Below are 72,089 nucleotides of genomic sequence, written 5' to 3' on the forward strand. Positions count from 1 at the left end.
AACAATCTTTAATTATGAGTTTCTTTTTAGTTTTTAGAATACGTTAATGTTTAGACTCTTTCTAGTTTAGCTTTATATTGTATGAAGAGAATTTTGGAAACCTTAATTTGACTATTCTCGTACATAGTCGATAAAAATTAAAGCAATAAATATATGAACGATGAGAGAGATTAAAATAATTAAAATTAATAAAATAATTCTTATAAATTAAATTTCTTTTGAATGTATGAAAACCTGACAGCAACACATTTTATATACAATTAATAAAAACATTTGAAAAAAAATAAAAGTACATCTCAATAATGCTAGGGATAATTTTGAAAATATATAAATGTAGGGACTAATTTAATGTTATTTATTAAATTAATAGGATAGACGTAGTTTTGTAAAGTCTCAATGCGTTCACATATAGGAAAATGATCTATTGACCAGAAGAATCCATGTTCAATTTTTACTGTGTGTAAAATTTCTGAGTCAACAACAACCACACACCAAATCAAGATTAGTGTCTAACTCAATGGGTTGAGAGATACTCCTTATCTTTAACCCAAAACAAAAAAATAAGATTTAAATATATTTTTTTATCCTTAATAAATATCTTTTACGTTTACTCTTTAATAAATTTTTGTTTTGTATTAAGTTTTTAATAAAACAACAAATTTATTTTTTGTCCTTGATACTTTTTTAATTCCTAATAAATTAACAACAACAAAAATTTAATCCCTAATAAAAAAAATTATTTGTTATTAGTTGGGATTAAAATAAAAATTCTCTAATTTATCCGACAACAAACACAAATTTCTTTAATTTATCAGAAATTAAAACAAAATATCAATGATAAAAAATTAAAATTATTGTTTTACTAGAGACTTATCATAAAACAAAAATTTATTAGTAATCTAAATGCAAAAATCAAATATTTATTAAGGATAAAAACATATTTAAGATAAAAGAAAATATTAATTAATTTTTTTAATCTTGGTGACTTATCGAAAGAAGTAATTTTTATACTACCTCGGTTCCTTTTTTATTGTTGAAGTTTTGGAGTTTTTTTTTTTTCTATTTAGTTCACTAATAACATCGATAAGCAAAGTTTTATGCGAAAATCAGATGAGAATATAAAGCTTTTATCGAATCGCACGCAACAATTGCTAGCAGGTAACAACTAATGTTTCAACAGGTACCACATATGTCTAGTTAAATGCGGTATTTGATAAGTTCACTTGACAGGTATCTTGTACACTTCCTACTATGATTTTTGAACATCAAAGGGCCTTCTTTTCAGAAATTGGTAGCTAATCACAAAATGCCATCTTCCCCGTTGAAGACTTTGAATGAATTGTATCCTGTAGAAGCTCAGAAGTTTAGGCAGAAAACTTATATATTGCACTAGAGACAGCAAATTCATCTAGAGACACTGCCTACACACAGACTAGGAATTTTGAAACAGAAGAAAAGAGAAACGAAATGAAAGCATAAAGAAATGAAATATTTGCTGCCACATTGAGGCAACATTAAATTCATGTAAATATTTAGAATGCTTAGCCAAGGTAGACCTCAAACTTGAGAAATGGTGAAACTGAACAATTAGTAGCACTCAGTAGTTCCAAAAGATTCATTTAGGGAACATTGACATTGAAGAATATCAAATCAATGGTCCTGTTTCAGCAGAAGATCCAACTATTTATATTTTACAGATTCTTTTAATAGAAAAAAAAAGTTAGTTGTAAAAGAGAGACTACATAGAATAAATGCAGGATAAGATCCTCGTGAAGAAATAAAATTGAAAACAAATAGAGTATCTCTCATCCCTCTACTTATCTGTCAGGAAAATTCTGCTTGAAGAACCCCAAAATGAGGCCGTAAAACCATGCTAAAGGCAAACAAATCTTCTTTATAGATGTTCTGGAAATTTTGCAGCTATAATGGTTGCTTTATTCAGCTAGACATTATCATGTTTGGATTTCAGCTCAAAACCTCCAAGTCTCCAACAAAACAATGGTTTGGACAAAAGCTTCAAGAGACCAGATTTTGCCCAAACTACATTCCAAACACAATATAATAAAATAAGTATTTAGTCTTCTGGTTGATGATTTAAATTGAGAGATTTATCAAGTCTTTCAAGGACAGGTCAAATAATGAAATCATACCAGGAAGAGAAACTTTAAATTTCTTTGGTATAAGAAAGGTATACATTAAAATCAAGGAAATGCACCCAGACATGTGCAAAATCATCCAAATAAAGTTCAAGGTGCAAGCTACAATCCTTTCTGAATCTCTAGGGTCAAACAAGTAAATAAAGTTCTAGATGAAATTAAAAAGGCTTATCAAGAATCAGAATGGGAAAGAAAAGAGTTTTTATTGAATAGTAAGAAAAATACAAAACATAGGAGAGAAAACTCTCCTCCAAGGATTTCCCCTTCACAAAGGATTTCTCCTTTCACTAAGAGCTAATGCTCAATTACAAATGATCCAAATCCAAATCTCCCCCATCCTTCTTCCCCTATTTATATCTAATAAACCCCTATAACTAACTAACTAACTAACTAACTTATTAATAGTCTAACTATGTTAACTAACTTTCCCTTCTCCTAATATCCTAACAGCACACAAATTAGTTCACTGAATATACAAAGGACATCAAGTTGATCCTCCACAGATTTTGGACATCAATTTTGTCCAAAACTGCTATGCAATATCCCTTCACATAATCTTTTGAGAAATATTTCCAAGGCTGTTATGATCACTGCTATGAAATGGAACTAGCTAGCTCAAATTCTTTAACCAAAGAATGTAACATTGCAGGGCTATAGATTTTTCCCCTCACAAATTCCAATTTGAAAAACTTTTAGAAACAGTCTACAACTGCAATTGCGGCCACAACATCAAGAGGTTTAAAGTCTCTGCAACCATATCGCTACTGCAATTGCAGCCACATCAGCCAAATTTGTTGTAATTTGCTGCAATATCAAGGATCACGACAGAAACCACAACTAGGACTGCAATTTAAAACCTTATGCAACAATTCCACTACGATACTTTTATCCATTTGACCTTTCGTATATTGTTCTCAATAATTTTCATTGTTTTTGCTCTTCAGAGATTGTTGGCACTATCAACACATCTTCAACATCTATATGCAGCAGCACACAAATTAAACCACATTCACACAATTCCCTTTAGCTTCACTGACCTATTCAGCTATAATGTCTCACCAAAATCACTCACGCCACACTCCATCAAGTTGCAGCATCACACACATATTTGGTTCATTCAGCCACAACATAAGGCAAAATCATCCACACATACCCAAATAACTTATTAAACAATTATAAAACTTTATTCTAAAAAAATAAATTAAAAAATCCACTTTCAGTATTTATTCAAAATAATAATAATAATCAAAAGCTAACACAAAAATCAAAACACTTGCAGCACAGGTCTCTTCCCGAGCCTTTTGATCTCCCTATCCATGTTGCCAGTAAGCATGAACCCGAACATCTTGAAGTCACACAAGAGGGACCAAAAGGGGTGTCTCAAATCCTCAGGGAAATTCCTCTCTACAAACAAGTGGCTATAAAAGGCACATCCATACCCAGAGAAAGGGACAAGGAGCAAGAACCACCAACTGAACAAGAGAGAGCAGAAGAATAAGAGAATGCTGAAGAGTGTTCCCGCGAAGTGCCAGCGCCTTGTGGAAGCCTTGGAGTGTTGGTTCATGTAAAAGGCCCAGAAATCTTCCAGGCTCCTGAAATTCATGGCTTGGAAGGAAATAAAATGAAAACCAAAAATTTTGAGGTGGGTGAGTGTGAATTTCGAGAGTGAGCTGAAAACGTTTCTGGGTGTTGTTGGAATTGTGGATTGGGAATCAAAGTTGGAATCTTGTTGGTTGAGGATACTGTATGGTGTTTCAATGACAACTGTCGACCGATACTTCAAACTCTGAAAGGTGAAGTGTTGTGTTCTGGTTGGTGTCAGTCTTGGTTTGTGTTTTTTTATTTTATTTTTAATTAGTGTCTCATGACAGTAATTAATGAATTAATAAATATTCTTTCCGAATTGAAATGAATGAAAAAAAAAATATTTGTAATAGAATAAGATATAAGTAAGTTTTAAGTTTGACCTATTTAATAATACTATATTTAAAATACCTTTTAATTAATTAGAGTTTATTCTAACAACATTCTCTTTGTTATCTTATGCAATTAAATATAAACGATACTTTAAAAAATTAATTAATTTTTTAATTGAGTCTATCAAAAGTAAATAACTATATTTATTTTTTTTAATTAGTGTAAATAGTGTTTATTCTTATATTTTAATTGGGAAGAAGTGTTTTTTTATTAAAAATTATGGTGGATTAAAAATAAATAGTTCTAAAACTTTATCCATCTTTATCCTGAATATCCTCTAACACCTGTTGTAGGATAAGTATTAAATCATTTTATATTTTTAGGATATTAAAAGCATTTATTTTTTATTTAATATTTTCTTTATAAGGTAGCAGGAAGAATTGGAAGAAGATTATAAGAAGATATTATATTACTAGCTCATTAAAAATTACAGAAATATTAACAATACACTCTATAATATATTCTTTTGAATATATTTTATTGTTAATCTATTTTTTAATTCTTTAATGACTTGTTATTGTTTTACTTTTTGTTTAATTTTTTTATAAAAACTATTGTCTTTTAAGGTATACAACTTATAGAAATGGCAATTTTACCCAAATCTTATCGTACTAATAGAAAATAGATAAGTTAACACACGCCCTCTATTTTTAATCTATTTTTATTTTTAATTATTTAATTACTTGTTATTGTTTTATTTTTTATAAAAACTCTTGTCATTTAATCTATAAAACTTATAGAAACGGCAATTTTACCTAAATTGATCTTATGGTACTAATAGAAAATATGTTTAATAGATAAGGTTACATATATATATATATATATATATATATATATATAGTTATTTTTTAAATATCTTAAAATATGAATTATTTGATCATCTTATTGATTTTTAATTTTTATAAAATTTTACACAAATAATCAAGATAATATATAATCAATTTAACAGTTGGTGTAAGTTCCATCAATGTTATTTGATCTCTTCCCATATTCATATAATAAATGAAATATATAATTATATGTTATTAACTATTAATTTAATTATTAAAATATAGTCTTGAATTCTAAGTAATATATACTTATTTAATTAAAATACTTAACATATATATTCAATTATATCTTTTGACTTTATAATATATATTTATAAACTAACTAGTATTAGTGTATCATTTTTTGGCATGTCATGGCGAGTAACAACACACATGAATGGCTATTTCAATAGCAGTATCCAAAATTTTTATACACGGACTCAGTTTATTATTTATTGTAACATTTAGAATCAAAGAGAGATATTTCGGATGAAAACAAAAATGCAAATGTGGTTCCTTTTTTCTCGAAACAAAAATATTTCTTTTACTTCAATCTTTGGACTAAAAGAACTAAAAAAATGATATGATTCAACCTCAACCAGGAAATAGAAAATAGGTACCCAACCTCACCTTCAATGGGAGTTAGGATTTCCTCCCTGTAACCTAACCTAATTAAATGTTCTACCACCAAGATGAATAATGAATATTTCTATTTCTGCAAACACTTAACACAACCCATACGGAAAAGTTTGGACGATTACGTCTTGTTGGGTTGAGCAATCTCAAATTCTCATACGAAGTCAATGTCTACCACCACTCATCCATTCTTTTCCCATTATCACATCAGTGTATTCATATTTTCCCTTGCAAAAATTATAAATTACAAAAAAAAAAAGTGATTAGTTAAGTTATCAGCAAAGCCCTAAATTAAAATATTGTGTTTATGCGAGCAATTCCTTGTGTAAATTCTTCAAATAGAGAAAGAATATCGCAAGACATAAAGTTGATTTTTCCCAACGAGATTTGTGTGTGGAAGTATCGTACGTATTGATACTTAACAACCTTTCAATAACAATCTTTTGATAACAGTCGTCTTTGCGCTTGCACATTGTCTTGTTATTCTCAATGAAATTACAGAACATTTTCATCAACAAGGGGATTATGAAATTATATAACAATTTCTTTGCACTTGCATGTATTATCCAATATATATGGCAGTTAAGTGTACACTTCACAAAAATAAAGTGCTTCTTGTGATTTTCTTTCTTGATATTTTCCTCCAAACTCTTCTTAACATTTTGTAAAATGATGGCCATGGTTTATTCATTCAGATCTCATAAACCCAACATGTATTCTTATATACAAGGTTAGTTTTGTAGTTTCTTAGTTAACAAAGCAAGTTAGGGGCTAGTATTATCCTACTCACCTCCATCCTCAATTTTGATAGCCAGGAAAACTCAGCCTTAACCTAATTAAAGTAAGTTTTTCCATTAAAGTCTAGCGGATTTGGACAGGTACCTATGGGTGCAAGTTTGTTTAATTATCGTGTCTAGTATCTTTATGGATATGTGGCCGGGTACATATATTTTCTCAAATGTGAACATGGAAACAAATTCTATATACCTTACTCATTGGCATCTCTATTAACTTATATTTATGTTTTTAAATTTTATGTTAAAGTAATATTCAATAGTAATTGAGGTAAAATGATATTGAGTTTAAATACATTTTCCTAGTAAATCTTAAATTTATTCATAAAAAATTGACCATAAACATATTACTTCTTGAGGATGTGTCAAGCTAACTTATATATGTTTGGAATGCTTAGAAATGATTTGAAGGATTTAATTCTAGAATACATTGAAAATTCTTTTGAAAATTTATTTTCTGAATGCGCTAATTAAACACTAATTTAAAATGAAATAACTATAAAAACGCTTAACTGTGTTAGGGATAATTCCAAAACAGTTACTAGTTTGTTAGTAGTTGATGGTGGTTAGTTAGTTGAGTTAGTCTATATATAGACATATGGTTACGTGTAACAATATATACAATACAGAATAACAGAAATTTCTTTCCAATCTTTCTCTCTCACAAGTTCATGTGTTTAGATTGATTTCTTGTTTCTTGTTTCTCCTATTTTTGCTCCAACAAATTGGTATCAAGAGCATTGGTTAATGATCTAGGGATCACTCATTCCTTTCATCTGTTTTCGTTTTGATTGTTGCTGCGTTCATGGGGCCAACTGGAGGAGCAAACTTTCCGGCGAACTTTCCAATGTTAGACGGCAAGAACTGGGATCGATGGAGAGTTCAGATGAAGGCATTGTTGGGATCACAAGATGTAAACGACATTGTGGAACAAGGATTCCCTGATCTTGCTGAAGGGGCAACTGAAGAACAACGCGCCACATTCAAGGACAACAAGAAGAAAGACTGTAGAGCTTTGGTTCTCTTACACCAGTGCATAGATGATGCACATTTTGAAAAGATCTCCAATGCAAAGAATGCGAAACAAGCATGGACAATTCTTGAAACTTGTAACAAAGGAGGGGAGCAACTGAAAAAGGTTCGGCTACAAACTCTTCGCCGCCAATATGAATTGATGCAAATGGAGTCAAATGAAAAGATAGCTCAGTTCTTTAATCGGATTATCTCTCATACCAATGCCATGAAGGCATGTGGTGAGATAGTTTCTGACCAATCTATTGTTGAAAAGATATTGAGAACGCTAACCCCAAATTTTGACCATATTGTTGTGGCGATCGAAGAATCCAAGAAGCTAGATGAGTTGAAGGTAGAAGACCTTCAAGGCTCACTTGAAGCTCATGAGCAGCGGCTCATGGAGAGATCCACAGAAAGGTCTGGTGATCAGGCTTTGTTTGCTCATAATTCTAAGAAAGGGAGCAATGGTGGAAGAAATGGATCTCGAGGAAGAGGAAGGGGCAGAGGTGGAAATTACAAGAACTCTCAATATCAAGATCAAGAAAGATCTGATCAAGACAAGTCAGAAAACTCAGAAAGAAGAAGTGGTAATAGTCAATGGAAAGGTGGAAGAAAGATAGTGGATAGAAATAAATTGAAGTGCTTCAACTGTGGAAAGCTTGGGCATTTCTCTACTGAATGTAGAGCCCCTCCCAATCAGAATGAAAGCAGAGGCAAGCAACATGATGAAGCACATTTGGCTAAAGAGGATATCGAGGTAAAGTCTGATGACCAACCTCTCTTGCTTATGATGACTACAAATTTTGATATGAGTAGCTGTGAGAATAATTGGTATATAGATTCAGGCTGCTCTAATCATATGACTGGAAATAGAAACTGGTTAATTAACTTTGATGAGAATAGAAAGAGCACAGTCAGATTTGCTGATAATAGATCAATTCAAGCTGAAGGAGTAGGTGATGTGTTGTTAAAAAGAAGAGATGGTAAGGATGCTATGATAACTGATGTGCTGTTTGTACCAAAGATGGATACTAACTTGATCAGTCTTGGGCAACTCCTAGAGAAAGGCTTCACCATAGGATTTCCAAAAGGCTTTCTGGAAATCTATGATCAGAATGAAAGGCTGGTCATGAGAGCAGCTATGGCTTCAAACAAAACCTTTCAAGTTAGTCTAACAGCAATGGAAACTCAGTGCCTGAATGCTACTTCTTTAAATGAGGAATCTTGGTTGTGGCATCAAAGACTAGGGCATCTTAATTTTAGAGATTTAGGAACCCTGAAATCAAAGAATATGGTTCTGGGATTACCATCAATTCAGACACCAAAAAAGATCTGTGACAATTGTTTGATCAGCAAGCAATCAAGAAATTCTTTCAGCTCCCATACTGCTTCCAAGGCCAGTGATTTGTTGCATGTTGTATATTCCGACGTGTGTGGTCCTTTTGATGCTGTTTCACTTGGAGGCAATAAATACTTTGTCTCTTTCATTGATGACATGAGCAGGAAAGTTTGGATTTATCTCATCAAACTCAAAAGTGAAGTCTTTACTGTGTTCAAACAATTTAAAGCACTGGTAGAAAAGCAATCAGGAAGGAAACTGAAGATCCTCAGAACAGATGGAGATGGAGAATTCAACACAAGTGAGTTTGACATGTATTGTACCAATCAAGGTATAGTGCATGAAGTCACTGCACCTTATACACCCCAACATAATGGGGTTGCTGAGAGAAGAAACAGAACTATACTCAATATGGTGAGAAGTATGTTGAAAACAAAAAATCTACCACACAGTTTTTGGGGTGAAGCTGCTACTACCGCTGTTTATGTGCTAAATAGGTGTCCTACTAAGAAGTTAGATTCGATGGTACCCGAAGAAGCCTGGTCTGGATTGAAACCTTCTGTCAAACACTTTAAGGTATTTGGCTCTTTATGCTATAAACATATTCCTGATCAGAAAAGGAAGAAGCTAGACAGCAAGAGTGAAGCAATGATCTTTATTGGCTACAACCCCACTGGTTCATACAAACTGTATAATCCAGTGACTAAACAAGTGGTGTATAGTAGAGATGTTCATCATGTGGAAACAGAAGCTTGGAACTGGTCTAAGGACAGTATTACTCCTATGACTAGTTTGAACCTGGATTGGGAAAATGACATTTCTGATGATTCAGTGAGGGAAGAGGTTGCTGCTGAGGTAAATCCCAATGCCTTAATTTCTAATGATGATCATTCACCTCCACGTCACTTACATGTAGAAAGACCACAAAGACAAAGGAATCTGCCATCCATACTTAAAGATTTTCAATTATATCAGGCAAGTTCAAGTACTGTGACTGTAGAAAATGACTTAGCACAACATTTGGTGCTGTTAGCTGATGCTGAACCCTTGAGTTTTGAGGAAGCAATATCAGATGGTAAATGGAGAGAAGCAATGAATGAAGAGATTAAGTCCATAGAGAGGAATGGTACTTGGGAATTGGTCAATTTACCAATTAACAAGACACCAATAGCAGTTAAATGGGTTTTTAAAGTCAAGCTGAAACCTGATGGCACAGTGGCAAAATACAAAGCCAGGTTAGTGGCAAAAGGCTTCATGCAGAAGGAAGGACTTGATTACTCAGAGGTCTTTGCACCAGTGGCTAGGCTGGAAACAGTAAGACTATTGGTAGCTATAGCTAGCTGGAAAAGTTGGAAATTATGGCAATTGGATATAAAATCAGCATTTCTAAATGGTCCTTTAGAAGAGGAAGTATATGTACACCAACCCCCCGGCTTCATCAGTAAAGGTAATGAGGAAAAGGTGTTGAGATTAAGAAAGGCACTCTATGGGTTGAAACAGGCACCTAGGGCCTGGAACAAGCGAATTGATAAATTTCTCTCTGACTCTGGTTTTGAGAAATGTTCAGTTGAGCATGGTGTGTATGTCAAGCTTACTGACCAGGATCAGGAGGCATTGTTCATTTGCTTATATGTAGATGATCTACTCATAACTGGCAGCAGCTCCAAGAGAATTGAAGAGCTGAAACAGAATCTGAAAAATGAATTTGAAATGACTGATTTAGGAACCTTATCCTATTTTCTGGGCTTAGAATTTCAGCATTCTGAGAAAGGTCTATTCATGCATCAGAGAAAGTACTTACTTGAAGTACTGTAGAAGTTTAATATGATGGACTGTAATGTTTCACTTACACCAGCTGAGGTGAATTTGAAGTTGGATAAGTGTGAAAATGAGGCTGCAGTGGATGGAACTGTATTCAGACAAATTGTGGGAAGTCTAAGGTATATTTGTCATACAAGACCTGAGTTAGCATTCAGTGTTGGGATGATTAGCAAATTCATGAGTGATCCTAGGCACTCTCACATGGTTGCAGCCAAAAGAATTTTGAGATATCTTAGAGGTACACTGAATATGGGCATTTTATTCCCACATCAAGATGAGAAGGTTAGACCACATCTTGTGGCTTATTCAGACTCTGATTGGTGTGGAGATGTTTTGGACAGAAGAAGTACCATGGGATATATATTCATGATTGCTGATGCACCTATATCCTGGAGCTCAAAGAAGCAAAGTGTTGTAGCTCTTTCAACATGTGAAGCTGAGTATATTGCGGCATGTTCAACTACTTGTCAAGCTTCATGGCTGTCTTCTCTGCTTCAAGAACTTGGAATCATTACTGGAATGGCTATTGAATTATTAGTAGACAGCAAATCTGCTATTGATCTAGCAAGGAATCCAGTCTCTCATGACCGAAGCAAGCACATTGAGACTAAATTTCATTTTTTGAGAGATCAAGTGGCTAAAGGAAAGGTTAAGCTAGTGCATTGCAGAACTGAGGTTCAGCTAGCTGACATAATGACTAAGGCTTTGAAGGCTGACAGATTCAAGGAGCTGAGAAGGAAAATAGGCGTTCAGAATTTGGAGGATTAAGAAGTTTTGTTCAGTAAATGTTGCTGTAATGTTCTTGTTGTTGATTCACTGTTTTTGAATCAAAGGGGGGTGTTAGGGATAATTCCAAAACAGTTACTAGTTTAGTTGATGGTGGTTAGTTAGTTGAGTTAGTCTATATATAGACATATGGTTACATGTAACAATATATACAATACAGAATAACAGAAATTTCTTTCCAATCTTTCTCTCTCACAAGTTCATGTGTTTAGATTGATTTCTTGTTTCTTGTTTCTCCTATTTTTGCTCCAACAAACTGAAAATTTATTTCTTGTAGTTTTATTGACAAATTAGGTATCCATTTTGCTAATTTGCATGATAGAAGAACTGGAAAAAATGAACTTACATACATATTGACTTGCTTTACTAAAACGGAAGAGCCAAAGAAGCTACAACAGTTTGATGATTGTCATTTACAAATGGAGGTGTCCAAAGAGAAAAGAAAAATCTATATAGAAATATGTAAAAGAATAGGCAGTGAAAAATCCAAAATAAACATCTTATATTGTTGACATTTGATATAAATAGAGGTAAAATAAAAATTTTGAAAAAATTACTATTGAATATAAAAACTAGAAAGAGGAAGAGAAGAATATGAAAAATACATTAATATAAAATAGAATATGAAAAAGAAAAAAAAGATTCTAAAGAAATATAACTAATATTCTTTAAAATAATCAAAAAGAATATTAAATTCAAATAAATTATAGATAGAAAAAAGACTTAAAAAGGAGGATTTGAAATGCGAGATCTAAAAACATATCTTTTCGTGGCTTTGGCGGATCTCTTGATAGAGATCAATCGTTTTTTTTTTTTCAGATGCAATGATATTTCCTTTTTTTTATTTATTCTAGTTATTGACACGGAAATGAGTGAAGAAGATTATAGATCAAATTAAGTATTAAATATACTGAGATGGGACTCACCGCGTAAGTGTAGTTGCACCAATAAGTGAGGGAAGAATTTTAATCTTTAATTTGTAGTGTCCCGTGTCATGTGAAGAGAGTAAAAATGGATGTCTATTTTTTTTGTAACGGTCAACTTTTTTTATTCACCAAAAAATAATTTTAACAAAATGCAAATGATTTTTTATATTTTTTCTTACAATTTTTTTATTTTAAAATCTAAGCGGAACGGTCGATGTGTATGCACAGATAACCATTTTTATTATAATAAATTTAATATATTATATCAATTATTACTATTATACATTATCGTATATATTAATTATAATTTAATAACTTTTTTTTTCTAAATAGATATCTATCTCTATACAAAATGATCAAGTCATTTATTGTGCATATATATCTAAATGTCAAATCTCACTTTATTTTATATATATGCGTTTGCAAAATCTTGAAATGGTAACATTAATATATTATGACATAAGTGTTTCTACCAATAAATTACTTGGCAAAAAAGTAAAAATAAATAATTTATATTTATTTATATATATTTGGATAAGACATTATAAGTTAAATATATTGTAACTAATTGTCTTATATATAATTGGCATGATATTAATTTATATCATGCATGTGTCTAATTTACTTTTTTTTTCTCAGTATTATTATATCAATTGTCTATTTTTATCTTACTTTTATGTTTATCTTTTATTTATTGGTGTATAGTTTTCTAAGGATTTTATTTTTTTTATATTAAAGTAAGATATGTGACGAAGAAAAAGGTTAAATTACTCATCTGGTCTCTATAATTTTACGATTCTTATCTTTTTAGTTTCTATAATTTGAAAGTATTTTTTTTAATCCCCATAGTTTATATTTTAATTCTCTTTTTTAGCCCATGTAGTTTAAAAATGTTCTTTTTAGTTCTTATAGTTTGTATTTTAATTCTCTTTTAGTCCATATAGTTTGAAAGTGATATTTTTAGTTTTTATAATTTGTATTTTAATTACCTTTAAGTTTTTATTACAAAAAAATATATAAAAATAATTAGCTACAACTTAGTTATAAATTATCAATTATTTTTTTTATTACAAATTATCTTACAATAAATTAGTTACGAATTATTTGCTAATATTTTTGTAGTTAATTGTAATTGATAATATTACTCATGTTAAAGACTAAAAGAGAATTAAAATATAAATTATAAGAACTAAAAAAATCATTTTCAAAACTATAGGAACTAAAAGAAAATTAAAATGCAAGTTATAGGGATTAAAAAAACCACTTTCAAACTATAAGGACAAAAAAATAAGAATCGTGAATCTATAGAAACCAAATGAGTAATTTAACCTATTAAAAAAATATATTAAATGAATATAAAAAACTCTAAAAATAATGATTATCTTAAGTTCTCAACTTTTTTGTAATTTTAATTGTAAGAAATTTGTATAACAATGAAAAATAATCAGTTAACCCCTCTCTCACTCTCTTTCTCTCTCCATATATATATATATATATATATATATATATATATATATATATATATATATATATATTTAAAATAAGGATAGTATTATGTTGAAACAATTAATTAGTTCAAATTTATCTAAATATACAAATATATCAAGTTTTTTTCTCCTTTTTCAAAATTCTTTTTTATTTTATTTTATTCTAATATAATTTATTATTGAATTAAAATCATTATTGAACCGTAGTACTATACCAAAGAAAAAAGGTATAACCAAAAAATTCATTGCAACTTTATCTGAACCTATATGTAAATATTCTAATTTATACAATTGATAATGATTAGAAATATATAAAAAACTTAAACCCTTAAGTATTAACTTGAGTTTCTATGACATAATATTTAATTTTATTATATTTTCTATTTCCTAAAAGCTTTTTAGGATATTACATGCTGATGTTTTAATTGCTTACATAAATTGATTTTATAATTCTTTCTTAACTTTTTAAGAGGAAAAGTCACAGTAAAAATATTTTACAAAAAAGAATCTATAAAATTATTTCTTTGCGCTACTATATTGTTGATTAAGTAAATTGATTCATGATCCCAAGTATAAATCCAAAATGTCAAATTTATTCTATAAATTGATTTAGTACAACTAAATCAACTTATTCTTGATCGAATTGAAAAGAGAGACATCATCTTGCTCTTGAGTAAAATTTACACTTATGTCCATTTTTTCTGTTTTCGTTACTAATATTACAAGAAAGAATATTATTTTCGATCGAGAAACATTTCATCGGAAATATTTAAATTACTGACCGAATTTACCACAGAATTAAATTCCGTAAAAAAAATTTGAATTAATGACTTATGATTTTTGCGTGGGAAAGTTGAAATTTACAATGGATTTTACCGACGGAACATGCATCCGTCACAAAATAAAAATTTCTCAAATCAAATACAAGACAACCCTAACCATCTGAGTACTCTTGTTTCACTCGCTTAGTCACTCCTTCTCAGTCTGTCATTCACTCCGTCATCACGCTGACGTCTCTGTTGCGGCCAAGCCTCCGTCACGGCCACAACGTCCTCTGCGGGCCCACATACAGGTAAGGATTTGTATCTTATCCTTTGGCTTTTGGGTGTTGTAATGTGTTGCACAAAAGCTACATTCCACTTGTCTCCGCCGCACATGGCTGAATCCCACAGAACCCAACCCTCTCGCCGGCAGCCCAGTTGTGCCTGTAGAGTCACGCCCCGTTCTCGAGTGAAACGTCGCGATCCCGTTTCTGTCCCTAGTGGTCTCATCAGCCCCTCTGCCGTCGCAGAAGGACGAGCGCCCGCCGCTGCAGCAACAACAACCCCGCTGCACCGTTTTGCTACGAACCACCTTCGTTGGTTCCTCATTGTAAGGTTTTATTTCTTATATAAACGAATTTCATTTTCAATGGTTGTAATGAATTTATGAAAATCACGAGTATATAATATGGTGGAGGTTTTTTCTTTTAATCAGGTAAGGATTTCACTCACCTACTCTGGTTCACTCTTCATTGACAATTGCGTTTCGCTCTGACTTATCTGTGAGCAATCTGTAGGTCTGTGCTCTATACTCACCCCTCTTTTCTTTTTTATTTTTGCTGTAACTTCTTTCATTTGTTCTCACTTCATTCCTCTGTGTTGTGCTGCCTCTACATTCTTTTTATGCTCGTTGATTCTTGTTAATAATTTGTTAATCAGATTAATAATAATTGGGTGTATAACATACGAGTTTTGATCATTAATGATGAATATATTTCTAATATTTAGTAATTCGTTTTTACTATTTTTGAGAACTTATATGTGTGCACTATAAGTTATTTTCATTGAATCTATTATATTTAGTGAATTGGTCATCCCATCATGTCCTACTTCATTATACCAGGTTTTCGATAAGCCACTCCGCGCCACTATCCAAGATTAACTACCCTGAGGCTAAGTTGAATATACAATAGATATTACCAAAAAAAAAATACTTCTAAAGTTGAACAATGAAACTAGACCTTAAGAAAAACTTGTGTCCCATCTTGTCACAAATAGACATTCAAAATGCCAACCATTTGACAGTATAGCACTGTTGATAAGGGGATTTACCTCTTGGTGAATAACCTGCTCTACCTAACCTATAATTCTTCCAAGCTGTGAATTGACCCAACGTAACACCAATTTTCCAGATTTTGTCTCAATCTATCACAAGAAAAAGGGGCAAGGACCAAAGTTTAGAATAAATAAAATAGGTCTATTGGATATCCTAGCTAGCTCGTATTATAATGGGACAATAGCAGATGGTGCCTCTGTTCTGTTTACTTAATGCTTCATTTTCTTTTATTAGCATTGCCTTCCGTAATATGCTTCCTCTAATCCGTTAGCTCCATTTAATATTGTCGCGGTTTGGAGTAGCTAGCTGCTTGCCGTTTGTAAATACACACTTTATTTGTCCTATCACGTGTGGAGTTTTTTTCTTCTTAAACTGTGCTATGAATTGATCAATGTGCCAAGAAAGCCTCTTTCAATTATAATTAGTTTGATGTTTTATGTTCTAAAAAGTTTCATTTAGTGAATTATAATTAGTTTGATGTTGTCATTTAGCTACTTCAAAGTTAAGAAGCTTCTTCTGCTTCCTGTAGTAATCTTCCAACAGATTACACTACAAGAGACAAATACCCCCAAAAGTTTAGTACAAATAATAAGCACATTTTTTTCCAGCAAAATAATCTTTTTTTAAACTAAACCAAACACATGCTAAAATGGAAATAAGAGAGAGAGAGAATATATAGTCACCTCCTTTGCATGACTTTGGTCATGATCATCCTCCAATTGTTTTGTTGTCCTGGAGCTAGTCATAAGAATATATTCTTGGTAAGCATTAAATTTCGAGTTCCTAGATTCTTTTTCATTAAGTCCTCTTCTGAACTTGAAATTCAGCACCAGATCAACATGAGCAATGTGGTCAAGAATCTCCTGAGAAACATCACGACATTTTTTGAGAGTGAATAAAATTGAAAAATTATGAGCAGTTCATGTCATGATTTTGAAAGATGAAATGAAACAACTTACAGCTTGAATCCTTGTTCGAGGGAATCCATCAAGAATGAACCCAGTTTGGCCTCTTGAGTATCCATCCTCCAATCTCTTCGATAGTAGCCCAAAAATAATATCATCAGGGACAAGTTTTCCATGATCCAAGGAATGTGCTATCTGCATTGGAAGAACCCCGTGTCACACTCATATTAGTTAAGAAAATAATTTTGCTACCCATTACCCTAATGGTATTTTTGGACTTTAGAGCAGAGGAAAAAATTAGGAAAAAGAGATGAGTAATGATGTACTTTCTTTTGTTTAATAAAAGAGAATGAAAAAAGTGAAAAGAAAAGAGAAAAATTGATTTTTAATCGTAAAAGTTCAATTTTTTCTTCTATTTGATCTTCAATTTATATTTAAATTTTAAAACTTTCTCTCTTCCCTCCCTCATCTTCTTTTATATTGATTGGAATTTTATACTTTGTCATTTAAATATTCATTTGTTTCTCAATAAATGAGAGTATAAAAATCCAATCAAAAGAATAAATGACAAAGTATAAAATTCCAATCATAATTCATAATATTTGGTAGATATGTTGATTTTTACAAAAAAAATATATGTTAAAAGTCATTCAGTCAAAAAAAATCTTAAAAGTCACATAAAAACCAGTGTAATAATGATTTTACAATGTAAGTGCATGTATTATTTATTCAATCAATAACTATTAATTTTCTAATAAACTTTGAATCAAATAAGCTTAACTAAATTCTTAATAATAAGAACTTTTGCTTCCAGTGTTTAACCACTAAATAATTTAGAGGATAAAAGTGGGCAGAAGAAAAATACTAGTACTGTTTGAGAAACTAACTTGACGACCAAAATTTTTTAAAATGCAATTAATCTGATGATCAGTATAACTTCGAAGGATTCTTTTTATGTTCTAAAAAGTTCCATTTATGTGTCTCTTGTAGTTCCATTGGACTTAATCTGAACTAACTTGTGTTGCTTTTGCATCAAGTAAGAGTACGGTAAAAATATTTCTTTCATTGATATAGTAGAATTGAATTTTAATTTACTTGAATAACATTTTAAATTTAAACCTTGTAAATTTAAACCTTATATATATATATATATATATATATATATATATATCATTGGCAGAGAACTAAATATATTTCGTAAATGACAGATATTTAAAGTGGTTGTTATACATTTGAAACATTATTATATATTTAAAATAATTTATTTAATAGTAGAATTTATGTTTATTTTTTTCATACAAAATTTACTTTCGCTACTTAGAAACACGTACTCTCTAAATGTGATTAGTCTCCAATGAGTTCATGTCTCTAATTTGAAAAAAAAAACATTTATTATCCATCATCATTATACTTTATATTTTTTAAAAAATATATAGATAATCAGTTATAAACTTTTTTCTTTCTCTTCTACTGTCGTATGTTCTATTATTCATGTTAGTTGAGGTTTTTTTTTATTTTAGTTACTTGAAATTTTGTTTTCTAAATGTGTTAAGTATATTTGTGATTGTAGTTATACTTGAGATTTTTTTTATGTCATTTTTTTCACCTAAAGTATGATCATAATTTTTGCTACTAATAATAGAGATCACTTTAAGATTATGTGAGACTAAACATGAATGTTCCTATTTTTGAATAAATATTATGAACAATATTCTTTGGAATCATCGTTGGATATACGATAGATATTATAGTGATAGAAATTGTTTGAAAGATTCTTTTGGCGAGGGGATTGACCAGTTTGCAAGTAAAGCTAGCCAACATGATTATTATGACAATGATAGGGATCAGATGTCCTTGTGTTAAATGCAATTGTACTAGGATTTTGGATGATAGGGTTGTCAAGGTTCACCTTTACAAAAATAGATTCAAGTCTAATTATTGGATTTGGACTGATCATGTTGAATACATGTCGCATTTGAACTTTTCCGATGGATAGCAAAAATCTGTCTGTTAAAATTTCCTACTATCATCTTTTCGACGAATTTTTGTTCGACAAAATTCCTTCAGAAATTTATAATTAGTAATGGATTTTAGGTGTTTCTAACGAATTTTGACGGTCAAAAATACGTTTTCTTTAGTGTAACCATAAACTCTTAGCATGCAAACTTCAAATGTTTCATCTAATTAATACACAAAAATAAGAGAGAATGTTTCATCTAATTAATACACAAAAATAAGAGAGATTAAGAAAAATGAAAAAAAAATGAAAATTAATCGAAAGCAAAATGAAAATGAAAAATTAATTAGAAAGCAGTAATTTTGGGGTTGAGGCAATGGAGGATAAGGTTCCGATTTAAGAAATACATGCATGCAAGGTGGATTTGTATATTTAAACCGACAATAATATTTTAAAATATAAAATTAACTGAATTGTTGTGGTTAAGAAGAGGAAAGTGGGATAGTATGATATTTTAAGATAAAAAATTTGGTAGTTCCAATATTTCTTAAGTTTTAAACAGAAATGTGTTAAATTTTTGCAAAATATATATATTTTTAAAAAAGAAGTGAATATAGAATACAAATTAAAGAAATTATCATAATTTTAAAAAAGAAAAAAAGAGAGAAACACTCCAATATGACAGATATAAGATCTGGAGAAAGAAGAAAAAAGAAAAAGAAATGAGAGAACAATAAGAAAAATGGTAAAAATGAAAGAGTTTTTTTTTTATTACAACAAAGAAAAATAAATTTGAAGTTATCATTATGTTTTACTAGCATAAACACAAATATGATAGCGACTGTATGTCCACGTTTTAATTATAAATTTATATTATTATGAGTTGATGTGTTTATTAATTTTAATTTAATATGTTTTCTAAATACATGTACATTTATATATGCAATTATTTTATTTCTTATACCTCAACTATTTATAAACATGAAATTAGTTTCATACTTTGTTTTCCATCACTTCTTTTTGGTGTTGTTGTCTTTTATCCTTTTTGTTTTATTTTTCTCTGATCCCATTCAAATTAAATTTCAAAAAGCCAGAAATTATCATTTATAAATCAAATTTAATTTTTAAAATTTCCCTAACATTTGTTACTCACCTTTAATTTTTAAGGAGACAAACAATTAAAAAAACTGTTTAAAAAGGAAAAAAAATTAAGTTGAAAACAAAAAATGGGAAGTTCTAATTAATAAATTTGTAGATTTTTAAAATTAACAATATGGGTAGTTTTATATTTCAGTAGATGAAAATGATAAGTAAAAAGAAGCAAAACAGAAATTAGTTATTTTGTTGCTCTCCTTTGTTTTTTTTTTTAAAAAAAATTAAGACAATTAAAACTTAACTCCCTCTGTTTATTTTAAAGGGAGACAAATTATTTTAAAAAGTTGTTTAAAAACTAGAAAAAAAAATCAGTAAGTTGAAAACCAAAAAGGAAAAGTTCTAATTATTAAGCTGATAGATTTTAAAATTTTAAAGTAATGAACAGATTTAATTAATAAACTGAGATTTTTTTTTTAATTTAAAGACACGCTTGTATGTTTGTATTTTTATTTCGTTATTGCGCTAAAATTGATATATTGTAACACTTTTCTTCTGGTCAAATGTCGTCTAATTTTGATGTGTATGTGTATTTGTATTTCTATTGCATTAATTTGCATAGAAATATACTATAAAAAAGAGTTTATTATTTTCACATATAAAAAAATTAGAGAGATGGTATATGTTATGAACCAAAATACACACGAAAAGCAAGAATAAGGGATTTGACAAATCATGACCCTTAACACAATACGTGGGCAGTTTAAATGATAACCAAGTAACCAATCAAAATTCAAAAATTCAAAATAAGTGTCATAGTTTTAAATGTATGGACAATGATTTGCACCTCTGTGACCACTTATTATTCCCATTATCATGTTCGAATTGTTTATGATAGTACCACCTTATGAAGGATATTTATGTAATATTTGGCTTTTAATGATGTTTGGCATAGGAAGGAGCTTCATACATTTTTGCTACTCTACACATAATCAATGAAGTTTGATTTTCACGCCCCAGTTTAGAGGTACTTTCAATGTGAATTTTAAATAACAAATTAATCTAGGATTTGCTATACATTCAGCATCTTTATCAAGTTGCAAGGAAATCTGTGGCAATTGGTAGAATTGAAGCTACAATTAGAAAAATAACCAGTGTAATATTAACATTTAATAATAAGCCTAAAGCACATCAATAGCACAACACTATCCAAAAGTAATAATAAGTAAATAATTTTACTTTTACAAAAAAAATAGGATGATCAATCTACCTTTTTACTTCCGCTCACATTGAGTGTCTCTGCAATGTTAAAGGAGGGTGCATCTTCCCACAACCTAATGAATGTCAAACACCTAGCGTAGCACCAATGAAACCATTGTTACCAAATGAAAAATGTTAAGTTACACATTGTTAATTTGTTTGGCATGATGTTGGGGAAATATTGACATCTATTTTGGACAATTATTGTTGGTTGGTGCATTGTTCAGGTGCAAATTACAACCTCCATGAGGCCTGAATTGTGATCATAAGAATGATCATCCACACGAAAAATATAAATTGTTGTCACTGCCAGATAGGTATTCCTAAAAATATGAAAGTCCAGACTAGTGTAGAAAGTGTATTCTACGACGGTCCAAATAAGTTTTATACGACGGTTATGAATCGTCTTTAAATCTAACATCGTGGAAACCATAATGGTTAAAAAAATCGTCTTAAAGAAGACATATTTCTAAAATAATTCTTAACTAAAAATTATCTTAAAATGAATTTCTTTAAGGAAAAATTAAAAAAATTGATAATTCTAAGACGGTTCTTTCAAAAACCGTCTAAGAAAATATATTTTCTAAAATGGTTCTTAGAATCATTTTTAAAAAAAAATTAAAAATTGATGATAATTCTAATACGGGGTTTTTTAAAATCCGTCTTAGAAAGTAGACTTTGATTCAATGGGTGAGACTCGTTGAATTAAAAAAAAAAAGATAAATACAAAGAAAAAGGGAGTTATATATAAAATTAGTATTGAAATCTGTGCACTACATGAATTTAAAAAAAGTAAAAAATATAATAAATTGAATAAAATAAATAAATAAATTAAAAAAAATTATTCAATTGACACATTATGAACTGAACAATTTTAATAATATTATTGATAAGAAGGAAAAGAAATATAAGAGTATAAATATAATTTTCAAAATAAATGATTACTTGTTGCAGGTGAAGTTATGACAAGATCCTTTCCATTTGGTTGGTGGAGGACCAAATCCTTATTCATTGAAGCTCTCAGACTCTGGCCAAATTCACGTGTCTAATACTCCCACAATTATGTCACTCTTTGTGGTTGCTCTTTTCACATTCTGAGGAAGGCCTACAAAGTTCCACGACCTTGTTGTGTGAAGACAACTGTTCTTGTTTGGGAAAACAGAGATAACATTGTCCATTTCTGTTGCAATTCCAAAGTAATTAACACTATGCTTTATCTTCCATAACATATAATGAATAATTAAGAAAAATAGTTGTGTGGAAAGGAGATTATAGTACATGCCATTCTTTTTGCCTCCTCTTTTGTTAACTTTATGACAAATGCATTAAAGTTCTTGCAGTTGTGAAGTATAACTTCGAGTTGGAAGTCGCTGGATACATGCACATTTGGATAGTCAATCTTACTTTACTTTTGGATAACGAACAAAAATAATTAATCTAGCTCTATTCCACTATTGCAACAATTAAGTTAAGCATTGATTTCTTTATTCAGTAACAAAGATATTAAAGACAAGGTTGGTTTATCCTGTATTGATCCATAGAAATGTTGATTTCTCCTCAGCATTTCACATTTAATATAATGTATTTCATGGTGCTTCAAATAACTAACCTATATACTTTCAGAGGCATACACCTACAATCCTATCAATACTATAAAGCATGACACTACTAAAACTAACAATTTAAACAATAAAAAAAAAGCATAGTTCCTTACTTTGACGTGCAGCAAGGTGTCCCAAGTGTATATTACATCAAATGTATTCTCATGATATATTAAGCAGTCTAAGAATAAGCATACCAAGTCCACCAATGCTCACAAAGCCTGGGCCATACTTCCGTTCATATTGTGAAATACTCTTGTGGCTATATTCAACTCGATCCAAGAAGCACTGAAAACCCGTATCATCTTGTGACCTAACTTTCTGCCATATCTAGCAAATCTATGCAACAAATATATTATTGTACAAAAATATTGTCTGACAAATGGTAAGTAGAAATTATGGATAACACTCACAAGAAATGGAAATCCCTGACAAAAAGAGAGATATAAAACCCCTAATCAATAAATAAAGTATTGAGACCAAAGAACCTAGTTTCAAACATAGAGTAGCTTGTGTACAAGGTTATTTATATTATCTTGTTTATTGACACCAAAGAACATAGTTTCAAACAACAATAAGGTTTGTCAATAAATAAAGCAGTTGTCTCTTTCTCCTTCAAACCCCTGATCAACTGAGACATATTTTTCCATATTCTCTAAATTAAATAATTTAACCCATAAATTGGATAAAGCACATGATATATACATGTTTGATAAAAACAACATGGACACCTAAGACTAGAGTTCTTCATCCTCTGTTTTATATGATTTCAGCTTAATCAGTGTTCTCTAAATTCACATTGATCTTGAAAAACTAACCTTATATTTGCAAGAAGTTGACTTTTGTAGTTGCTTGATGCCTCTGCCTTCCTTCTTTCTTCTAGGTGACTGATCAGTGATGCTCTAAGTTTCATTTCCTTTGATACTCCATTAGTCAGTATCAAAATGCAAACACACCCAATGACAATAATACCCGATGATGCAGATATCAGAATACTCCATTTCCTTTACTCCATTAGTCAAAGACTTAAGTACAGTGGGGTTTACTCCTTACATAAGGCCAAAACAAGTGAATGTTTATGACAAATACCAGAGTTTGAGGTTGCCAGCATCCCATTCACCCTTTACTTGAATAACTAATTAAGGATAAAAAGATATTAATAAATTGGTACAATAGCTTAAAACATGTGTCACAAATTTATTAAAACAAATGACTACATGATAAGCATACATATAGAAGTTATCTTGCTCTCTGTACCAAACTAGCTACTACTGCAAATCAGGACAATCAGTACCTTATATGCCAAACTAAATTAGATCTACGATAAAACTTAATTACTTAATTTGAAAAATCATGTGGTTTTCTCGCTACATGATTTTCTCATTATGACAATATCACTGTCTTTAACCTATTAATTCTACCTATATGTAATGTCACAAATTTTGTCAAATCAATTACCTGTAATGAAGATAACATTTGAGAATTGAGTTCAGTTTTGAATTAATTCGACCCCATTATACATTCATTACCCAACAAATAAAATGAAAAAAAAACACTCACTTGCAAATGACTTTTCACTTCATCATTTGTAAGGCCTTCCACCTACATCAATTCTCTAATTTGTTTATGAGTGGCCACTGCAAAACAAAACCATTTAGGTACACATTGATCCCACACATGAAAAGATCCATAGTTTCATGAGACCAAGAGTCAACTCTAGCGTTGTTCAACAACCACATTCATATTGATATAAAGAAGCAAAAAAATATGATGAACAGTGCAATATCCTATGAGTAGGCCATTTCCATCTACATAGAGTGGCAAAGACATAATGGCCAGAATCGTACCGAAGGGTAGAAAATGCGCTACCACTTTCTCATGTTCCTTCATCCTCTTCAATCTCTTGAGCTCTGCCTTGATCTCTTCAGCTCCATTAAGCCTTAGACCAAGTTCGAAACCAGAGGTCAACCCTTCCATGTCGTAGATATCATATATTTGCCTTTTGTTTCAATATGAGAGAATCTCATACGCTTCGCATATTCGTTGAAAGTTCTCCGTAGCAAAATCCTTCATCTGGTAATAGAAGAAAACAAAATGAATGAAGAAATTGCAAACCAAAATGAATTACTGAATTAGCACAGTGATAGAGAAAGAAGAATACATGAGGAGCTTGGTATTTATCGGGCTGATAAATACAAAAAGGTTTTGGCAGGGCCTGACATTGGAATGCACATTTCTACAATTGCGATAGGTGATTTCTACAATTGCAATTGTGATTGTAACGTCGATTGGGTTCGAATATAAGAATGAAATCAACGCAAAAAGGGTAAATCAAATAGGGTTTTGTGAAGTGTTGAGAGAGAGAGAGTAACTGACCTAACTAGTGAATGGTGAGGATAGTCTTGTTCAGTTGAATCAGTAGGGAATGATTCGGTGGTGCGAGGTCAAGTAAGCTCTTCGATGGGGACAAGTTACCCTTACCCTTCTCTTTCTCTTTCTCTTCCGCTTCATCTTCCTTTTCTTCTTCATCTTCAACGTCGTCTTTTTCTTGAACATTCTCCTTCCAAGTCTAAACCCCAAATACCCCCCCCCCACCCCCTCCAGAACAAACGCCACCACCCCTAGATCCCGCCTCCATCGTCTCCACCACTCCACGACCATCAATCCCAATCCCCAAATACCCTTCCTCCCCACAAAAAAAAAAAACAACCACATAACCCCACCCTCAAACACCACCGTCGCTATAAGTACCACAAGCCAGTTCCCCGCAATGGCGGCGTCATCACCTCCGACGGCACAGACTGCACAGACCCACGTCATCCTCCGCCAGAGAGAGAGAAAACGAGAAAAGTGAAAGAGAGAGAAAGCGAGAATAACAGAGAGAAATAAAGGACCAGTGTGCTACCGATAAGATGAGAGAGAGAGAAAAAAAAAGCAAGAAAAAGTATAACCATTCAAAGACGGTTTTGTAAAACAGTCTTTGTAGAGAGTTCAACTACAATGATTTTTTTAATAACCGTCCTTAAACTTACAACTTAACTACGATATTGTCATCCCATTATCTTCAAAGACAAGTTCTACCAAATGACGTTATTGGCGCGTCATAGTAAATAACATTTATAGTAGAGTAAAAAAAATAGTTATTGCTCAATCATCAAGCACTATAAGGAAAACCCAAATTGCTAAATGAATGCACAAATATTCAAAATTAATGTTTAAAATAGAACCTTTTAAACAATCAGGAGCTAAAAAGTTACACCAAGCTAGTCAATCACTTAAACGTAAGCGAAATATCTCAAACATATAAAGTAATAAACCCATTGAGCATTATCACAAGTTTTTGGATTCTTAGGCCTAATTTAGTTCTCTTATTCATCACATAAAACATACTAAGTTGATTAATTTTATATATTGTTATAGATAATCGTAAGCTTTTGAGGTCTAAAAGTACTTCCTCCCACGGGTGATCAATTGAATCGAAAACGTTCATGATCCTGCAAAAAAATATTATTGTTGATGAAGAAAAATTAGTTTTAAGAGAACATATCACACAAACACAAAGATGACCACAAAAAGAGAAGCATTGAAGCAGATCATATAAGATATGAAAGTAACCTTGGATATAACTAGAGGCTTCTTTGGCAACAAACATTTCACACAAAGGAAGAGAAACATTGAAGAAACAACATTTATCCAATTAAGATATGCGAAAGATTGGCTTCCCCACCTTTTCAACCAACATTTACCCGTCAAAAAGAGAGAGAAAAATTCAATATTTTGTCCAAAAAAAAAATCTGCATTGTAAAAGAATGTTAGTGCATAGTTATAGAGCTCCAAACTGTAGTGGGAACATAGTCTTTAGAACAATGCTTTGAAAACCTAGAAGCCAAAATTTGAATAAGGAAAATGGCATCAATGTAGAGTGTAGAATAATTGGATGAAATGCAGACCATGTCGTGGTGAGAGAAATAAATCACTATCAAAAGAATCAGCAGCCCCCAACAACCTAATCTCGTCCCTCCCAAACGTTATTTTGAACTGCCTAACACACATCCCTTATTTCCACACCCTCTTCTCTTCTTCCCCATCCACATCAACCTTGAGAACCCACTTGCCCTCACCCTCGTCATTTTTCTTTTCATTATCAGAGAGGATCCACTTTGAGGAAGGCGTAGGAAGTGCTCTTGTAATTAGAGAGGACCCATTTTCCATTGCGAGCTTTTTGGGGACGAAGGGTTTGTGGTTTGACAAAAGAAGAATGATTGTGGTTTAATAGAATTTGTGATTTGATTTGAGAGCTGGATTGAAAACTCATGAGAAGAGGGAGAGAGGAAGGAGGTTGAATAGAATGTGAAAACTTACGGACGTTGGAGAAAAAGAAAAATGTTTGAACTTTGAAAGTGAGTCTTAGGGGGGTGTATTGGATTAAGATTTCAAAGGATTTTAAAAGACTTTTTTATGATTAAAAATTCTTGTGGTATTCAATCAAGACTTTTATAAAATATAAACAAATCTTGTGGTATTCAATTAAGACAATAAAGATTTTTTTTTCAGGGCAACAAAATCTGTTGGTATTCAATTGAGATTTCTTACCACTTTTAAAATGTCTTTTGGTATTCAAAAGTAAATAGATTTTGATGGATTCTTTTGTGGAATAGATTTTGAGAGACTTTTTAGTTAGAAATACACATAAAATACTCCTCCAACAATCTCACCCAAACCCTTGAGACTTTTCATAATCTTCCAAAGACTTTTTCTTCTCCTGCCGAACAAGACACAAACCACTACCAGGTTCATTCTCTTATAACTTTTCAATCAATTTTACCTATTTTTTTAATGGCAATCGATAGTCAATATTGTTCATACTATATGTATATTACGCAAATCAAAAGAAAAGGGTGCTGTATATGCTTCAAGATTTCGTATTCATATTGTTTTCAACGTCCAGGCAATGAATATGCATCAAAAGAATGGCAATTGATATGCATCAAGATTTCATATTGCTTTTTTTTTAGTACTGTATATGCAAATCAAAATAAAAAACTCTTTTTTTTTTCTGTTTCTTCAACTTGTTTTTTTACAACGTCCATTATTATTATTATTATTTTCTTGTGTTATTATTAAAATGTTAATTATTAATGTGTTATTATTATTTTTTTGACAGCGTGTTATTATTATTATTATTGTGTTAATAATTTTTTAATTGTTATTGTGTTATTATTATTGTTATTTTGTTAATAGTTTTTTTTTAAATGATTTTATGATATATGAGTATTATTTTTATGGAAAATGCTAACATGTGCCCTTAAGACACTTGTTAGTGTATTATGTATAGAAATTTTGTATTGAAAGTTATGCAATTTACTTTTTTAAAAGTCAAAAATTGTTGTTTTTAAGACATAGTTACTATTGGAAGTATCCTTAACATGTGTCCTAAGTGCGCATGTTAGCATGACCCTTATTTTATTATTAGGTAGTTTTTTATTGGTTTTTCTATTGAATTGTATATTATTCGGGATATAGTCACTATACTTTTGACAATTAGGAAACAATAACTATTTTTGTCAAATAACTAGTTTCTTATATATATATTAGCGATCAAATGGGGGATTCACAAGAAAATAACAAAGGAAAGAGTAGAGACAAAGATAATTATGTATCTTGGACTATGGAGGATACCAATGAGTTGTTGCACCTCTTGGTGGATGCTATGAATAGGGGATTGCGTGATGCCAATGGGTCACTTAGCAAACAAAATGTAGAACGAATAATACTTCCTCAACTCAATGCAAAAACTAAATTCCCTAAAACTTATAGTCATTATTTGAGTCGGATGAAGTGGTTTCGAAACCAGTATAACATGATGTCAACCCTTATGCGCAACAACTCTGGCTTTGGATGGGACCCAATTGGAAAAACTTTCACTGCTCATGAGGATGTATGGAAAGATTACTTAAAGGTGAGCTAAGTTCATAATCTTTTAAATATATTAATAGTTATAAATTTAGTAAATTATAATATTTGTAGTATATTAACAATGATTTTTTTTTAGTCCCACCCAAGTCACAGCAAACTTCGAGGAAAAAGTATGGTTGATTATGAGTATTTGAAGATCGTTGTTGGGGGTGGAGTTTCTAGCGGGAATAATTCTATATCAGTCGATCCAGATGATACTGATGCAAAAACTTTTGAGCCAGAAAATAGAACTGTTGGGATAGAAGAATTTTCATATGATCCTAATAGTGATACATTCATAACACCAAATAACTAAGAACCAGCATATCAGCCTCCATCACCAAACCAACCAAGTCCACCATCCCACCCCCCTTTAGATTCAGAGGTTCCCATAGAAAAACAAAACTGTCACAAGCGAAGGAGATCCGAGTATGGACGGAGTTCAAGCGCTGTTGGGATCAACAATCAAGGCAACGTTCTGCAAAATCTTTCTGTTGGCATTGGGACTATTGCTGTGAATTTTGAAAAAATATCCAACATGATGGAGAAAAGAGAAAAAGATAGAGATAGAGATAGAGAGCTCGAGGGTATTATTTGGGATGTTATAAAAGAAATTCCAAATTTGGATGACATAACGCGTTTCAAGACAGCTGAATTGTTAAATACTAAAGCAAAAAAGGATTTTTTCTTGAAGATGTCACAGGAAGAACGCTCATCTTGGATAAACTTTAAGTTAGGGAATAATTAATATTTTGATCATCTATTATTAACATATTATTTTAAACATCGTGAGTTTGTTGAACTATATCTTTTGGGTCTCTATTTTGGTTTAAGTATTTGGTTTGTTTTTTGGTTGAACTATTATGGTTGTATTTTGGTTGAAATATTTGGTTTGTTTTTTGGTCGAACTATTATGGTTGAAGTATTTAGGTTATATATTTTGTGAAATTGTTGTGGTTAAACTTTAGTTATATTTATTTTATATATGAATTTGTATTAACTTTGATATTAACTTTGATATTGACTTATAACCATGACCATGACATAAAGAACGAAGAAATGGATGGAGATATATATAATGAAGATACAAATGATGAAGATATAGATGACGAGGAAACAAATGAAGAATTTTATGAAGCCACATACACATATGTGATGACAATTTATGCTTTAATAGATATATTAAATCAGTTTTTGAATATGATGCGTGGTGAACATATTGAACGTCCATTAACTCGACGACAAATTACTAGTCGGGGATATGACTATATACACAAAGCATTAAACGATGATCCTGCAATCTTTCGACAAGTATATAGGATGTATCCTGATGTATTTCGAAAGTTGTGCACGATTATAAGAGAAAAAACACCTTTGGAGGATACAAGATTTATTTGTGTTGAAGAAATGCTTGCATCATTCCTACAGATTGTCGGCCAGAACACTCGATATTGTGTAATCCGCAATACATTTGGCCGATCACAATTTGCTACAAGTGAAAATTTTCACAAGATTTTGAAAGCTCTGAACTCATTAGCACCTGATTTAATGGTTAGACCAGGCTCAACTGTGCCTGCAAAAATAAGGGAAAGCACAAGGTTTTATCCTTATTTTAAGGTATGTGATCATTATCTAATTATAACAAAATTATAATTATAATTGTGATTATTATAATAATATTTATGATTATTGATACACACACTTTAGGATTGCATTGGAGCTATTGATGGTACACATATTCCCGCATCAGTAAAAGGACGAGATGTAAGCAGTTATCGTGATCGTCATGGAAATATATCACAAAATGTATTAGCTGCTTGTAACTTGATTTGGAATTCATGTACGTTCTTAGCGGGTGGGAGGGTTCAGCACATGATTCCAAGGTGTTAAGTGATGCTTTGGCAAGGAAGAATGGACTTAAAGTGCCCCAAGGTAAGTATTATCTGGTGGATTGTGGATTTCCTAATCGACGCAAATTTTTAGCCCCATATCGAGGTGTACGATATCATCTACAAGATTTTGTAGGTCACGGTAATGACCCTGAAAATGAAAAGGAATTATTTAATCTTCGGCATGCATCCTTAAGGAATGTGATTGAGAGGATATTTGGTATTTTTAAATCGCGGTTCACAATTTTTAAGTCAGCACCTCCATTTCTATTTAAAACACAAGCAGAGCTTGTGTTGGCATGTGCAACACTTCATAATTTTCTTCGCAAAGAATGTCGTTCTGATGAATTTCCAATGGAACCTACTGACGAGTCTTCATCTTCATCTTCAGTGTTACCAAATTACGAAGACAATGATCATGAACCCATTGTTCAAACACAAGAGCAGGAACGAGAAGATGCTAATATATGGAGGACTAATATAGGTTCAGATATGTGGAGAAATGCTAATAATTAGGCGAACATGAAGTGAGAATCACTTTGTTATTATTTTTTTAGGCAATAATGACTTTGTTATTAAAAGGTTTAAAATTTCTATCGTTTTTATTTTCTTTATTCAAACATTATAATTTATTTATCATCTTTTTCATTCACTTTTGTAACTTCCGTTATTTTTTTGTTTAAAATGTATTAATCTTTCAAAATCTTAAAAATCCATAAAGTACTTTGAAATCTTAAAAATCTGTGTTAGAAATCCATTAAAATCTTGGGTTAAGAATCCTGATTATAAAAAGTCTTTTAAAAAAAATCTTTTAAAATCCCACAAAATCAATACAATCCCACATAATCTTTTAAAATCTTCAAGATTGTTTTTGTCAAAATATTCTCTCAAAATCCCAATCCAATACCCTAGAGTGGATAATGTGAGAGGCCTAACTCAACTCCAAAAGTTAGCTTGAGGGTGAAAGTTATCCCTCACTTATATATTTTAATGTGGGATTACTTTTAGCCGATGTGGGACTTGGAATCTTATAAAGTGAGTTTTAGGCTTAACTCAATCCCAAAAGCTAGCTCTAGGGGTGAGGATTGCCCCTCACTTATAAAGTCTAATATGATTGTATTGTTAGCTGATGTGAGACTTGAATTATTTTCAACAGTGAGACTGCTCAGTTAGTTATCAGTTTAACTTTTCTGTACCTTGCGTCATGGTCTTCCCGCTATTAGTAATTAGTAACAGTGTCCATAATTTCCATGGTAGTTCCAATTATGTCTCCCTACACATTTCAGAATTTGAAGGTTTTCCATAACATTTGCATCCATTGCACCTTGCACCTTTTTATCTCTAGGCAAGTCAAACATGATCTTAGTTTCTCTTTAAGACAAAAGAATTAAAGTAGGATAAAGTTCACAAAACATAAAGCATAATATCTAATCAACATGGACAAATTTTGTCAACATAAAATGTAAATATAAATGGTTAACAATTAGATCTTCCAATTTTTATTTGTCTAAGAAGGAAAAATGAAGAATCACAGAGAAAAATAAACACAACACAATGCACATACCTTGCTCTCTTTAAAAACTCAGTATCTTCAGAGAACCGTAATCTACTCTACTATGTTCAGTGATATTCTCAATCAGATATGAATTCTGACATGACATTGAACAATTATTATAAGACAATTACACTTAACGTAACAACGGTTTTGTTTGAAAGATTAGAAACCATTGAGGAGACAATGAAGCTGGCAAAAAACATGGAAAGAGAAAGAGAGGGATTGAAGAAGGCAAAAGAGGATCAAAGAGATAAATAAAAGGAGATGATAATGTTAAATAAACTTTTATGCGAACAGATTGAAGAATGGATTGAAAAATAGAGAGTGACAAAGTGCAGAACCTAGTGAGCAATGCCAACAAAATCGTTGATTGGAACAAATTGGGTCAGGTTAGTATTTCAGAAAATAGGTGGTTGAGGAATGTATAGGGCCTTCAAAATAAAATATGGACGGCCACATTTGAGATTACATCAATTGTAAAGGAGTGGCTTAGTAATTGGTTGTGGACAATTTTGTTTGACAACCTAAGATAGTGATTGTTGATTACATGAGCAGCAAGACAAGGATAATAGGTGGTAGTTTTCTGATTAATTTAAGGACAAAAACATTAAACCAAATATGTATTCGAAAAAGAAATATCTCATTTAGATATTCTTATAAATTATACACCTAAAATTAATGTTTTAATTATAATATTTTTAAGGGTCTATTTAGGCTTAGAAGCTTTCGTATATAAGCAATTAGGCATGTTTACCTATTTATAAACCTTATATAAATTAAGTCATGTAAATAAACATTTGGGTTAGACTAAGTCAAGTCAAACTTTAAAAATTAATTTGTAACAAGTAAACAAATTATATTCAAACTTTGTACTTATAAACCAAGTCAAGTTTAAGTTTGCCAAAGTCTAGCTTACTTTTTTTTCTACCCCTATTCCTACTCAAGGATAGTTTTAGAGGAACAGTTATAATGGTTTGTGTGGTTAAAACTCACGCTAGTTCTTTCTTCTTGCATCCCACAAAGTTTCTACGACACCTGCTTTACGTTTTGAAAAGACTTATCTAAAAGGTAAAATTATATTTCGGATGAGTCTATCTCAAATGTAAAGATATAACCCTTTTATATTCCGAGAAGTCTAATCTAAAATATAACTAACTTAGTGTGACGCGCTTTGCACATATATTAAATTAATATTTTATAATTTATAGGAGTAATTTTTTACATTATTTTAATTTTTTAATATTATTAAGTATTTAGTTTAAATTTTAATAAATGTAGGTTAATAGATATGTGAATAAATATTTAAATATATGTTTATATACACACATGTTTCAATAAATTAATATTATTGGAGTGTTATTTTAAGTAGAATTTCCTTCCATTAGGTGATGTCTTGTATGTTTTATTTTGACTTCTTTTTTTCAAAAAAAAAAATGATTTAATTTATTTTTATTTTTTTTGCTTACAAGCTTGATTGGTATAAAAAAATTGAATAAAACTGTTTAATTACAATAGAATTTTGTGTCTTGTTAATAAAATATATTTATTATGATTTGCATGCATGTTTTTATATTTTACTCTTGTAGTTAATTGCATAGTTTCAACTTTTTAAATATATCACAATTAATTAAATAAAAATATTTTTTTTATTATTTTGATCTATATTGCATAGATAATTGATTATTGTAACTATATTCCAGAAAACTATTCTACTTGTTTAACTTATATATTGGAATTAGAAAAAAAAATAATGGCCATTTAATTACTAATTAGACACTATTTTTTTGAATTAAATTTATTACTTGCACTTAATTACCTTAACTAGCTACATGTTAAATTATCACTTTATCCTTAATATGGGCATTTGTTTCCTGCAAAGTACATTCTCCCATTTTTAACAGTATATTTTAATTGATTATCCAAATAAAAGATTCTAAGAATACAAAATAATATATTAGCGTAAAAGATTTTGTATGTGTTACTGTAATTGTTCAAAATCAATTTATTTAAAAGATAGTAATAATTTTACGTTTAATAATAGTTACACACGGAACTTTTTCCGTAATTGCACTTCGAATCTGATCATGCATATATACATCTGAGTTGTCCATGCATATATTTTATTTTTTCTTACTTTGTTATCCAAGTGTCTTTGTACATTTATTTCGTCCCATCTTATCAAACGTGTCATAGATTTTTCACATTAATTTTTTTTACACCCATTAAATCAAACAAATCAACATTATTTTTTATTAATTCATAATTCAAATAATGGAAATTTCTTTTTATTCACATGTTTAAGTTTCTTCAACGGATATTAAATATAATTAAATGTTTATAGATCAACAGATTTAATTACTATAGAAATAATTTAAATAAACATTTCAGTTATATTAATTGTTATTTATATATAAAAAATTACATGTAATTATTTTAGTCTTTAAAAAACATAATTGGAAAATTACATTAGTACTGAATAAATCTTCAGCAAAAAAAATATTAGCACTAGATAAATTACACCCAATCAACATCGAATCAAAATGATCACATTTGCTTTAAAACCTAGTTTAGACTATCCTCTTCATCCATATGCTCATTTCTCTCTTTAATTCTTTTGGATATGTACATTTGATCCAGCAGAACATAAATCTTGATAGATCAAATTTAAAGCAATATAAATAAATAAATAAATAAACTCAAATGAAGATAAAGTTGATAGCAAGCTATGACCTAGAACACCACCTTCACCTTCATCCTTTATTATGTCATCATCCTAACTGTCCATTCTAGACTATATAATAAACAAAAATAAAATAAGCAAACAAATTAAAGGAAACAATAAAATATAAAAGTGAAAAAATTGAAGTCTCTCAAACGAAGAAAATGCAAAAAAGCATAAAAGAAAGAGAAAAAAATACCTTAGTATATGCATCCCAATTTGACAGTATATTCTTTATTTCTCTCACATTAACAAAGACATGGAGAAGACAAAGATAATCAAATAAATCAATACACTAGGGGTGACTATTTAGAACATGTAACAAAAAACTATATGACATTAGAGAAATGATAGGAGAGAGTGAATACAAAAATGAATCTAAAGAAATGAAAGATATCAAAAGCGAAAAGAAAAAATAAGGGTATATTTGATTTGCATTTTCATTTTCTGTTTTCATGAAATAAAAATATTGACTTCTTGTCTTTTTGTATTTTTATATTTGCTTAAAATTACATTCATTGTCACCGCAATTTCATTTTACCCGAAATGAAATTTATGTTTTTGATTGAAAACACTGAAAACGAGATTTTATTGTTTTCATTTCTTGGTTGTTTTCTGTTTTCATTTTCAGTGAAAATGTTTTCAGAAATCCAACCAAATACATTTTCATTACTATTCTCTGTTTTCAATGAAAATGAAAACATAAAATAATCAAATCAAACACCTCCTAAAATACCTTGATACCCATATTGAGACTCTTTCGAATATTCCTTTCTCATTTTTATTTATTTATTTTTTACATGGTCGCCTTTAATCCTATAACTTGATCGGTTTGAATTTCAAAATTCAAAATATAATATAAATATTAGATAGTAATAATTTTCGTGATTGTGTATAAAGACGAGAGAATATTACTGTATCTTAATTTAGCACCAAATTGATAATTTCCTAATTGAGCACCAAATATATATGAAAAATCAGTAACTAATGTTTGAAGTTATACACAATATATTTGTTACATATAGTTATATATAAACGACCTAATATTTTTATTGCTATAGTAATATTTTTTAGGCAGAATTGCTATACTAATTTGTAAGCTTGTCTAAATATATTAGAAAGCTATAATTTCTTTCTCTATTTTAATTACCGTGCTAATATAGATCAATTTATAAATAATTAATTAATTATGACACATAAAATTACGAAATGAACAATTTTGTGCTCAACTTCTTGATAAAAAAATTGTATTTCATGTACAAAGGATATGGTTGAGCAAAATAAATTGTAAGATAAAAATATGTATTTGATGCTTTTTAGAGAGAGAGAAAATCACTCCATGAATTTTGGGAAAAATTAGTGTTAAGAATAGTCCCATATTGGGTAATTCATAAAAATGATAAGTGCTTATATAGTTGGGTAAATCACCCCCTTATGAATCGGTTTTTAAGGGGATCTTTCGGATGCCTTTGCTGCACTATAAAATTTAATAATTAGTAAGTAGCATTTAGGTAAAGAAAAGAATAGTATTTCATTCGGAAAAAAAATTATATTTTCTTTAGGAGAAAAAATGTTTATCTTAATTACCATAAATATGTATTGAGATGAATGAAAAAATAAAAGAAAATAATTTTGTAAGATTTTGGAGAGAAAAGAATGAAATTTGAATAAGAGTATATAGTTATATTATTAATTATCAATTAATTAAAATATTCTAGTCATGGTTGATTACCATAGATGACCTAAATATGTTATTATCAATATAAAAAATTGATTACATTTAATAGGAAAGAATAAAACAAATAAAAATATAATTAATTGTATTTAATAGAGAATGAAAATAGAAGGGATATCATCTCATAGAATAAAAGTGTAGCATTTTGTTTTCATAATTTATTGTTCAAGTGATTTAATTAAATTATAAGAGAAATTAAATTTAGTTTAAATACTTGAATGAATGAATTAATAAATTTAGTGATTTGATTGTATGTGTGTGTGTGATTTGTGAATTTTAGTGTTTTGGACTTAAGAGGATGGTATTTAGTTTATGGTTGAAGGGGTATGTATAGTAAGGTGTAGGTGTGAAAAGTAGGAACTATAAGAATCATAGGCTCTCTTTTGTGTTGAAACTCTCTCTCTCTCTCTCAACACACTTCTCCTCATAATTATCTTCTCTCCAAGAACCACCATTAGAGAACCTTGTACCTTGGTGTTGTGCGAAAAAAGAAAGTTCATTTATCCTCCCTATAGTGGTTGTTAACTAGTCCTAGGTGAGATAATCTTCCTTTCTTCCTCTTTGAGTTCATTTTCATTTTCCCTAGAGCAATCATGAATTTTCATGGAAAAGCTTGGTTTTAAGGGGTTTTGATTCTATTTTTGGTTGGCTTTGGAGTTGAGTTGATGCTGGTACAGTGTGGTTGTTATGGGATTGAAGGAAAGTTCTTCACTTGGACCTGAAGCTCACTCTTTTTTTCTTTCTTCTTCAAAGAGTCACCACCTTGGGTTTGATAAGTAAGGGAAGCTTTATCCTTTTCTATGCTTAGGTTGTTGTGAATTGGTTTCAAGGCCGCTGGAAAATAAATGATGTTGTTAAAAATGGAAGTTTGTGCATTTGAGGTTTTGAGTTTTAAAATTTGAGTTGTTGTTTATTGATTAAAATGAATCATGTTGTGATGATCGTATCATTTGATACGGGAGCAGATTATGATGTAGCCTCTGAGGAACATGTCACTCGTGGTAAGGTTTGATGTTGTCTTGCCTTGGGGCTTACTTACCTTTTATATTTTACGAATTGAGGACCTTTTATAGACAAAGTTTTATATGACATACTTGTATTCATGGAAAAAAAATTTATGCGCATTTTCATTAATTAAACTTATTCAAGAGTTTAAAGGGACTAAAAATGAATTTTTTTCTTGTTAAAACCTTAGTGTTTCATGTAATGACATTTGGAGTCATTAAAATATTCACACATATATATATATATATATATATATATATATATATATATATATATATATATATATATATATATGTATGTATTAGATTTTATATTTAAGATTAACCTCTTTCTTAATATAAAGGGGTGCCGCTAGAAATTGTGGGGTATAGTTGGAAACAACCCAAAATTGAGTTATGCAAAAAATAATGCCCCAAAGAAATTTTCAAATTCTAGGGACTCATTAGCTCTTTCCGGAGATCCAAATATAGAACGTGGGCCATGCTAGTTGTATTAGTGGGATTTGATTCCTGCATCGGAAGAAAATCTTCTACACTAACACTTTTTGAAATATTCCAAAATTACTCCTTTTGGAAATATTCCAACACATACGGATTGTGAATCCGTAATGGCCTTACCTTGTTCACCATCGCCACGCCGCAACACTGCAACACCTCATGGATCGCTACGCCAACTCTGTCGCGCCGCCACACCACCACCTCCTCACCACCGCCCTTCGCTTCAACCTCGCCGTGAAGCACCTCCCCCTCTATGCCCTAGACGCCTCCGAGGCGGGGCTAGACACCGTGGTGCTCTCTACCCTTGTGTCCTTGATGGCCATTGCCTTCCCTCTCGTCCCACTTGGCAGCATCGTCGTGTCGAAGTCACGCGAGGCTGCTAAGATCCTCATGAAGGCGTTGGCTAGGGAGGGGGAGGGAGTGAGTGTGGTGTGTGTGAGGTCCATGGCCTTACGGATTGGCAATCCGTATAGACTATACGTAAGGGTGTTTTTGGTTTTTCACTCTCACTGCTGGGTGTAGAAGAAAAATGATAAATGTAGGAAGAAAATCCTTGTAGAGTTGAAACTCTTTAAATTAATACTCGATAAATTAATAAACTCTCTAAAATAATAAATTTGTTCGGTCCCGACTTGGGCCAATGTAAAAAATTGAAAAACTCGATAAAATAATAAGATAATAATTTTTCGTGAGATCCCTTTATAATTTTTTATCCCAAGAAAATCATAAATTAATAATTCATAGAAACTGAAAAAAAAAATATTACACTTTATTGAAATATGATTCAATAGTTGTCTGTTTTCCTTTAAAGTTCAAGTCTATTTGGAGCTCATCTCTAACTTTTCTTATTGCATCCAATAGCTCAGGTGTTGTATTTTTGTATTGTATCATAAAGTTGTGAAGAGTGTTCGACGCCATAAGTGCTTCATTTCGCGTAACAGGCTCCAAAGACATCGTATCATCTTCGTTGTCATCCTCTGCATTGTTCTCAATGATAGTACCCACGATATCTTCTAAACTCTGAACCTCCAAACATGCTTCATTTTCACCTGGGTAGTTCATTAGATTATCGATATCCATCTTATTACGATAGCCCCATTGATTGATCATAGTCTCGAAGTCTTGAGTTTCTTCATCAAAAGTGGATTCATCCAAATTTCTTGCAACGTCACTAGTTGAACGAATTTTACAGTGTTGAAAGCAATTCTCTATTGTTTCTTTTCGAACATCTATCGTCCAAGCTGGGATTGCCAAATTGATAGCATCAAGGACATTTATCTTCCCTGGATCAGATTGTCCCACCTCATAACCTTCCAATATTTTGCGGTAAAACCTTCTACGGTAATGCATCTTGAAAGCTCTTATTATCCCAGCATCGCAAGGTTGAATCTTTGATGTCATGTTGGGTGGCAAGAAGAACAACTCAACGTTTCTTAGCCCTTCAATATTTCTTGGATGTGCTGGACAATTATCCACCACAAGTATAACTCTTCTACCATGCATCATTTGGTCAAATGAACGAACATATTCATCAAAAAGCACACTAGTCATTCATGCTTTTTTGTTAGCTCGATATTGACAATCCAAGCTATTCATGTTGACATTCTTGAAGCAGCGAAGCTTTGTATATTTCCCAATAATCCATAGAGGTATTTTTTCAGAGCCATCTTCATTGCAACAAATAACTACCGTCAGCCTTTCTTTATCTTGTTTTCTTCCTTCAAGTTGTTTTGTTGCCAATGAATGATCAGCTTGTAGCCCATAAAAAAAACCCAGTTTCATCCATATTGAAAACATCTTTCATAGGGAATTGATCAATTTTCTCCCGAATCGATACCAATTTCTGCTCCATGTCTTGTACATCAACAGACCCACTCTAGCCAAAACGATGAAATGACTTTATGCCATGTCGGTGCTTGAATTTCCCAAGCCATCCTATAGAGAAGTTAAAATCTGAATCATCATGAGGATACATGAGTTTCATTATATCTCTTGCCTTCTGCAAAATTAATTCTCTTGTGATATTCACACGTTCTTGATGTTGGAGAAACCACTCATAAACAACCTTCTCCATGTCAGGATATTTTGCTGGTTTGTATCTTTTGATCTCTACTCTTTCCTTTTTTATTTCAGCAGAGAGATAGTCATCTGACCGCTTAAGTGTGTTTGATATTGTTCCTTGACTAACTTTCAACTCAAATTTTCCCTCAAGCCATCTCTACAAGTCTTTTTGTGTGCTTGCAGGATTATCTCTCTTGTACTCACACAACTCCTTACGTATTTGATCTGACATACTGTAGTTGATTTTGCAACACCTTTTAGATGAGAAGTCATCTTGTGAGATATGGTTTGAATACTCTAACACATTCATGTAATTTATATATGCCAAACTTGCTTAAGAATACATTGAACACATTTGTTCCTCTTGTTTACATTTACTGTACTTCAAAAGTCATTATTGATTTCCAAAGCATATGAACACAATAGTTACTAATTTACATTGAGTTCCAAGGTTCGCTGCAACGTAATTCTAAGAGGCATAGACTAATTTGCCTTTTTGTTTGGTATGTACAGTATAATTACTTAAAAACTCTTTAAATTAATAATTATTAATTTATCGATAAATTAATAACTCTCTAAATTAATAAATTTCTCCGGTCTTGACATTATTAATTTATAGAGTTTTAACTGTATTAGTTATCCACTATCCAGGGATAGGCTTTGTTAGCTCCATTACAATCCAACACTACTAAAAAATGTTTTTTTACGACATGTATTTAAAAACGATTATCGAAACACCATCCTTGTTAAATAGTGGTGATCTTTTTGTAATTAATTGGAACTTTTCAAAGACGGGTGTTGTTAAGACCGTCTTTGCAATTAGATTTCAACGTCGTTTAAAAAAAAAACCCGTCCTCCTCAAGAAAATATCTGGTTGTTTTTCTCTTTCTCCTCGCGTCTATTCCTCTTCTCAATATTTTTTATTTTCAACTTTTAATTCCCTCGCATTCATTTCTCCTCGCGTCTTTTCCTCTTCTCCATGTCACCCCCGCACGTCTGTTCCTTTCCCCCACGTTCCACTCCATGGAGAAAAAGTGATGTTGGATCACGAGCTACGCGTTTGGATGGAAGTGGTGGTGGAGGGGCTATGGGGACTCGCAGAGTACCACCAGAAGAGAGGGGAAATAGGGAAAGCAGTGAAGTGCCTCAAAGCCATATGCTAAAGCGATGCGTCGTTTTCCCTATCATCGAGGTCAAGAATCATATTCGCATTGCCACACTTCTCCTCCAGCATTCTCACAACATCAACCACGCCAAGTTACACCTCTAACATTCCATTAGTTCCTCTCAATTCTTCGTTTCTACTTTCTCAAATTCAAATTCAAAATTCTCACTTATTGTTTTCTCTTTCTCTCTTTTTTGTAGCAATTGCTTCTGAAGTCTATTCCGTTTTGCTTCGAATTGAAGTGCAGAGCGTACAGCTTGCTCAACCAGTGTTACCATCTCGTCGGAGCTATTCCGTTGCAAAAACAGGTCTTGCACAAGGGACTCGAGCTCATTGCGTCCATTGGATACGAGTATGTGTTGTATTTTTTAGATCATACTTTGAAATTTTCAGTTTTAGGTTTTAGTTTAGCTCTGATAAAATGTAGTCATAGCTTCAGATTTTGTTATTCGCGTGCTTGCATATTAAAATCAATGGTTGTTGTTACTGCACTTCACTTTATTCTCGTGAATGTTATGCTTCACAATTTTGACGAGGCATATGTGTTGCAATGGTAAGTAATCAATGGCAGAACACGGCGGAAGGTATAAGATGCTGAATTCTGCCTGAGTTTTTATGAATCAACTTTAAGATTTAAGGTATGTAATTATTTGTAATTTGATAATATCAGTATAAAATTCTTGAAGCATAACTTAGTTTCTCTAATAACAATCTATAGCCAATTTATACAATATGTTTTATGAATCAACTTTTTGACTTTTTTCTTCTCCAATTAAAGTTACTAATGTATGAGAAGAATGCTTATTGCTCGGATGTAGTACTGCAATATGACATGCTATGCAAATCATATTGCTTTATATCTTAAGCTTCCAGAATAAGCGATAAATATTTCAGCTAAATTGCATGTATGTATGTGTTTTCATTTTTTTAATAGGTGGCTTTGAGGAATATAAGGAGAGATGCATTAAAAGCTTATGATAAACTTGAGAAGGTTTGAACCTCAAATTACTCACCTTAACTATCTTCAGCAATTGTGTGAAATGGAACAATTACAAACCCAAGCTAGAATATGCAATGAACAATGTGACAAAAAGGAATTATTCCCTTGGGGAGTAGTTTTTGCTTGCTTTGCATTTGTAATCGGACCAATATAGTAAGAAAATGTTTGACTTTGTAAAAGAGTGGAATTGATTTTTTGTGAGGTCTAGACTAGACAACTTTTATTTGTCTTTGTTGTATGTTGGTTCATTAACAACCATTAGTTAGTTCTCTTAGACTTTACCAACTTAGTATTTTTCTGTTTTCTGTTATTCTGTTATAACATGCAATAATTAATTAGTTTTAAGTTGTGTCGCAACATGCCCTTTCGCGGGCGTACGAGGCGAGGCTCACGGGTGCGATTTCCAAAGGAGGAAAGATGCGCGGAGTCGCCACCAACGTTTATTTGTGGAAAACGTAAGAAAAACCGAAGGAAACTGGTCAAAATGAAAATTCTAAGTTCGGGAGTTGTATTTACGTTTGAGGAAGGTATTAGCACCTCTCACGTTTGTCTCAAAGGACAACAGCCTATTTTTTAGAATTGTGGAAATTGTGTTACCTTAACTTTATTTCTTTTTTTATTTTTTGAGGTCGACAAAAGCAGGGCTTTTGCTCCTACGTATCCTCCATCGAAGAGGAAATCAGACCTACGTAGTTCTTTCTTAAGAGTGAATTAAGCGATTCTTTTTACTTGAAGGGTGATCATTTTAAGGCGTTGGACCTTAAAAATGATCCATTTACTTGATAAGGAAAACTAAGATGATAAAATTTCAAACCCTTTTTAGTGACTTTTTTATGGACGAGCTTGACTAGGCTGGTTGATTTTAGCCTTAGTTTCACTTTAGTTATTAGTCAATTCAATTAAGAATGAGAAATCCCAAAGAGAAAACGCCCGATTGATTTTTTCCGCTTCATTTTACTAAAAGGTATTTTTTGATTATTATATTATTTATTTTACCTCTTTTTTTATTTCCAATGTGGTTACGGCACGACCGAACGGTCGGAATTCATTTTAACAGAAATTGACGGATATTACAAATCAAATTATCGGTGGAAATTTATTTTATTTTTTTATTAGGCGAGAAATGACTTAAATAAATGACTGAAGCACGTCAAAAGGGGGTACGGAAAGTAAATGAAAACGAAAATAAAAGTACATGAAACAAATGGGGACCACCACGGGTACATAGAATAAATTGAAAAGCTCGGTTTGGGGTACTTACCAGTTGAAGATCGAAGAAAATGAAGAACGAACGATGAATGTCGAAGAACGGTTAAAAATCTTCGCGTAATTTCCCACGGAAACGTTACGGAAGTGCCTTGGCTTGGATTTTCTTCACGGAAACGATTTTCCTCCGCAATTTTAAGAGAATACGAAGTGCCAAGAAGGCTGAACCCCTTTCCTCTTCACTCCTCCCCCTATTTATAGCAAAATAGGGGAGGAGCTTGCCACCCAGCTCGCCCAGGCGAGCAAGGTTGCTTCCTCCAGAAGCAAATGTCTTCTGGAGGAAGAAACTGGAAGGCCCAAGTGGGCCTGATTGCTATTTACACCCCCCTTTTTACTAAATGCACCACCTTTACTTTTTTGGCAATTCTTTTTCCGTAACGTTACGAAACTTTACGAATTTCGTAACAATACTTATTTTCTTTCCGTAAGGTTACGAATCCTTACGGATCATGTATTTACTCTTTTTTAGCTTTCGAAGAAGTTACGGAAACTCACGGATTGCGCAACAACACCTCCTTTTGGTTTCCGCCACATTACGGAATTTCACGGATCGCGTAACACTGCTTCCTTTTGATTCCTGGTGCGTCTCGGGACTTACATATTGTGCAACAAAGGGTGCCAAGTATCTTGAAGCGGCCAATCAAAGGTTGCATGTCATCAAGTAATAATCCCCGGACGAAATTAGGGTATGACAAGTTGGTTGGGTTAGTTAGGCTTGAAATAGTGCTTCTATTTCTTCTTCTTGCATAGCCTAGATCATAAGAGAGTTTTCTGTAACCAGAGAAATTCTGCAGAGATTGAATAAAAGTGGCTGCTGAGTTCTGTGCAATTTTTTGTTCATCCCTTTTTTTCCTGCATTTTGCTTATTCTTGTTCATACAAGAATCTCATTCTTTTGTGAAGTAAAATCCGATCTTGGCACAAAAAATTGGTGCGGTGAACGTGGAGCGATTTTGAGTTCAATTCAAGAAATGGGCTCGGCCAAGTATGAGGTTGAAAAATTCACAGGGCAAAATGATTTTGGGCTATGGCGATTGAAGATGAGAGCTCTTCTTGTTCAGCAGGGCCTGGTGGAAGCACTTGATGGAGAAGCCAAACTTGAAAAGGTGATGGCTGATGGGGATAAGAAAGCACTACTGCAGAAGGCACACAGTGCAATTATCCTCAGTCTCGGAGACAAGGTGCTGAGGCAAGTCTCTAAGGAAACAACTGCTGCTGGGGTTTGGTCAAAGCTTGAAGGTTTGTACATGACCAAATCTTTAGTTAATCGTCTTTACCTAAAGCAGTCTTTGTATTCATTTAAAATGCATGAAGATAGATCAGTAGGAGAACAATTGGATTTGTTTAATAAACTGATTCTAGATCTTGAAAATATCAATGTCACCATTGATGATGAGGATCAAGCTTTGTTATTGTTGTGCTCTTTGCCTAAGAGTTACTCTCATTTCAAAGAGACTTTATTGTTTGGAAGAGACTCTGTTTTTCTTGATGAAGTGCAGGCTGCTCTGAATTCAAAGGAATTGAATGAAAGAAAGGAAAAGAAGTCCTCTACAAGTGGTGAAGGGCTAACAACAAGAGGCAAGACCTTCAAGAAAGATAGTAAATTTGATAAGAAGAAGCAAAAGCCAGAAAATCAGAAGAATGGTGAAGGAAACATCTTCAAAATCAGATGTTATCACTGTAAAAAGGAGGGTCATACAAGGAAAGTTTGTCCTGAAAGGCAGAAAAATGGTGGCAGTAACAATAGGAAAAAAGACTTAGGAAATGCTGCAATTGTTCAAGATGATGGCTATGAATCTGCAGAGGCATTAATGGTGTCTGAAAAGAATCCAGAAACTAAATGGATAATGGATTTAGGGTGTTCATGGCATATGACACCAAACAGATCATGGTTTGAACAATTTTCTGATCAAGCAGATGGGTTAGTACTCCATGGAGATAACAAGCCTGGCAAAATTGAAGGAATTGGGTCTATAAGGTTCAAGTTTCATGATGGGGCTGAAAGAATTCTCACAGAGGTTAGATATGTACCTAAGTTGAAGAGAAATTTAATCTCTCTTGGTGAATTTGATAAAATAGGGTATGTGTTCAAGGGTGAAAAACGAATACTGAATGTAGTTAAAGACTCCGTGGTTGTCATGAGGGGAGTTATGGAGAATGACCCTTATTCTGTAGATGGTGAAGTTGTAATTGGCTCTACAGCCACTGCAACCGGAAGAGTTTTATCAAAAACTGAGTTATGGCACATGAGGTTGGGCCATGTAAGTGAGAAGAGGTTGATTGAATTGGCAGAACAAGAGCTGCTATGTGGGGATAGAATGGAAAGATTAAAGTTCTGTGAACATTGTGTCTATGGCAAAGCCTGCAGAGCCAAATTCAATGCTGGACAGCAGAGAACAAAAGGTACCCTTGATTATGTTCATGCTGATCTTTGGGGTCCAACCAAGACTCCCTCTCATTCTGGAGCAAGGTATTTCTTGAGCATTGTGGATGACTACTCAAGGAAGTTGTGGATCTACATTCAGAAAACAAAAGATAAGGCTTTCGATAACTTCAAAAGCTGGAAAACACTTGTGGAAAACCAAACAGGCAAAAAGATCAAGAGGCTCCGTACTGATAATGGTCTTTAGTTCTGTTCTGAACCTTTCAATGATTTCTGTAAAGAGAATGGCATTGCAAGGCACATGACAGTTGCGGGCACCCCTCAACAAAATGGTTTAGCTGAAAGATTCAACAAAACCATTTTGGAGAGAGTGAGATGTATGTTGCTGAGTGCAGAATTACCCAAGATTTTTTGGGTTGAAGCAGCAATGACTGTTGTATATCTCATCAACAAGTGTCCTTCAACAGCTCTAAATTTCAAAACCCCTGAGGATATTTGGTCTGGCCATCCACTGAGTCTAAAACAACTAAAGGTATTTGGTTGTGTTGCTTATGCTCACATTAGGCAACACAAATTGGAACCTAGAGCTATCAAGTGTATTTTTCTAGGATATCCTGAGGGAGTGAAAGGGTATAAGCTGTGGTGTTTGGAGGCTGGTTTTAAGAGGTGTTTAGTGAGTCGTGATGTTTATTAGAGTTTGTGGTCTTAGTTCCTTTGTCCCACATCGCTTGGTCTGTAAAACTTGTGTGGTCTTAGTCCCACATCGCTTGGTTTGTAAAAACTTGTGTCTCATTAGTGTTATATATAGAGACACCTTGTAAGCTTTTATGTGCAAGTAATAAAAGGTTCTCCTAGTGTAGTCGTGGACGTAGACACATACATTGTGTGTTGAACCACGCTAAACTTTGTGTCTTTTTCTTTCTTCCCTTTATTTCTTTCTCTTCTATTATTGCTCTATACTAACAACTGGTATCAAGAGCTTTTGGTTACTCCACGGGATTTCCTTAGTTTAAAGGAATTAGTAGGAGTCTTCTCAGTTTAGAGGAGGCAGTGGGAGCAATGGCATTAGAAGAGGGGAAGGTGAAGATCGAGAAGTTCGATGGCAGAGATTTCAGCTTTTGGAAGATGCAGATAGAGGATTATCTATATCAGAAGAAGTTGCATCAGCCCTTATCAGGGGTTAAGCCAGAAGACATGAAGCAAGAAGAATGAAACTTGCTAGATCGACAGGCTCTTGGCGTGATCAGATTGACATTAGTCAAGAACGTCGCGTTCAACATCGTGAACGAGAAGACTACTGCAGGCTTAATGAAGGCGTTATCAGATATGTACGAGAAGCCGTCGGCAGCCAACAAAGTATACTTGATGCACCGGTTGTTCAACCTCAAGATGGGAGAAGGTATCTCTGTAACTGATCATATTAATGAATTTAATACTATTCTTGCCCAATTGCAATCTGTGCAGATTAAATTTGAGGATGAGGTGAAGACATTGATTCTATTGTCATCACTACCGGATAGTTGGGTTGCAATTGTTACTGCAGTTAGTAGTTCTACAAGGGAGAACACATTAAAGCTTAGTGACATCCGTGACTTGATCTTAAGTGAAGATGTTCGCAAGAGAGATTCAAAAGAATCTTCCAGTCATGTTTCCAATTCAGCATTGAATACTGAAGGCAGGGGAAGGACTACCCAGAAGGGTCAGAATGGTCGAGGCAGATCAAAGTCAAGAGGGAAAGGTCAGAGAAAATTTCAAAGTGACGTTACTTGCTGGAATTGTGACAAGAGAGGTCACTTTAGCAATCAGTGCAAGGCACCAAAGAAGAACAAGTCGCACAAAAACAAGAAGCGCGATGATGATGAATCCACAAATGCAGCAACTGATGAACTTGATGATGCATTAATTTGCAGTTTGGATAGTCTTGTTGATTCATGGATCACGGACTCAGGTGCGTCGTTCCACACTACTCCCTCTAAAGATTTATTGTCTAACTATGTTTCTGGAAGATTTGGAAAAGTTTACCTTGCAGATGGAAAATCTCTTGACATTGTCGGAAGAGGTGATATCAACATCAAGACCTCCAGTGGATCCCTATGGACATTGCACAATGTCAGACATATTCCTGCCTTAAAGAGAAATTTAATATCTATAGGGCAGTTGGATGATGAGGGACATCACACCACTTTTGGAGATGGAGCTTGAAAGGTAACAAAAGACAATCTCATTGTGGCTCGAGGAAAGAAGCGAGGATCTCTTTATATGATTACAAATGAGGATATGGTAGCAGTTACTAAGGCTGTCAATAATTCAACCATGTGGTATCAAAGACTTGGACACATGAATGAAAAAGGAATGAAGCTTATGGCGGCAAAGGGTAAGCTATCAAGCCTCAAGCATGTTGATGTTGGTGCTTGAGAACATTGTATCCTTGGAAAGCAGAAAAAAGGTCAGTTTCTCAAGGGCAGGGAAGACTCTTAAAGCTGAAAAGCTAGAATTGGTGCACACAGATGTTTGGGGGCCAGCCCTAGTGAAATCTATTGGAAACTCACGCTACTATGTCACCTTTATCGACGACTCTACCAGAAAGGTATGGGTTTATTTTCTTAAAAATAAATCTGATGTGTTTTGTGTTTAAAAGGTGGAAAACAGAAGTTGAAAATCAGACAGGTCTAAAGGTTAAAAGTATGAAATCTGACAATGGCGGGAAGTATGATAGTCAGGAGTTTAAAGACTTCTGTTCAGAACATGGGATCAGAATGATCAAGACAATACCAGGAACACCTGAGCAAAACGGTGTTGCAGAAAGGATGAATAGAACCTTGAACGAGAGAGCAAGGTGTATGCGGATCCAATCTGGCTCGCCTAAAGCATTCTGGGCAGAAGCAATAAACACAACAGCATATCTCATCAATAGAGGACCATCAGTTCCTTTGAATTATCAGTTGCCCAAAGAAGTATGGTCCGGAAAGGAGGTAAAACTTTCACATTTGAGAATTTTTGGTTGTGTTTCATATATACTGACAGACTTTAATAGTAAAGATAAATTGGATTCGAAGGCGAGGAAGTGTTATTTTATTGGTTATGGATCTGACATGTATGGCTACAGGTTTTGGGATGGCCAAACCAAGAAAGTTATCAGAAGCAGAAATGTTACTTTTAATGAGAACTTATTTTATAAGGACAAATTTTCTGCAGAATCTACATGTGCAGGTAAACTGTCAGAAATTTCTCAGAAAGCAACACTTGAAGAAATTTCAGAAAATGATGTAGCCAACAGAAACCAGAGTACAGGCGTAGAGGTTGAGTCAGAACCAGAACCATCAACTCCTCCAAGAAAATCTAGTAGAATTTCAGTACCACCAGATAGGTATTCCCCTTCATTGCATTATTTGTTGTTAACTGATGCTGGTGAGCCAGAATGTTTTAGTGAGGCTACACAGGGGAATGACACTATTGAGTGGGAGCTAGCGATGAAAGATGAGATGACATCCCTTCAGAAGAATAAGACGTGGTCTTTAACTAAATTGCCAGAAAGAAAGAAAGCGTTACAGAATAGGTGGGTCTATAGGCTAAAGGAAGAATCTGACAGTAGAAGAAGATACAAGGCAAGACTTGTGGTGAAAGGGTTTCAGCAGAAACAATGAATTGATTTCATAGAGATCTTCTCTCCAGTTGTAAAGATGACTACCATCAGAGTTATTCTGAGCATAGTAGTTGCAGAGAATCTTCACTTGGAGCAGTTAGATGTTAAAATTGCATTCTTGCATGGGGATTTAGAGGAAGACATCTATATGACCCAACCAGAAGGTTTTGAAGTGCCAGGCAAGGAGAATCTTGTATGCAAGCTTCACAAAAGTTTATATGGCTTGAAACAAGCACCGAGGCAGTGGTACAAGAAGTTTAATGAGTTTATGAGCAACTCAGGATTCAAAAGATGTGACATGGACCATTGCTGCTATGTTAAAAAATATACTAATAGTTATGTTATCCTTGCTATGTATGTGGATGACATGTTGATTGCAGGATCTAGTATGGCAGAAATTAACAGGTTGAAGCAGCAGTTGGCAGAAAACTTTGAAATGAAGGATCTTGGTCCAGCTAAACAAATCCTTGGTATGAGAATTCTTAGAAACAGATCAGAAGGAATTTTGAAGCTATCTCAGGAGAAATATATACACAAGTTGCTTGACAGGTTTTACCTTGGAGATTCTAAGACCAGGAATACCCCTTTGGGATCTCATTTGAAGTTTTCAAAGAAGCAATCTTTGCAGACAGATGAAGAAAAATGTTACATGTCAAGAGTACCATATGCATCAGTAGTTGGGAGTTTGATGTATGCTATGGTGTGTACCAGACCTGACATAGCACATGCAGTGGGAGTTGTCAGTAGGTTCCTATCAAATCCAGCAAAGGAGCATTGGGAAGGCGTAAAGTGGATACTCAGATATCTGAAGGGTATTTTAGAGATGTGTTTGTGCTTCAGAAAAGGCAATCTCACTTTACAGGGATTTTCATATGCAGACTTGGGAGGAGATTTTGATACCAAGAAGAGCACCACAGGCTACATTTTTACCTTGGGAGGTACTGCTGTGAGTTGGAAGTCTAAACTTCAAGATAGAGTTGCTCTCTCAACCACGGAAGCCGAGTACATAACTATCTCAGAAGCAGCTAAGGAGATGATTTGGCTAAAGAATTTTCTCAATGAATTGGGGAAAGAACAAGATAATGCTCCAATGTTTAGTGACAATCAAAGTGCTATAAGTCTTGCTAAGAATCCAGTCTTCCATTCTAGATGCAAGCATATTCAATTAAGATACCATTTTATCAGGGAGTTGATAAATGATGGAGACTTATCTTTATTGAAGATCTTAGGATCAGAGAATCCAGCAGATATGTTGACTAAAGCTGTTACAACTGACAAACTGAGGCTTTGCATTGCCTCAGTTGGCCTTCAAGGATAATTGAAGATGAAGGCGCTACACTAGGTAAAGAGTCGATGAACTCATTGCTTACAAGGAGCTGCTAGAGTTTGGAACTTAGACCCCAAGTGGGAGAATTGTTAGAGTTTGTGGTCTCAGTTCCTTTGTCCCACATCGCTTGGTCTGTAAAACTTGTGTGATCTTAGTCCCACATCGCTTGGTTTGTAAAAACTTGTGTCTCATTAGTGTTATATATAGAGACACCTTGTAAGCTTTTATGTGCAAGTAATAAAAGGTTCTCCTAGTGTAGCCGTGGACGTAGGCACATACATTGTGTGCTGAACCACGTTAAACTTTGTGTCTTTTTCTTTCTTCCCTTTATTTCTTTCTCTTCTTTTATTGCTCTATACTAACAATGTTGTCTTTAATGAAGCTAAGATGGCCTACAAGATGAAGCCTAGCATGGTTCAGTTCAGCACTGATCAAAGAAAGGAAATTGATTCTGAAAAATTAAATTTTGAGGTGGAGACTGAGGATAGACATGTTGAAACCCAAGCTGTTAATTGGCCTCTTGATGAAGAAAAATCTGAAGAAGAGGAACAAGAAGAAGCTGACTATGTGCTGGCTCGAGATAGAACTAGAAGAGAAATCAAACAACCTAAGAGTTATGGATATGCTAATCTAATAGCATTTGCTCTGGTAGCTGCCAGTGAAGTTTTGGAGGAAGATCCAAAAACTGTTAAAGTTGTCGTAGCTAGTAAGGAGAAAGAAAAATGGCTAAGTGCCATGAATGAAGAGATTAAGTCTCTCCATGACAACCATACATGGAAATTGATTAAAAAACCACATGGTTCTAGAGTGGTCAGCTGCAAATGGATCTTCAAGAAAAAGGAAGGCATCCAAGGAGTTGAACCAGATAGATTTAAAGCTAGACTTGTTGCTCGAGGATTCACTCAAAAGGAGGGAATTGCTTTCAGTGAAGTTTTTTCTCCTGTAGTGAAACATAGGTCAATCAGAATTCTTATGGCTATGGTGGCAGAATTTGATCTTGTGTTAGAATAAATGGATGTGAAGACAACATTTTTGTATGGAAAGCTTGATGAGGTGATATTGACGAAACAACCCGAGGTATTTGAAGTCAAAGGTAAAAAGGATTGTGTTTGCAAATTATACAAATCCCTGTATGGTCTAAAGCAATCCCCCAGGCAGTGGAATAGGAGATTTGATGAATTTATGGCTCACATACAGTTTCATAAAAGTCACTATGATAACTGTGTTTACTTCAAATTTCCTTCTAAAGTTGAGTTTGTGATATTGTTGTTATATGTTGATGATATTTTGATAGCAAGTAACAGCAAGAGTGAGGTTGAAAAATTGAAATCTGAGCTGAGCAGGGAATTTGAAATGAAGGATTTGGGAGCAGCCAAGAGAATATTGGGAATATAAATCAAACGGGACAAAAAAAGGAAATTGTTGTATTTGTCCCAGGAGTTACATCTCAGAAAAGTTCTTGAAAGGTTTGGAATGTCAAATTCCAAACCTGTAACTACTCCTATGTCACAACAGTTTAAGCTCAGTACAAGTCAAGCACCTAAGACACATGATGATATAATTTACATGGAAGGTATTCCATATGCTAATGTTGTAGGGTCATTGATGTATGCTATGGTATGTACTCGCCCTGACATAGCTCATGCAGTGAGCCTAGTAAGTAGGTTCATGGCAAATCCAGGAAAAACACATTGGCAAGCCCTGAAATGGATACTCAGATATATCAGAGGATCACTTGGAAGAGTTCTGGTTTATGGTGGAGCTAGGAATAGTAGAAGAGCAACTACTATTAAAGGTTTTGTAGACTCTGATTATGCTGGCTGTTTAGATTCAAGGAAATCCCTCCCAGGATTTGTGTTCACTGCTTTTGGCACTGCAATTAGTTGGAAAGCTAGCCTTCAAAAGTAGGTAGTGGCTTTATCAACCACTGAAGCTGAGTATATTGCTCTTACAGAAGCTGTGAAAGAATCTTTGTGGCTTGAAGGCATTGCAAAGGAGCTGAAGATACAAAATGAAGTGATCACAGTACACTGTGACAACCAAAGTGCCATTGATTTATCCAGAAATTGTGTGCATCATGAGAGGACAAAACACATTGATATTAAGCTTCATTTTGTCAGAGAAGTTATTGGTCAAGGATCAGTTATAGTTAAGAGGATTTCAACTGATCACAATCCTTCTTATATGATCACAAAGGCTCTTCGAAGCAGCAAGTTTTTCCATTGTTTGAACTTAATTCAGTTGAAGGATGATTAAATCCTGTTTTGCAGCAACCACTGGTTTTGTTAATGTTTTGTTATTGAACCAAGGTGGATAATTGTTGTATGTTGGTTCATTAACAACCATTAGTTAGTTCTCTTAAACTTTACCAACTTAGTATTTTTCTGTTTTTTGTTATTCTGTTATAACATGTAACAGTTAATTAGTTTTAAGTTGGTTGGGTTAGTTAGGCTTGAAATAGTGCTTCTATTTCTTCTTCTTGCATAGCCTAGATCATAAAAGAGTTTTCTGTAACCAGAGAAATTCTACAGAGATTGAATAAAAGTGGTTGTTGAGTTCTGTGCAATTTTTTGTTCATCCCTTTTTTTCTGTATTTTGCTTATTCTTGTTCATACAAGAATCTCATTCTTTTGTGAAATAAAATCTGATCTGGGCACAATAGTCTTTTATTATATTATACTTGGGGATGATCTTCATATTGTATTGTAGAAAGCAATTTATTTTTGGCCTCATGTCTGTTCAGTATCTGTGAAATTTTCCTGTTAGCATGATTACTTTAATTTTCTCATTAGTAAATGATGGATTTATAAGCCAAGATTATCATTTCAAATATAGAATAGACAATTTTCCATTATTTTCCTCGTGATAATTCTTATACTGTGTAGAAGCTTGGTATCTCACAGTTGCCTCTCTCCTTCACGGTCAGGTAACAATAATAAATTTACAAACAGATACGTACTACTACATTATTATTATTATTATTATTACTGATATTCAATTATTAATTATATGCAATTGTAATTAACTTAGTAGTAATGCTATGCTTTTGTAGTTGTTATTATGCTTAGATGGAAGGAGTTAAGCATTCGGGTCCGACCAAATTGGTTCTATATTTTACGGGGGCCACAAACATTCTCTACACATTCGGGGGACATGCTGTTACTGTATAAGACAACCTCAGATACATATTCGTGTCTTTTACGTTTTCACAAATTTGCCCATGTTTATTTCTCTCCACTTGGCCTTTGCCTTTGAACGAATAACTAGTTGCTAGTGTCTAATTAACATAATGCCAAATGGGAAAGCGAAATAACAATGCAACAATTGTAGCAAAATTGCAGCATACTAATCTCGTAAGGCTTTTGGGGCTCTGCATACAAAATGAAGAAAACATATTAATCTATGAGTACTTGCCCAACAAAATTTTAGACTTTCATCTCTTTGGTATGTGATCTTCATGTGCAAGATAATCTCTTACTCTGAAACAGATTCTAAAAGAAGGGAAAAAATAATTTGGGAGAAAAAATTCAACATCATTGAAGGTATAGCTCATGGGTTTATTTATCTCCATCATTTTTCTTTTATGACTCCTTTGCATATAAGTGACTCCTATATCATCTTAAGAAACCCAAAACACTAAACAACTTAATTTAAATTTTAAATATAATAGTAATTGTTATAATTTAAAATTAAATATGAGTGAAATTAAAGGACTGAAATAATAATTAAATCTTTAAAAAAATTAGTTCAGTTTTCCTCTAATGAACACTATTATTATTCAATTTTATAATATCATAGATAACACTTTGTGTAATAAAAAAAATTAGATAACACTATTTTTATACAAATACGTAAAATTATATCATCATACAGGTGATTCTGATCTTGGTTTTTTAATCAATTTAAAAACTTTTCAATCCTTAACATGCTGCATGTCTTTTAAATATTTTCTCACCTGTAGTTAGACTTTTTTTTAATCTTAACTATCTTTTCATGTTGCATGCCTTTTAAATGTTTTTTCAGTTGTAGCTAGTTATTCATTGATTCTATGAACATGTTAACAAGGATGAATTCTATGATTTCTGAAAAGTGAAAAGTCGATTTCCTACTCTCATGGATCAGGCAAAACTAATCTATTTGGAAAATTCTATCAAATATTTATGAAGTTGTTATTGGTTTTTTCTAGAATTACTATTTGACAAGTAACTTTTTTTCTTAATTAATAGTATTAATTAATTAATTAATACTATGACTTTCAATGTACTTGATGTGCAGATGGGACGTGTTGATGGACACAAGCCTCATATCAGGAAGGATTTGCCCTTGACCTGGACTAATGTCTATGAGGAGGCCACTAATTGATCTATACCATTAGGTAAGAGGAAATTGGCCTCTTTGCATTTTCCTAGTACTTTCCTGGTTTCGTGGCTTTGGTATGTTTATGTCAATTAGCTTAGCATTTGATTCATCTATGTCCGTTTTACCAAGTATCTAAAATGAGCTGGAAAGTACCTTTAATTTGTATTATTTGAACAACGTAATGTTAGAGCTGATGCATTACCCATCTTATTATAAAGTATTACAATTATTATATGAAAAGTCACTTTAAGATAATTTTTATTGTTTTTATTTTTTTAGTGACATTAAATTGAAACATGTTATTCTCTTTTATCTTCTTTTTTTTCCATCGTTGTTTGGTCCTTGAGTTTGCTTTGTTGCTTTTTTTTTTTTGGAACTGAGGTCTTCATTTAGATCTATATTAACTATGCCCCATTTAGATGTAAGAAATGCATTTAATTAAATGATTTAGAGTTGCATAATTTTATGGATCTGGAACCTCATTTGTTCTCCATATTTTTTCTTATTAGTTTTATGTCTTGGTTAATGGACTTGTTCCTTTATTTGTTATTTTCAATCACAGTGTGAAGGGAGAGGTGCAAGCCTGCTACTAATTTCAATATTTGAGCATTTCTTCATGCTTTGTTTCTATTAAATGTCATCAGGAATTTGACAAGTATAAAATTTTCACCTGAAATTATGTATCTAAGCACCTAAGATTTCAACATTCTAAGATGCATCATTACTTTACTATACCTGTCTTAGAGTTGGAATATGGTTCGATGAGTTGCTGAAGACCTGATGCATGAACTCCTCACAAATTTTAAATTAATGGTCATATTTATTTTTTTAAGAATTTGATGTTCACTTGTTTTGTTTTGCTGTCTCTCTAATCTGAGTTCAATCTATTTGTTGTGTGAACAAACAGAGCAGGTTTAGCTTTTTGGTTCTTTGTGATCCATTATAAGCATTGTAGATGTACATAAGAGGACATGGCATTTAATTTTGCTTTGGTCTTAAATGTTGTGTTACTTTCTACACTATTTTTATTTTTCCGTTATTTTTTTGGTAACATTTCAGCTAATATCTCTGTTTGTGTCAATAGAGGATCACCGAGATTACAGGAGTGGTGCTTTCCTTTGACCCTAAACCAATTCAGGTTGAATAATCTCATACTCATCCAGTTTCAATTTTTTTGTCTTAACTTTTGTTCTGTGTAGCATGCAAAAATTGAGGCCACGTTGATTTTATATATAATCAAAACATGGTTAAAATTAAATTTAAGTAAATAAATTAATATTGAACATTATATATATATATATATATATATATATATATATATATATGAATATTGAATTTGGTGTGATGAAATTGATTAGTGTCATTTTGGTTATGTTCTTACAAAACAGGGTGATTGGAATGGCGCTGGCGCTCACATAAATTACAGGTAATTGTGGTTACTTAAACAATGGGTTAGTTAGAAATTAACATAATATCGCTTTGCTTTGATGCTTGACAAGTGAATAATATATAATGCTGCAGTACCAAGTCTAATCTTGTTAGTATAGAGCAATAAAAGAAGAGAAAGAAATAAAGGAAAGAAAGAAAAAGACACAAAGTTTAACGTGGTTCAACACACAATGCATGTGTCTACGTCCACGGCTATACTAGGAGAACTTTTTATTACTTGCACATAAAAGCTTACAAGGTGTCTCTATATATAACACTAATGAGACACAAGCTTTTACAAACCAAGCGATATGAGACTAAGATCACACAAGTTTTACAGACCAAGCGATGTGGGACAAAGGAACTAAGACCACAAACTCTAACAATTCTCCCACTTGGGGTCTAAGTTCCAAACTCTAGCAGCTCCTTGTAAGCAATGAGTTCATCGACTCTTTATCTAGTGTAGTGCCTTCATCTTCAATTATCCTTGAAGGCCAACTGAGGCAATGCAAAGCCTCAGTTTGTCAGTTGTAATAGCTTTAGTCAACATATCTGCTGGATTCTCTGATCCTAAGATCTTCAATAAAGATAAGTCTTCATCATTTATCAACTCCCTGATAAAATGGTATCTTAATTGAATATGCTTGCATCTAGAATGGAAGACTGGATTCTTAGCAAGACTTATAGCACTTTGACTGTCACTAAACATTGGAGCATCATCTTGTTCTTTCCCTAATTCATTGAGAAAATTCTTTAGCCAAATCATCTCCTTAGCTGCTTCTGAGATAGCTATGTACTCGGCTTCTGTGGTTGAAAGAGCAACTCTATCTTGAAGTTTAGACTTCCAACTCACAACAGTATCTCCCAAGGTAAAAATGTAGCCTGTGGTGCTTTTCTTGGTATCAAAATCTCCTCCCAAGTCTGCATCTGAAAATCCCTATAAAGTGAGATTGCCTTTTGTGAAGCACAAACACATCTCTAAAATACCCTTCAGATATCTGAGTATCCACTTTACGCCTTCCCAATGCTCCTTTGCTGGATTTGATAGGAACCTACTGACAACTCCCACTGCATGTGCTATGTCAGGTCTGGTACACACCATAGCATACATCAAACTCCCAACTGCTGATGCATATGGTACTCTTGACATGTAACATTTTTCTTCATCTTTCTGCAAAGATTGCTTCTTTGAAAACTTCAAATGAGATCCCAAAGGGGTATTCTTGGTCTTAGAATCTCCAAGGTAAAACCTGTCAAGCAATTTGTGTATATATTTCTCCTGAGACAGCTTCAAGATTCCTTCTGATCTGTTTCTAAGAATTCTCATACCAAGGATTTGTTTAGCTGGACCAAGATCCTTCATTTCAAAGTTTTCTGCCAACTACTGCTTAACCTTGTTAATTTATGCCATACTAGATCCTGCAATCAACATGTCATCAACATACACGACAAAGATAACATAACTATTAGTATATTTCTTAACATAGCAGCAATGGTCCATGTCACATCTTTTGAATCCTGAGTTGCTCATAAACTCATTAAACTTCTTGTACCACTGCCTCGGTGCTTGTTTCAAGACATATAAACTTTTATGAATCTTGCATACAAGATTCTCCTTGCCTGGCACTTCAAAACCTTCTGGTTGGGTCATATAGATGTCTTCCTCTAAATCCCCATGCAAGAATGCAGTTTTAACATCTAACTGCTCCAAGTGAAGATTCTCTGCAACTACTATGCTCAGAATAACTCTCTTGGTAGTCATCTTTACAACTGGAGAGAAGATCTCTGTGAAATCAATTCATTGTTTCTGCTGAAATCCTTTCACCACAAGTCTCGCCTTGTATCTTCTTCTACCGTCAGATTCTTCCTTTAGCCTATAGACCCACCTATTCTGTAACGCTTTCTTTCCTTCTGGCAAATTAGTTAAAGACCACGTCTTATTCTTCTGAAGGGATGTCATCTCATCTTTCATCGCTAGCTCCCACTCAATAGTGTCATTCCCCTGTGTAGCCTCACTGAAACATTCTGGCTCACCAGCATTAGTTAACAGCAAATAATGCAATGAAGGGGAATACCTATCTGGTGGTACTGAAATTCTGCTAGATTTTCTTGGAGGAGTTTATGGTTCTGGTTCTGACTCAACCTCTACGCTTGTACTCTGGTTTATGTTGGCTACATCACTTTTTGAAATTTCTTCAAGTGTTGCTTTCTCAGAAATTTCTGACAGTTTACCTACACATGTAGATTCTGCAGAAAATTTGTCCTTATAAAATAAGTTCTCATTAAAAGTAACATTTTTGCTTCTGATAACTTTCTTGGTATGGTCATCCCAAAACCTGTAGTCATACATGTCAGATCCATAACCGATAAAATAACACTTCCTCGCCTCCGGATCCAATTTATCTCTACTATTAGAGTCTGTCAGTATATATGAAACACAACCAAAAATTCTCAAATGTGAAAGTTTTACCTCCTTTCCAAACCATACTTCTTCGGGCAACTGATAATTCAAAGGAACTGATGGTCCTCTATTGATGAGATATGCTGCTGTGTTTATTGCTTCTGCCCATAATGCTTTAGGCAAGCCAGATTGGATTCGCATACACCTTGCTCTCTCGTTCAAGGTTCTATTCATCCTTTCTGTATCACCGTTTTGCTCAGGTGTTCCTGGTATTGTCTTGATCATTCTGATCCCATGTTCTGAACAGAAGTCTTTAAACTCCTAACTATCATACTCCCCGCCATTGTCAGATTTCAGACTTTTAACCTTTAGACCTGTTTGATTTTCAACTTATGCTTTCCACCTTTTAAACACAGAAAACACATCAGATTTATTTTTAAGAAAATAAACCCATACCTTTCTAGTAGAGTCGTCGATAAAGGTGACATAATAGAATGAGTTTCCAACATATTTCACTAGGGCTGGCCCCCAAACATCTGTGTGCACCAATTCTAGCTTTTCAGCTTTAAGAGTCTTCCCTGCCTTTGAGAAACTGACCTTTTTCTGCTTTCCAAGGATACAATGTTCACAAGCACCAACATCAACATGCTTGAGGCTTGATAGCTTACCCTTTGCCGCCATAAACTTCATTCCTTTTTCACTCATGTGTCCAAGTCTTTTATGCCACATGGTTTAATTATTGACAGCCTCAATAACTGTTACCATATCCTCATCTGCAATCATGTAAAGAGATCCTCGCTTCTTTCCACGAGCCACAATGAGATTGCCTTTTGTTACCTTCCAAGCTCCATCTCCAAAAGTGGTGTGATGTCCTTCATCATCCAACTGCCCTATAGATATTAAATTTCTCTTTAAGGCAGGAATATGTCTGACATTGTGCAATGTCCATAGGGATCCACTGGAGGTCTTGATGTTGATATCACCTCTTCCGACAATGTCAAGAGATTTTCCATCTGCAAGGTAAACTTTTCCAAATCTTCCAGAAACATAATTAGACAATAAATCTTTAGGGGGAGTAGTGTGGAACGACGCACCTGATTCCATGATCCATGAATCAACAGAACTATCCAAACTGCAAATTAATGCATCATCAAGTTCATCAGTTGTTGCATTTGCTGATTCATCATCATCGCACTTCTTGTTTCTGTGCGACTTGTTCTTCTTTGGTGCCTTGCACTGATTGCTAAAGTGACATCTCTTGTCACAATTCCAGCAAGTAACGTCACTTTGAAATTTTCTCTGACCTTTCCCTCTTGACTTTGATCTGCCTCGACCATTCTGACCCTTCTGGGTAGTCCTTCCCCTGCCTTCAGTATTCAATGCTGAATTGGAAACATGACTGGAAAATTCTCCTGAATCTCTCTTGCGAACATCTTCGCTTAAGATCAAGTCACGGATGTCACTAAGCTTTAATGTGTTCTCCCTTGTAGAACTACTAACTGCAGTAACAGTTGTAGCCCAACTATCCGGTAGTAATGACAATAGAATCAATGCCTTCACCTCATCCTCAAATTTAATCTGCACTGATTCCAACTGGGCAAGAATAGTATTAAATTCATTAATATGATCAGTTACAGAGATATCTTCTCCCATCTTGAGGTTGAACAACCGGCGCATCAAGTATACTTTGTTGGCTTCTGACGGCTTCTCGTACATATCTGATAACGCCTTCATTAAGCCTGTAGTAGTTTTCTCGTTCACGATGTTGAACGCCACATTCTTGGCTAATGTCAATCTGATCACGCCATGAGCCTGTCGATCTAGCAAGTTCCATTCTTCTTGCTTCATGTCTTATGGCTTAACCCCTGATAAGGGCTGATACAGCTTCTTCTGATATAGATAATCCTCTATCTGCATCTTCCAAAAGCTGAAATCTCTGTCATCGAACTTCTCGATTTTCACCTTCCCCTCTTCTAATGTCATTGCTCCCACTGCCTCCTCTAAACTGAGAAGACTCCCACTAATTCCTTTAAACTAAGGAAATCCCATGGAGTAACCAAAAGCTCTTGATACCAGTTGTTAGTATAGAGCAATAAAAGAAGAGAAAGAAATAAAGGGAAAAAAGAAAAAGATAAAGTTTAACGTGGTTCAACACACAATGTATGTGCCTACGTCCACGGCTACACTAGGAGAACTTTTTATTACTTGCACATAAAAGCTTACAAGGTGTCTCTATATATAACACTAATGAGACACAAGTTTTTACAAACCAAGCGATGTGGGACTAAGACCACACAAGTTTTACAGACCAAGCGATGTGGGACAAAGGAACTAAGACCACAAACTCTAACAAATCTTCCACTAACTTGTCAACTTCTGCATGATTCCATGGAATGGATGATGATGATGTTCACCTTCCAACACACAAACACTATTTCAGGTATAAAACCATTCAAATCCTGATTTCACCTTACAGTAAAATGGATGATGATGTTCTTTCATTGTGACTGGAATTTTGACATTTTGTTGTTGCTTTTAGCATAAAGATAGAGAATTTGTTGTAAAATTCTCTGCCATGGAGATCTATTATGAAGCTGTCAGAGACCTTCTCAATGCAGGTGCTACTTCACTAAGAATTCTAGATGATCCAGAGGTAAATTTAGTGACATAATTTCCCTGTTCTGTTAAAGAGTTTCTTGCTTAGGCCTTTTTTTACGGTTGGGTGTTGATCAGTCATTACTTTTGGATTTCTATCTTTTTTACTTTGTTTTAGGTGGTGAAATAAAAAAGTAATTTAATAGAGAATGAATGATATTATTAGGCTACAATACATTTATGTATTTATAGAAAGAACTTCAGCTAACTAACAAAATTGTTTTTATTATTTTAATGTTATTTTTGTCATTTCATAATAATGCTTTTATTATTTTAAATTAATTTTTTTTTTCAAAATAACATTCTAAGACGATCATTAGCAGCCTTGTTCGAAAACAATCAACCTCTCATCACACCACTCACGATTCTAGACATCAAGTGGGAAAGTACGACTTCAGAGAAGCAATTATTGGTACTGGTGCAATGGTCAGGGCTATTTCTGGAAGACACTTCATGGGAAAAGTGGGAAAATCTCACGAAAGATTACAACCTTAAGGACAAGGTCGTTTTGGAAGCCCGAGGGGATGTTATGAATGAAAAGCAGAACACAAAACAATATGTACCAACAAAACATTATGCAGAATTGAATGAAGATGATGCAACAATAACAGAGCATGAGGCAGAACCAAGAGAAGAGGACAAAAGGCCAAAAAGGGAAAGCAATAGGCCACGATACCTCGAAGACTACGTGGCTAAGTAAAGCTAAGCTGGCAATAACCTTCTAGAAACAGAATCAACAAATCATTTTGTGCTGTTATGGGTTGTCCCCATGGTAGCGCATTCAAATTCCTCCAAGGCATACAATGCCAAAATCTGTTAGAATTTGTATCTAGAATGTGTAGCAGAACATCTATATATATGAAAGAGATGTAATCCTAATGGATGGCAATAAAACAATTTCCTTTCCTTTCCTTCTACCTTGCTCTAGAGGTTCTAGGCCTTGAATCCTAGGTTTGTTCTGTAGTCCACAACAACTAGACACAACAAAAATCTTTAATACATTTGAAATATATTGCCAACACTATTCTATTTATTGTTATCTTTTTGTTCTTTTTTAATTTTTAAATATTCAAAAATCAAGGAGAAATGTGATGACAAAGTTAAAGAATAGAAGTTAAATATAAAATATTTATATTGTATTTCGTTGTGCATTTATTGTTGTTTTGGGATTTTTTAGCATCTTTATATTTGTAAAGAACTTCAATTAATCAAAAGGGATTATCATGATTTTTTGTACTGTCAATATATTTTTTATGTGGATTTTAGTTTTGTGCTTTGCAGTTTATTCAATCATATAGATTATTGATTTTATATATTTGTGTTATTTATTGTTTTTATAATCTTTCATTCTTGCTCTATAAACCCCTAGAAAAATATTATTTTTATTTTCCATCTGTGTGTTATTCATTGAGCCAAAATTTGAAGAAAAATAATTGAAAGTTGTTACATCTCTTTTTCTTGAATGGAATTACATTTTGTATTCAAACAATTTTAAAAAAAAAATTAATGATATATTTAATTAGTTATATTTTTCTTATAAATTCATGTATATTTTTTAATTTATTTCAATTTTTATCTAAATAAAAATATTAAGATAATATTTTATATAAGATATGCTTATTAGGTAGAAACATGATTATTAATGGTGTCAATTGGTACATGTCATTTGTTTCAACTCCAGCACTAGGGACGTTCTTTCATAGTATATGAACTGATGTTTTTTTTATAAAATATATAGGAACTGATGTTAGAGTTATTTAGTTAGTAGTTGTATTAAATATATTCAATCAATAATTTAATTAGAGTTATTAATATATTTTTAAATCAAATTTATGTTCAATCAATGATATGTTTTTAATTTTTAATTTTTCATTTTAGTTATTTTAAAGTCTTTTCTAAATTATAAAATATCATAATTTACATAGAATTTGATAAGGTAAAAAGATATTATTGAAAAATAATAAAGAAATATATTTAATCCTTGCAAAAGTCTTATTTAAAAAATTTAATTTTGAAAATTGAATTAAAAGCTAACAAATTATCTTCAAAATATTTGTATTAACAATTGAGATAAGATTAAACCAAAAAAATTTCTTAGGAATTATAATATGATGGTTAAGTGAGAGGATGTTATCAAAACCAAAACATTTTTTAAATATTTTAGTACTCAGATTTTGTAGAAAGCACGTGAATAACCGATTTTTTTTATTACTTTTGATTAGTTTTAATCTTCTTTTTTTCATAATCTTGCATAAAATAGATGACTGAATAATTTGATTCATATCGGATTTTTATCGTTGGTGAGTTGCATTACATGATGAGTATATAATCTATATTTCACATGTTTATAGTTTGATTCTTTATAATGTTTATGTTATTGTAAGTCCATAAGCATTTGATCCAAAAGTAATTTTTTTTATAGTTGTTAAATACAAAAAGAAATATATATATATATATATATATATATATATATATATATATATATATATATATATATATATATATATATATATATATATATATATATATATAATTTGTGTTAAAGAAGAAAATTTTTGGTGTCATATGTAGAGTTGACTACATTTGATGTTTAAAACATCTTTGCATATATTCATGCTAAATTAACATAAAATTGAATCCAAATAAAACTTTTTAAATATTTTGTTAACCCCATAAAAATTTAGTATATATAAAAGTAGAAGTGAGGGTATATTAGTCATTTCAGTTTGGCGGCTTATTATTTATAGGATAAAAGTGTAATTTGCAATATTGGTTGATCACTATCCGTCTATTTACGGCATTTATGCTACAATATAATTGCTATATATTAATTCGTAATTAATGAGCATTAATTATGACGTTACAAATTAATTATATTTTTTTAACTGAGGAAGAAAAGGCAATTGGTTAAGAATTTTAGAAAAAACAATTGGTTAAAAATGTTATAATTTATGTGTTATCATTTTTTTTCTTTTATTTATTGGTGAAGAACCTACTATAATAATCTTTTGTTGATCCGTAGAATCAAAGGCATGAACCAGATACTGATTTTATAACAACTTACATATTATTCAACCAATTGATGTAGACTCCTTTAGTGTTTCTATAATAATATAAAATTGGGAAAGAAAAACAATTAGTTAAAAATATATAATTTACGTGTATACATAATATTTTTAAACATAAGATTCATTTTCAATTAAAAACTGTAATTCTTTATAATCAATTTTATTCAATATTTAATTTTATTATTTAAAATTAACATGAAGTAACAACGATTATTGTTTACACAATACTTAAATATTTTATTCCTTTTTTTGAAACTAATACGTAACTATAAATATTTAATTAATATGTTAATTTACAGAAGTAGTAGTGTTGGAATCTTAAAAAGAAAATATTTTTTTGCCTAAAATAGAGTCATTTTTGTAATTTTATTTGGTATATCAATTTGTCAATTACATTAAAAAAAATTCACTATTCACGATCTTTTTAGGAATCAATTTAAAATTGGAATCTATTTTCGTTCGAACCTCTGGCATAGAACATAAGCGAAATATTATACTCATTACTCTCTGTTTTTTGAATTTAGTATTATAATGGGAGAATAAAAAACTTCAGAATTTGACTTTGTTTTCTGTATCTAAAAAATCTTATTTTTTTAACATGAAGAAAAAAAGAAACCATTATAATTGCTTGAAATATTAGGCCTAGAAGAACAAAAATGGAAGGAAACTTTATCATAAAATAGATATCTCGATTTACTATTTAAACGTTATATATATTATTATTTTAATATTTATATATATATATTCTTATTTATATTATTATACAAAGATAGTCTATAATAATTAAAATTTCTATATATTTATACTTAATATATAATAATTCTAATGATTATAGTTAAGCCAATATATATCATAATATAATATGCCATTTTCTTATTCACGAATTTTTGGTTATGCCTTATCGTTAGGGGTGGAAATGAGCCAAGTCAAGCCAAGCTTTATTAGGCTTGAGCTCGGCCTGAGTTGAATACGTAAGGCTTGAGCTTGGCTCATTACCTGTCATAGGCTTTTTTTTTAAGGCTCGGCTCGGCTTATATAAAAGTCTGGCTTGGCCCACGAGCCTATTTAAAAGTCTGCTTAAATTCGTCTTTGATTAATTAATTATTTTAAAACCTAGTGAAATACTAACTAAAAAAAGAAACTTATAAAATTTCGTATAAGTAATGTACAAATCCAAAAATAATTGATAAACAAAATCATATTGAATTGAAGTCGTTAAAACACAAAGTACATCAAAAGAAAATAAAAAGAACATAATATTAAAAAATGTATGAATTAGAGATGATTTGCAGAAAATGAATTTTATTTTACGTGAACAGTGTGTATGAACAGTAATAAAAACTGGAATTCTAAAATCCTAGAATTATTTTCCTCTCCGAAAAAAAACTCCCTAAACTAAAACCTTGGTGTTGTTATATAGGTCCTCAGCCCCAAAGCTTACAAATCTATTTTAAGTCCAAGCCCATAAATAAAATAAAATAAAATCTGGATAAGATAAGATAAGATGGGATGAAATAAAATCTGGACGAAATAAAATCTGAATAAAATAAAATATAGATAGAATAAAATCTGGATAAGATAAGATTTGATAAAATAAAGTTATTATTATTATTATTATTATTATTATTATTATTATTATTATTATTATTATTATTATTAGTTAAACAAGCCGGCTTGTCAAGCTTAACAAGCTTTTTTTATGGTTTGAGCTTGGCCTTTTTATCTAAAAAGGCTTTTTAAAAAGCTTAAGTTTGGTCTTTATAGTAAACAAGTCAAGCCGAACCGAGTCTTACATAGGCCGAGCCGAAGGCCCTCGACAAGCTGCTCGGCTCATTTCCACCCCTACTTATCATCTTTAGTCAAAGAATTGAAATAACTCAATCAGAACACCCTTTAAAAGATTATTGTGTCTTCCCTTCTATCTAAATATGAGGGGCCTTGTTAAGGCTTAACAAATAATTTTTTCTATCTTTAGGATGGTTCTTTATAAGAATGTAGTTTTCAACAAATGATTCATAACATTTACTCGAATACTATCATGTATTTTGTTTTTTCAATACTAATGGAAGTTTTCGTTAAATGGTATTGAAGTCGAACTTGGTTGAATTTGGTTTTTTTGTTGTCCCTTCTCAAGTTGTCTCTGTGTTGTCCCCTCTGTGTTGTCCCTCCAAAATTACATAATTTTTGTGATTTTTATGGAATGAGTCCACAATTAAATATTAATACAATTGCTATATAATGTTATTTTGAATAGGCGGCACATAATAGCTGGAGAAAGAAAAACAAAGAAGTCAGGTCCACTAAAGCCAAAAATATGGCATATATCAAGGAGCGTTCATATGACTTACATTGGTGCATGGTAATTTCACATTTTTTATTTTTATTCTTTTGTCCACTACTTATCTTTTAGTAATGGAATACAATGAAACTACTACGGTTGTGGATGATGAATGGCTGATGTTCAAATGTGTTGTGGAGAAGTTACTCTTACTAGCAATGAACTGCATTTTGTGATGAGGCTAATGATCTAAGGGAAGGAAGCACGATTAAATTTAATGTTAATTTGGATGATGGTTCCATATTACATTGTTTTGTTTTATCAGTGTAATGTCTTACTGAAAAATTAAATATTATATATTTCAGAGTCCATTTTGCTTATCAATTTCATTATATAATTATTAATATACAATATAATAATAAATCAATTATGCTTAACCATGCCACTTTTTAATTTATTATTTTGTAGTTGTATATTGTATATTTTTATAAACAAATAATAAATGTATACATGAACTTTAATAATTATCAGTATTTGTCGCCCAAAAATTAAGGATTAGGGATTTCAATAAATAAATAAAGTTAGAAAGATAGCAAGAGCGGATTTCGGTAGTTAATGAAAAATAGATAATGAAATATTTAATTTTGATAACCTGGATAAATTAACTTAAATTTTTAAATAAATTTTATACTAAAATAATTTTAAAATGATACCATCAAAAGTTACGTTAAATGCAATATATATATATATATATATATATATGTATATGTATGTATGTATAAAGAAAACATAATTAATACTGATTAAGTTAATTGTAAGCAGTGAATTATTCGAAACTTTAGGAAGGATATTTAATAATATAATTCTTTTTGAGGAATTCATTATTTGAATCTTTTGTAATTGGTGAACTATTTTAAGAAAATAATTAATTGTTTTTTTATTTGTTTCACTTAAATAAACTATTCATACTTTTTCTCTATTGATAAATTTTAATTTTTTTTCATACATTGTTATCAATATGCGAACATATTAAAATAAAAATCATATATAAAATATAACACAATGATGTTTTTTATTTATTTTTATATAAAAAAAAGTACCAAATTTTTACTTAATTTACGAGAATAAAATTTTTACCTGGAATTACATTCATATCTAAATTATTACGTTAAAATTATATTTTTATTATAATAATTTAAATTTGAATGTATTTATTATATGGTTGTCTTTTTCTTGACTAATATAATCTATTGCATGTTTTATTTTACAAACATAGAAGGTATGAAAAAATATAACAAATGAGGATAAATATTTTTTATAAAAGTATAAAGAGAAAGACCTAACTTACCAGGTTAAATATATAAAACATAACACATGGGGATAAATGTTTTTTTATATAAAAAAAAAATTAAGAAAACTTACAATATATTCACATGGATAAAGCTTTTTACTAAATATTTTCATTTAATCATGAAATACAATAAAATAAACTAGAAGGAAAAGATTGAATAGTGTGTTAGATAAACTAATAAATTGTTTCGCAACGGAAGTGATTATATAAACAAAACAAGTTCTTAGCCTTATCCACCCGTAACAAAACTTAGGTTTTCACAAAAGCACTGGATGATATTAATAAAACAATGACTTGAAAAACAATTCAATATAAAACTTGTGTTAATAATAAGCCTTAAAGAATACTCGGAAAAGCTTAAAGAAAGTAGTAGAAACACTTAATTTATACTGATTCACTCAACCTGATCTACGTCTATTTCTCCTTTACAAAATCGTAAAGGATTCTAATCAAGGTTTGATTACAAACAAGTATTATGACATGTCACTCCTGACTTTACAAGTATTTTCTAGGCCATTATTGGCACCCCTTGAAGTTCCCCCGAATCTAAGAATATCCAAGTATTATTTTGTCACTAAGTCACTCTTAGCTTTCACAAGAAAATATATAGTTTGAAGAATCACATTTTCTTATACTCAAGGAGTGTGTTTAAAATGAAGTATGAATTAGTACAAGGACTTTGCTAAGCAAAGGATAGACTGATTAAGCAGTATGTTTCACTCAATAATATTTCTCTAGAGTTTTTTTTTCGCTTTGACTCAATTGTGTGAATGTTGTTTGTCAACCATGAGCAAAGCTTTGATGAACTTTTTATAGGGGTAGGATGATCAAATTTGTTATGAGATTTTGTGCATTCAGACTATGACCATTGTCAATCTTGCTCTTCTAGTGCCAACTGGAGATAGATGAAACTAGCGTAGACATTGGCATGTGTGACATGTTCTCCTCAATGAGATTGATCTCGAATAAATTCTTTTTAAATCCATCTTTCACGTTCTAAATGCAAATGTTGGCCATTGAATAATTTTTTTTCTTCTTTGATAGGTCTTGTTCACTTACACTTCAACCATTAGACATCAAAAATTTATATCTTTGTTTTCATCAAAACTAATAGATGAGTGGATCATCCAGTGATGAATCATCTAGTTGTAATAATCCCTCTTTTTTTGATAATGACAAACTACATAAATTTTGATCGAGAGAAAAACATAATCATTATAAATAATAGAGTAAGCTCAATAAGATTATGTATGATTAATTATCAGTTATATATATGAAGGATTGTTTAGAATTCCCCTTGAGTCCAACATCCTTTACATATGTTTAGAAGGATAGAGATAAGAGTAGACATGGAGACATATATATGATAGTGGAAAAAAAATCAACACACATATGTACCTACCAAACACTAATATTATTAAGTGTTACTTTGAGATACATCAAAATTATTTCCTATAACTTCTCCCCTTTTTGTCATTAGCAAAAAGACTTGGGTTCAAAGAAGAAAAGAAGGAATGAAAAACATCATAGTTATCCTAGAGTAGGTGGTGCAGGTCGTTGAGATGGTGGTGGTTGAGTTAGTGATGGTGGTCAAGGTGTTTCAGGATTGGTTGGTGGTGATAGAAGAGATTCATAGTTATTTGGTGGAGGTGGGAGTGTTCCAGGGTTGTTTGATGGAGGTGGAAGAGTAAGGCTTATAGGTGCAGCTGGAGTGTGAGGATGGATGACGGGTAGAGGTGGTAGACTTTGTGGTTGCACTGGTGGTAGAGGCTAGACGGGTGGAGTTATAACAACTCCAAGAACTGTGGATTGAGCTTGCTATAGGTTTGTTAGCAGCATCTAGGACAAATTGGTGAACTAAGATGCAATGACATTCTAGATACAAAGTCTATACTATTCATTCTTCACCCTTTACTATTTAGCGAAGACTTTAAGTTTCTGTTGGGTTTCTTCTTTTTTCTTTAGCAAGGCTTGAGTTAACATCTCTAGGATCCGTTCCTCAGTAACTACAATAGGGTCAACATAGTTGATGGGAGCAACTTCTTTAGGGTTGCTTGAGCTTGTGGAGTATACAACTATCTCTTGTTGTGTTGAGGTGACTTCATGAGAGTGCACGACTTGATTGGTCTCATGGATTGGTTCTTTAGCAACCAAATCAAGAATGGATGCATCCATTTCCTGTCCTATTTCCATTGCACCAGATTGCTCAAGATCAACTATAATGTTTTGAATCATGGCAACATCCTCTTCAAGATTTTTCTTGGTTTTGGCTTTCTTCCTTTGTTTAGCCTCAAGCATGTCTTTCCACTTTTGTTCATAAATAGCCCTGTTTGGCTTTTGCTGCTCAAAGAAATGCATGACTCGAGCTTCAAACTTTTCCTTAGGCAATTTTCTTAAGTTGAAAATAGTCTACTTGAAGATGATGAGTAGATTATTCAACCTTTTGATGAAATCATCATCAGAGTTCTTCACAGAGCATGCGCTTGTATCATCGAAATGATAGACTCTAGTTGAATGCAATACTTGAATAGAATCTCTCTAATTTGAGATAGGAACATCTTTAGAATTAAAAAATGACATTTTATGTGTATCAACCCATAAGGTCTGATTCCAAGAAGTCTTTGCATCATCAACATTCGTATCCCTTATCAATCTTTTACCTCTCAACAAGGATTTCCAGTCTCTTACATTATTGACCAGTTGAACTTTATGTTCTCTATTGGGCATTTCAATGTTGAAGTACAACTTGAAGTTCTTCTTTTGCCTTCATCGCAGATGGGTAGTCTTGAGCATGTTCGATCTGGTACCATCTTTATATTTGTAGTCTTACTGATATGCAAACCAAGTGGATAGGGTGTTGCTTGATCAGAGATGTACATTTATTTTAGGGGCCCTCCTACCATATCCAACTCTTTTTTAGGACGTTTGAGATTGACAAGAACCTTTGACAGAGGCTCCAAATGTTGACATCTTTGGACCAAAGGACCGAAAGAGTTGGGTTCTCCTTGAATAGATCCAGTTTGATGGGCTATGCATGGAATGCATACATTGGCATCTTGGTGAAAGGATCAAAGCTTTTGATGGGCATCTTCTTTGATGCTCTTCTTTCTAAGTGAATGGATGAGTGGTTTATGGATTCCCACTTATCATCCAATGAGGTGCCATTCTAAGTAAGTTGGGATACACTGGCCTCGTACAAGAAGGGGTTTTCCAAGGATACAATTGCATCGGGGGGAAAGCCCTGTATGCATCTGAAAGGGAATGCACATAGTCATACCTCTGTGAATGTATGAATACATGGTTTTGATGATACCAAAGAATAATCAAACAAGGTTGCTTTCAAGATTACTTCAACAAACATTCAAAGGTTAAGTATTGCTTCAAGATTAAGACAAGGTTGCTTCAACAAACAAGCATTACTTTAAGATTAATTCAAGATCAAGTTTTTTCCTCAAAATAAAGTGTTTCCAAGAGATCAAGGCTTTGGTATTCGATTACCAGGCAGTGTAATCGATTACCAGAAGACAATTTTGAAAAATAGTTTTTAGAAAGGGTTTTGAATTTGAATTTTGAATCATGTAATCGATTACCAGATGTTTGTAATCGATTACCAACAACGACCCTTCAGAAAACACTTTGAAAAGTCATGACCCTTTAAAATATAACTGTGTAATCGATTATCAGTGAAGAATT

General features: G+C 32.4%; 4 protein-coding genes, 2 long non-coding RNA genes and 1 pseudogene across 12 annotated transcripts; 4 read left to right on the forward strand and 3 right to left on the reverse strand.

The window, feature by feature from the left end:
* Nucleotides 1–1,111: 1,111 nt before the first annotated feature.
* Nucleotides 1,112–3,968, reverse strand: LOC114415560. The gene has a single exon (XM_028380325.1). The coding sequence runs from the start codon at nt 3,757–3,759 to the stop codon at nt 3,421–3,423; it is 339 nt and encodes a 112-aa protein (XP_028236126.1). The 5' UTR covers nt 3,760–3,968; the 3' UTR covers nt 1,112–3,420.
* Nucleotides 3,969–14,677: 10,709 nt separating this feature from the next.
* LOC114415566 lies at nt 14,678–15,507 on the forward strand. Its single transcript, XR_003667372.1, has 2 exons — nt 14,678–15,116; nt 15,222–15,507. It is a non-coding gene; the product is annotated as an uncharacterized LOC114415566 (long non-coding RNA).
* A 5,413-nt stretch (nt 15,508–20,920) lies between these two features.
* LOC114415573 lies at nt 20,921–25,210 on the reverse strand. 7 transcript variants are annotated; one of them, XR_003667378.1, is made up of 6 exons: nt 25,034–25,210; nt 24,819–24,915; nt 24,505–24,730; nt 24,218–24,294; nt 22,002–23,792; nt 20,921–21,148 (listed from the first exon to the last, which is right to left on the reverse strand). It is a non-coding gene; the product is annotated as an uncharacterized LOC114415573 (long non-coding RNA). The 7 variants fall into 7 exon arrangements; XR_003667377.1 differs by having other exon boundaries at nt 22,002–22,996; nt 23,476–23,792; nt 24,218–24,730; XR_003667383.1 differs by having other exon boundaries at nt 22,002–22,236; nt 22,855–23,792; nt 24,218–24,730.
* A 2,885-nt stretch (nt 25,211–28,095) lies between these two features.
* Nucleotides 28,096–29,041, forward strand: LOC114405015 (uncharacterized protein At2g29880-like). The gene is made up of 2 exons (XM_028367717.1): nt 28,096–28,616; nt 28,710–29,041. The coding sequence occupies exons 1-2, from the start codon at nt 28,260–28,262 to the stop codon at nt 28,926–28,928; spliced, it is 576 nt and encodes a 191-aa protein (XP_028223518.1). The 5' UTR covers nt 28,096–28,259; the 3' UTR covers nt 28,929–29,041.
* A 439-nt stretch (nt 29,042–29,480) lies between these two features.
* On the forward strand, nt 29,481–30,430 carry LOC114371223 (the record flags this gene model as incomplete). The annotated part of the gene is made up of 2 exons (XM_028328709.1): nt 29,481–30,229; nt 30,320–30,430. Coding segments are annotated over exons 1-2 (669 nt in total), but the record flags the coding sequence as incomplete, so codon positions are not given.
* A 19-nt stretch (nt 30,431–30,449) lies between these two features.
* On the forward strand, nt 30,450–31,134 carry LOC114415595. Its single transcript, XM_028380371.1, has one exon. The coding sequence runs from the start codon at nt 30,451–30,453 to the stop codon at nt 31,015–31,017; it is 567 nt and encodes a 188-aa protein (XP_028236172.1). The 5' UTR covers nt 30,450; the 3' UTR covers nt 31,018–31,134.
* Nucleotides 31,135–38,774: 7,640 nt separating this feature from the next.
* On the reverse strand, nt 38,775–40,346 carry LOC114405024 (annotated as a pseudogene).
* Between the last annotated feature and the right edge of the window lie 31,743 nt (nt 40,347–72,089).

This window comes from Glycine soja, chromosome 1, assembly GCF_004193775.1.
Source record: "Glycine soja cultivar W05 chromosome 1, ASM419377v2, whole genome shotgun sequence".
NCBI lineage: Eukaryota > Viridiplantae > Streptophyta > Magnoliopsida > Fabales > Fabaceae > Glycine > Glycine soja.

Excerpts from the sequence above, each read along its gene's own strand:
- LOC114415595 (XM_028380371.1), top strand. The coding sequence starts at position 30,451 with ATGTACGTTCTTAGCGGGTGGGAGGGTTCAGCACATGATTCCAAGGTG.
- LOC114405015 (XM_028367717.1), top strand. The coding sequence starts at position 28,260 with ATGGGGGATTCACAAGAAAATAACAAAGGAAAGAGTAGAGACAAAGAT. Across the intron at positions 28,617-28,709 it reads TATGGAAAGATTACTTAAAG|TCCCACCCAAGTCACAGCAA; the intron begins GTGAGCTAAGTT and ends ATTTTTTTTTAG.
- LOC114415560 (XM_028380325.1), bottom strand. The coding sequence starts at position 3,759 with ATGAATTTCAGGAGCCTGGAAGATTTCTGGGCCTTTTACATGAACCAA.